The following is a 72089-nucleotide window of genomic DNA, read 5'->3' on the forward strand; positions in this document are numbered from 1 at the left end:
GTTAAATTTAGTTTGACCCCCTCCTCTCTGGTTTTACTTTCTGTGGTTTCAGTTACCTGTGGTCAACACCGGCTCAAAAAGTTAGCCAACGAGGCACTGTGTATGCTCACTTTGGTGTGTTCTGTAAGCTAGATCTGCTATTGTAATGGACAGACATTATCGGGGCAAGGGAAAAACTCACTCAATTCAGTAATAAAACATCACATAGAGATTCAGTGCTGTCACTAAAATACCACTACAGCAGCTAGTTGTTTATTTAAAAAATATTTTTTATGGTATCTTTCTTAGAGTATGTGAAATATCCTTGAACAGGAAAAGGGAACAATAAATTGAAGGTAGACAGCTAGACTGAAAGATATCAATACAAACCTAATAAAAATACAAAGGGAGTAAATCAGATTTACTTTTATGTTTTACAGATTCAGAGGTAAAATGGAAATATTTATATTTTAGTGGGGGGCTAATTATTAGTCTAATCCGAACAGCATTCACATCATCAGCCTCAAAGTCACCAAGGCATTATCTGAACAGTGATGTTCAGTAGAGTTCTACTCTGCTATACCCAACGGGTTTCCTCTTCAAAAGAAAACTAAAAAGCAATTGGAAAAGCAGCTGAGCTACTGTTCAGGGTCGGCATAGCCATCCAGACAAGCCAGTGACTCATTCTCAGACATGCCCTCTGGATAAACTCACAATTCCTGGAAAATTTTATAATTTCTGCCTCTTCACATTGTGAATAATAAGGAAATTCAAATGTGTATTTAATGAACAACTAACACATTTGTTTTGCTGGTTTGAGTGACCTAATCTAATGCTTCCATCTTTGGATCAATAAGACTAAAATACCTTCTACTAACTGTTAAAGTAAGCAAGAAAAGGAAATGGTAACAAGAAGGTATGTGTTGACAACAACCTGTGAATAAAGGCCAAACTAAAGTATATTGTCCCTACTTTTATTTCTTCTTTCCTTCCTCACTTCCCTTATCCATTCACTCAACAAATATCTTTTGAGCACCTCCTGGGAGCAGGCTAAGCATGTGGCGACATGGGTGCTTATATCCTGTGCCACAAGCACACTTCAGGGGGCCAGGACACTCTATTGAAATATGGATGGATATAGTAGATCATAGGAAAAAGAATGAGAAGCCGTTCAAACTGCTGTAGTAAGTGAGGCCAGGGGAGAATTTCCAGCTGGTAAGGCACCAGAGACCCTCCTCAACTTTCATCAGAATTACCAATCCATTTACAAACACCTTTTAAAAAAATACACCCGCCTTCTGTTTTTCTTCACTTTCCATTTAATTGGAATGGATGTGTAAGGCCTGTCTGAAAAAAGTCCAGTCATAGTTACCGGCAATATAATGAGTACAGTTTCTGTGACTTCAATGTAACCTGGCAGTCAAGGAGAGTGGACTGGAATGTGCATGCATGAACAATGACAACTTCATTGTATCTGTCAATGGGGATGGTAGACACTGTTGAGTAAGCATGTGTACTGTATGGCTGTCACATTCAAAATGAGCAAGTAGAACAACAAATCTGCATCAAATTTTGCCTTAAGCTTGCACATTCCTCCAGGAAACTATTCAGAGGATTCAGAAGGCCTCAGCTATGAGCTACTGGTGATTGGCAGCTTCATTATGACAACATACTTGCTCATGCCTCATGTCTCATGCAGAGGTTTTTGGTGAAACATCAAATCACCCAGGTGATTCAGCCCCTCTACAGCCCAGATTCGGTACCCTGTGACTTCTGGCTTTTTCCAAAACTAAAATCACCTTTGAAAGGGAAGAGATTTTAGGCTATAAATGAGATTCAAGAAAATATGATGGGGCAGCTGATGGCGATTGGGAGAACTGTGTGAGGACCCAGGGTGTTACTTTGAAAGTGACTGAGGTATAATTGTCCTATTTACAATGTTTCTGGTATCTTGTATTTTATTCAATAAATGTCTCTATTTATCATATAACGTGGTTGCATACCTTCTGGACAGACCTCATACTCCATTATTCAATGCTTCAATAACACCCTTGGTCAGGCTCTAAATGCATTTATGTCCTGATACTTTGATTCATTGATCTTACAAAATACTGGTTCTGCATAAACCATCTACTGATTCTTTCCTTGCTTCTATTCTACATTGGCATTCCAACAATATTTTTTTCATATTACCCCACAATCACATTACTCAACCGTGATTATTTCAAACCTTGTCCATTCTCCTGAAACTTGCATCCCTCAACTTTTCATTTCTTCCTTGGGATCAGCAGTTGACATTACCTATATATCAAAAAAAAAGATGCCATCAGTTGGACATTTTCTTGATCTCTAGATTAGCAACCACATTCCTCCTCTCTCTATCCATCATCACCCTCTCTCTTTTTGCACTCTCTCCCATCTTCTCAGGCACTTCACACAATCAAGCATTGTTTTCTCTATGCAGTAGTTTCTAGCGGTCTATTTAAACCTAAATATTTTCCATTGGTTTTAAGCTCTCCCAAAGAAAAAACTAAAACCCTTACTGATCCCTCATTCCCCTCCCACTACAACAGACCTGTCAAAGACACTGTGCCTTTTGCTGTCTCCAATTCCTCATCTATGCTTTCTTCTTTTGATGAGTTGTGTCACATTCTCCTAACTTTTTTCCTATATTCAGCTATGACTTACTGGTGTTCTTTGCATGCTCTTTCTCTCCTACCCAGGAGCTCATTGTTGGCCCAGGCTTTCTTCTGCTTTTACCTGTGTTTCCCCAAGCAATTCCATGGTTTTAGTTAGCACCCACGTGTCTCTATTGGACATCAACGTTATGAACCTCCTAACATTTCTGACAACTGCCTCCTTCTTATTCTTTCTTTAGCAGTTCACCTACACCTGCTCACACCTCTACCTCAAGGAGAATACTGAGGTTATTTGATTTGGGTTTTAACAGTTGAGTAGAATCAACAGGGTAGAGTATAGAAGCAGAGGAAACCATTCTTGTATTAAAAACAGTAAAACAACGGCACAAATTTATAAGAAAAATGATTGAGACAAATTTCAGAATCAGAAAATAATAGGCTTGACATGAGCATAGGCTTTAAAAATAGGTTGAGCCTGCGTGTTGGATGCATTTGGCTGTCAGATGAGACAACCAGTCTCAACTCAACTGATAGTGGTGATTCCATCATGGTTTCCTACAAGAAACTGTGGTATCAAAACAGCAGATTAAAATGACAAACCTCAGGGCCTTATGCAAGATGGTTATAAGGAGGAAAAAACACTATAGCAGCTGGAACATAAAGTTGGAATATAACCTTTTAGGCTTTCTGTTTTGGTATGATACAGGCCTTAATCAAGATGACAATGAGAACTGGAAAGAAAAAATGGGCCCTGAAAACATACTGAAAGACAGCAATTAAATTTGATTTACAGAATATACAACAGATGGAAATTCAGGGTACAAAGTCTCCTGAAAGTTGAAAGTAGTTGGAAAAAGAGAATCACTGTTTAATGTTCAGAAGGGGATTTGAAAGTGTGAAACTAGCATCTAGTGAAGAAACCTAGGTGCTCATATTAATTTAAAAGTCATCCTCAAAGAGATGATAGCTGAAATTTTCAAAGCTGAGTTTTACAAAGAGAAAGATAGAGAAAGAGAAAAGAAAGAAGTCAAAGGTAGCAAACAAAAAAGAGAACAAAACAGACTTTCAAAAAAATTTACCCAAAGATATGTTTATTGATTTTTAGAGAGAAAAGAAGGGGCTGAGGAGAGAGCGAGAGAGAGAGAGAGAGAGAGAAACACTGATGTGTGAGAGAAACATCAGTCAGATATTTCCCATATGCCCCCTGACCAAGGATTGAACCCACAACCTCTTGGTGCATGGGAAGATGCTCCAATGAACTGAGCCATTTGGCCAGGGCTTCATTTTTCATTTTAATTTAGCCAGAGAAGCCAAAAAATAAAAGTCAAAAAGGAAGTATGTTAAGAATGCTTCTGAGGGGCAGGAGAGAGGGGAATGCATTTGGCACATTCTGAGGGTTTTTAAATCCTTGTAAGGGATTAAGAAGAGATTGATGAAAACAAGCTCAGTCTTTGAAGCAACGTTGTGGTGAGAGGGGACAAAAACAAGATGCTAGTTTAAGGAGCAAATAGAATTGGCGAAAAGTTTATCTTTTTGTTTGTTTATTTTGGGCTAAGAAAATCCTGACAATATATTTATATAGTGTGGAGGGGTTACTATTTCAGAGAAGATATGTAATACGCTGAAGAAATAATTAAGTGATAAACATTTTTGGAAGATGGAAGAAGCTAAAGGAATTTAAGAAATGGGAACAGATAAGTTACAGGGAAAAAAAAAAAAAAGGAAGGACTCCTCGTCCTTCCAACCATTGCCAAAAATAGGTCATTTGTGAGGACCTGGGAGCAATGTGCCCAGAAGTCTCTTCCAAATGAATGAACTAAGCTTTTAGGGCACTGTTGGAAAAGAAAGATAAGGGAGAAATAAGATCCCTTGCAGTTATTATTTATCTCCCCAAGTGTCCATGTATGAAATAGAAAAGCAGGGCCGGCAGGACAGTTTTTCAGCAGTCCTTTTGAAAGTGATTAATGATAAGTTGCGCCCAGTGATTGTTGCAACTGCCATAGTTAGAAAGGTCTAAACCTGGGAAGGCAAATAGGCACAGTCCACTGTGTCAACTGCAATTGACTAGTAAACCTGCAGCACTATCATAAGGGCTTACGAGGCCTGTTCTAGGGCACCCTGGGATGGATTAGCAATGTCTACTCTGGGCCAGGCATTGGGGGTTGACAGATTTGCTAAGTCAGGAAACATAACCATAAATTATTTGGTCTGATTTTCTGATGTACAAATCAGAAGTAAGACATCGTTTGGATATTCATCACAGGTTTGTATGAAAGTAGAAATGTGAGAGAAAGCCAACCTACTTTAAGATTCCTTAACTGAAAGATTTGGACTTTGAAACCAGGTTCTGAAACCCAGAGTGTTTAAGCCAAAAAAATGTTCATGCTTGCCTTCCAAGTTTTTCTGGGATTGGCTTGTAAATACATTCGAACTTTACATTCGAAAAGTATAAGCAGTTTTGGTGAGTGTGGCTCAGTTCATTGGAATCTCGTCTAGCACCTGAAAGGCGGTGGTTTGATTGCCAATCAGGGCAAGTAACCAGCTTGTGGCTTTGATGCCCCACGTCCATGCCTGTATAATCCCTATCCTGGTCTGCCTGGGAGGCAGACATCAGTGTTTCTCTCCCACATCCATGTCTCTCTCTCTCTCTATCTATCTATCTATCTCTAAAAAGCAATGGAAAAAAATGTCCCTGGGTGAGGACTAAAAAAAAAAGTATCAGCAGTCTCAGCCAAGTGTCGGAGCATTGTCCCATCAAAACATTGTGAGTTTGATCTCCAAACAATGTTTCCCTCTCATACTGATGTTTCTCTCTTTCTCTCATCTCTCAGCAATGAAAAAATATCCTTGGGTGAGGGTTAAAGAAAAAAAGGATAAACAAAGTTTGCACCACTATCCAAGATTTGTTGTCTGATATGTTTTTCAGTAGAAACACAGTTCTGGATCAAAAAGCTTTCAAAATGTACTCTTTGAAATGGATAAAGTGAGAGGGGATGGTAGGGAGAGAGGAGAGTGATGGTATCTCCATGCACAGAGAAGTCTGCCGATGTGGCAGGTGAGGTGGGACCACTGTGGCAAAACACCTTCTGCAGGGTCAGCCCCTATCAACAATGCCAACGTTGGCCAGTGGGCCCGAGAAGAGGGCAGGGTGTGGTTGGGGCAGTGGTCATTTGCTTCAATGCTTCATTGTAAACTGGAGATAGAAAGGAGCTATAGGAAAGAAGAGCAAAAGCTGCATCATTTCATTAAAGATAGTTGACATACAATAGAAATATGAATCTACTTGAGTAGAATTAACTTTTGATTGACATTGTTGAAACTAATGTCTGTGTTCAACGGTTGCATTCTTGTTTTCTCTACTTGTGTTGTAAAATTCCTCTGCTGTTATGTAGTGCATTGTTCATGGGAAGCTGTTTTGAAAGGAAACACAGCTCTGTCTTGATAACTATCAGGAAACTGCCAGATGCTTCCTACCGTCTAAGCCAAGCTAGTCAACACTCTGATCATGCCGTTGCAGGCGCGGTCAGGGAGGGTAGGCCACCCACAGCCTGCCTGTAACCCAGAATCCAATGAGCTGTCTCGGTAATTAGAAAAAGCAAAATAACCCCAAATTTGAGGAACATCATCCTAATATTTTAGCTTTCTTTTTTTTTTCAACATTTTACCTTTCTTACTAAAAAGAATATAGTAGTCATATTCAAACTCTTAATCGAAAAAAGGAACAGACTTCTTCTTAATTTTATGTGACACTTCCATAAATAGAACAGTATATGCATTATTCTCTTCTGCAAGTGGGGGATTATTTAAGACATAAGAAGAAAATAAATTAATTTCTTGTTTAATATATTGCTGTTCATGATATTTATTGAACACAAATAGCTATTCTCTTCATCTAGTCAATTTATTAATTTTTCTTAATAATCTTTGTCTTTGGTGTTCACCCATAGAAATATCTTTCCTATCCCAAGAAGAAAAAAGTTAAAATGTATATATATATATATATATATATATATATATATATATATATATATACACATTGCATGTATATACACACACACAAGGGGGGAAGCCCCCAAAATAAAATTTATTTATTAAAAATTGTGTGTCTACTCTTACATGTTTATTCTTACTTGTTTAAACTTCAGTCACGTTCAAAGTACTCTCCATTTGGTGCAATATACACATTGAGACTTTTTTTTCACTGTTCAAAACAGTTTTTGAACTTTTCAATTTTGATGCCTTTTAGCATTTCTGTCGCTTTTTGTTTTACTTCTTCTACATTGGCAAAATGTTTCCCTCTGAGGACTTTTTTCATCCAGGGAAATTTTTAAAAAGTTGCTTGGGGCAAGATCAGGTGAGTAGAAAGGGTGGAAAATGGGGGTCATGCTGTTTTTTGGTCAAAAATTTCTGAACACTCAGTGCAGTGAGGGCAGGTACACTGGTAAATCACTTATCATGAAATGGGCAAATGAGTTGAAAGAATTTTCCAAAAAAATTCACTGAAGCCAAATGCATCCTCTCACAACGACACCAGCAGGTGCACTGATACAGATGGATTCCTAGAATACTCCCCTAGCAGGGGCAGCCTGTACTACAAGGGGCCCACCCTCCAGAAGATAGTTCTTCTGGGGAAGGCCCCCATATATGTATGTATGTGTATGTGTGTGTATATATACACATATATATAGCCTTAGAAAGGCTAGTTGCTAAACAAGTTTCATATTTGAGTATCTCAGAAGTGCTGAAGTACCCTTGCTCAGGGTGCACTGTGGCCTTGGGGCTACATGGAAGGGGGCGAGTGAGGTGGGGAAGGAAGACATATGCAATAAATGACTAGGAGGCTGAAAATCTTAGATTAATTTACTATCAACTAGCCGTCCCCTGGGTACGTACATACAGAAGAACAATGGGAGACAAATCTAACATGACAAATTCAACATATGTCCTGTAGAACCCTGAAGCCACTCTGAGTAGTTTATACTCATAGCTCTAAGCAGGCAAAATAAAGCCATGTAGGTTTCCTTTTCTTTTTTAAAAAATATGTATTTATTTATCTTTAGAGGGGAAGGGAAGGAGAGAAGGAGAGAAATATCAATGTATGGTTGCCTATCATGAGTCCCCTGCTGGGAACTGGCCTATAACCCAGGCATGTGCCCTGACTGGGAATGGAACCACAATTGTGTGGTTCACAGGACCACGCTCAATCCACTGAACTACACCAGCCAGGGCCCATGTAGGTTTCTGAAAGGGGAAGTGTACTATTGGGTCGATAATGAGATTCTTCATGTGACGAGTAAAGAGAGAAGTGTGAAGGGCACGGCTCATGGCAAGTCTGCATGTAAGAGCCTGGAAAGAGTCGCTACCAAACAAGTTTGAAAAGCACCAAGAGTTCAAGGCAGGCAGAGAAGCATGGTGGGCGAGCTTCCAAAGTCAAAGGGAAAAAGGCTTTGAGTGGAAAGCAGCTTCCAATGACACAGAAGGTCACAAGGGGATGAGAATTTAAATGCACTGGATTTGACAGCTGGGAGTCATGCAGAGAAAGTTAGTGAGAAGGAGCGGAATGTGAGATTGCAAGACTTCAAAGAATGAGTGATGGGTACAAATGGAGTCAGGCAAGGAGTGCAGGGAGTGCTCTATGGAGAGGGAACAAACCTGAATACAGCCGTGAGGGTCCTGCTCTCACGGGAAATAGGAACAGGGGAAACTTTCTCTTTTTGTTCTATTATTACAATTGTTGTTATCAATTTGGGTAGAGAGCAAAAGACATATTTTTAGGCAGAAAAGAGGAAATCAATCAAGGGCAAGAATTAGGAAATCTAAGGAATATGGCATAACTTGTAGACTTACATCCCAGGGGATCCATGAGTACAAAAGCTCCAGGAGATGGGCTAGCAAGAGAAAGAAAAAGAAAAGGAAAGAAAGAGTTTGCTTCTCCAACAGAAAAGAGAGAGATCAAGGAAGAAAGATGAACCTCTGACACAATCTTATGTATGAAGGAGAAAAAGAAAGGGTACATCTGGACGTCTGATATTTCAAACTTTCGTGCTGAGTAAAAGACTAGGAAGTTTGCCAACAAGACAGCAGGCTGAAGCAAGTCTGAATGCTTGAACGGAAGAGAGAAAGCTGGTAACTGATGCAGTGGAGAATTTAAGAGAGAAGTGAAAGACAGGTAAAAGGGACGAGCAAAACAACCCCAATGCAGCAAAAGGCCTAGACGTTGGTCCTGTTTTCTCCACACCTAATCAGCATCCTGGAGGCAGATAAATTCCATGGAAGAAGATGGATTTTCATTAAAAATTAACTGGCACTTAGAGGTAAACTAGAACAGAAAGGAGAGGAGGAGAAATGCGGAAGGAGGACTGGATAGCAAGGCTTGGGCAGAAGGAAGCCAGGATGGCAGCACCGGAGACAACACACTCAACCCGAGTTTGTTTCCTCGTTTGCTTTGTAAACTCCTCTTCACCCAAGTAAATAAAATTTGCCACATACAGAAGGGCCTTGGGAGGAGAGCTTTTGGGAAATGAAAAGACTCCGAGAAGAGAATAGTAGCAGGAGGTGATGTATGAGTGGGCTGATTCAGACCCAGAGGTGACCTTGAGAAAGGAAGCCTTGGGAATTCACACACAGGACTTGGCTTCCCAGAGGACACAACGGCGAGGGAGCTGAGTGATTCTGTCAAACTCTTCAAGGATGTTCTGAAATTCTCTGACAAGAATGGTGTTAAGATGCCGGCTACCTAGTCCTGGCTGGAGAGAGGCAAAGAAAATCAGAATGTGGGGGAAAATTAGGGAAAGTGGAAGGTCTATGAAGGAGGTTGTATATAAACCAGGATTTATACAAGTGAGAAGGAGAGGTGAAGGCTTAGAAAATTCACAGGTTTATTATTGAAGAAGAAAGACTTTTAAGTTAAAACAGTGTTGACAAAAGTAGTAGGTAATGAACTACTACAGCAGCAACTGCAATGCTAAAGCAAATGGACGACACTAATATTTTGATATTTAAATTGGTAATTTATCACAAAGCAGGAAGTAGCTGTCATTGTGTTCCACATTCTGCCCCGGAGTGCTGCCCCTCCTGCAAAAGGGTCAGGGTCCAGGCCCAAAGTGCTTTTGACCTTCTGACTCAGACGATCCAGGAAAAAAAAGTCCTGGTTTAAATAAATCATCTAAGAGCAGCAGGGGTCAGGCCCCTGACAATTTGTCAGGCTCAGAATAAGAAGCGAAGGAGGGTGAAGTGCATCGGTAACCAGCCTGCTGAGATGGTCTGGTATTGGAAAAGATGATGACCTCCGACCTTTCATTACTGTCTTCTACTCCTGAAACCCCCTACCGCACACGCTGCTGTTCTCCACTGTCTCTGCCCCACATACACACATGATTTTTAAGATCTTATCACGGACCTCAGAAAGTGTGGGACAAACTGGCCTTTGGGGGAGCTACAAATGACTAAAACACAAGATGCCCAGCTCATAACCTGGGGAATTAGAATTGAGACAGAATACTATCATTAGATAGCTTCAAAGGGGATAAAAAAAGTCAGAATATCTTCTATATACAGCAAAAATATATAAATACCAAGAGTACACAGCACAAAGAATTGTCACAAAGCAAACACAACTATATGACGAGGGACCTCACCCAACACTAAAACATCACCAGCATCGTAGAAGCCTCTTCCTAACCCCTTTTGTCCCACCATACACCTAAGAGCAACCATAATATTGGCTTCTAACACCATAGATTTGTTTTGCATTAAAAAGTTTACTGTCATTTAGGTCACATTTTTAATAATCTCTGAGCATAGCTCAAGATAGAAACTATTAATATCCCCAATTGTTATTGTACTTCTAAAAATGCTAGCATTTTAACTTTTTAAATAGCACGGCATAAATTAAGACAGCATAGCAGAATAGCAGGGTAAGAAAAACTGCTATGCTAATCACCTGGGTCGAGGAGATTGAGAAATTCTAAGGTTGAATTTTTATGAGTCATCTTGTTACCATCAGTCAGTTGGAGTGCAGCGGAAGTGCTTACAGTGGCCACGTGAAGGGCTAGCTAGAAGGGCTAGAAAAACAGCCCTCCCTCCACCACTGGTGGGATCAGATTGAGGGTGGGACCGGGGGAAGGCAGGCAAGTGTACCCTAGAAGTCACACTGGATCAGAGGGAGGTGCTGAAACAAAGGCCTGTCAGTCTAACCTAGGGAAAGGAAGGATTGGTTGGGAAGTGGACCCACCCAAAGCGCAGGTGAGTTTGGGAAGTTGGTTGGTCATTTCGAGAAGGCACCTGGTCTGTCCCACACCCAAGCTCATGTAGTTGCAAGGGAGCAAGAAGCTCCCTGGCTCTAGACCTGATCTTGATCAGTGCACTGACCTGTTCTTTCCTCAGCAGCCATGTGGCCCTTGGTCTCCAGGAGGGAGCCTCTGTCTCCTCTCTGGCCCACCTGGTGATGCACTCGTTGGTGCATTCGTGCATTCTCTTGCTGGGGAGAGTGTGACCATGCAGCCCTGACAGCTGCACGGCCCGTGGCTGTGTGGGCTCAACATGCGGGCTCCAGGAAGAAACCTGAAATGCACAAGCGCTACCCTACCCAGATGGGGATTAAGACTGTTCAGCAGCCACCTACAGGCTCCAAAGGATGTACTTTAAACTGGAGCAGGAACTCTGGACACTGGCTTTTGTCTTGGCCTTGCTGAGGACATGGTTAGACTTTTTCTATGGCAGAAAGAGGAGATAGGATTCTGTCCTCCTCCCAGGTTCCACAGCACTAGAATCAAACTTCTTTCCTTTTGTACCAGCATATGACTCACGAGTTTGCCTTTTGTGGTGACAGGCAGCTGAACCTCTCAGTTTTTTTTGTTGTTGTTGTTGCTGGGTTACAATGTCATTATTTTAGAAGTTGGCAGGAGATTAGGGGGAAGGGTGTATTCCAGGTCTCTGATGTCATCAAGGAAGAAGCAATGTTAGCAAGTGAACACATCCAAGGAGAGAGGAAGGCAGAAACAACCAGTGTGAACGTTTGGGTTTTTATGGAGGCCTCATTATGGAAGCATGATTGATTAAATCATTGGCTATTGGCAACCGCTTCATTCAACCTTCAGCCCCCTTTTCCTCCCCAGAAGTCCGTGGATGGAACTGAAAGTTTCAACATCGAAGGAAGTAAAGTGCTGAGGCACAGAAAACAAAGGGCCATACAAATAGAAGTCGCTATCGGTGTTAGACTTATCACTTACTTATTGGTTTATTCATCTCCCCAAACCTGGCTTTTTCTAGAATATTGAACACATGAGGAGCAGATAAACGTCATACTTGTTCCCAACTCATAAATGAAAGAGTAAATCTCCTCATCTATATCTGTAATTAGGGTTGGAAAAAGAAAAGAAATACATTTCAAAAGGAGAAAACAAGATTCAAAAGCAAGATTTCTCTTTAGAAAGTTTTAGTGGCCCTAATTATAAACTGGATAGAACAGTCTTTTGAATCAGTTTTAGGTACATTACAAATAATGCAGGTATTATATGGTGCCTAGTTTTCCACTGCATTTTAATCCCAGATTTCATTTTCTGGGTATCCTGACCCTAAGTGTCTGAAAAAAGAGATAAATATGGATTCCACTGTGCAGTAAGTAGCAATAAAAAACACTCTGTTACAGAAGTATTATAGCAAACATCTATCTAAGCGAAGTCCGACCAAAACTCCATTCAACTGCAATCTTAGCTTAACTCAGTTTTTTAAGAAATATAAGAGGTTAAAATTAGTCTATTCAGGTTGTGAGAAAAAGAAGGAGAAAATAGAAGAAGGAGAAGAAGGAGGAGGAAGAGAAGAAGAAGAAGAAGAAGAAGAAGAAGAAGAAGAAGAAGAAGAAGAAGAAGAAGAAGAAGAAGAAGAAGAAGAAGGCGGCGAAAGAGGAGAAGAAAAGAAAGAAGGAGGAGAAGGAAGAGGAGGAGGAGAAAAAGAAGGAGAAGAAGAGAAGGGGGGAGGAGGAGAAGAAGAAAAAGAAAGAGGTAAGAGAGGGAGAGGAGAAAGAGGAAGAGAAGATGCAGCAGAAAACCAGTATGTCAGCAACGTGGAAAATCGAGAAGGTATATGGGATTCTAACCCAGTACCTTATATATTTTATCCTCATTCATTATCAACCTCTATTAAGGGTTAACTACACCATTTGCTGAGGGGAATGCAAAAGATGTATATGAGTAATTCTTTGTTGTGTACATATATATCAGATGGATTTGCATAAAAGAAATTAAAATAATCTTTTCTCAAGAATAGAATGTACAACATCCAAGAAAACAATATTTAGTGGAATCAGACTCTGCCTTCAAATCCTGGTTTTATCATTTAAAACCAGTATAAACCTGGGAAATTAACCTAACTATCCAAACCTAAATTTTATCACAGCAAAATGACAATAATCCTAGTCTACATTTTGTAGGGTCCTTGTAAAGATAAAATAACATTTACAAAGACCCATGGCACCAAAATAAACTCAACAAACATTAGCAAGAAGCAGGAGTAGGTACAGGAGTAGGAAAACCTTGTAAATAAGACTATATACCCAATTCTCTCATTGTGGCTTTGCCACTTTTTTTTTGCGCAACCTTTATAAATTCACCTGGCCCATAATTTCCTCATCTTAGAAGTTAAAAGGACACAGTCCCCCAAATCTCCCTCACTTTGGCTGCCAATTGTGGGTTTAGAGGTCCTCAAGACCACTCTCAGAGTCAATAATTGACTGGGAGGACTCACAGAACTCACCGAAATCTGTTTTGCTCCCCACGATGGTTTGTTACAGTTATAAAATTAGCCAAGGGAAATGATGCATGGAGCAGAGTCCAGGAAATTTCCAGGCCAGTTTTCAATTGCCCTCCTCCAGTGGTGTCATGGATAACACTACTCTGCTGAAAACAGTGTTACAGTACGCATGGAGCATTGCCAAGCAGGGAAACTCACTGAAGCCTTGATATCCAAACTCTTGACTGAGACTCCATGGTCAGCTGCCCACAAGGCTGGCCTCAGTCTCCAGCATCTGCAGAGGTCAAGCCATTACCGCAGGACTTAAAGACTCACCTTGAGCCACAATGCGATACTTTCTGACATGGTCCAAAGTCCTCAAGTAGATAAAGACATTCTTATCAGGCAGGACATTCAAAGGGTAGGGAAAGGCCAGACCACTCTTTGGATGAGGTTAAATTCTTTACTGTCAGAAGTCAGACTTTCAGCTCTTATACCCTAGACCAGCAGCCTTCAAATTTTACTGATTGGAGCTGACAAAACAATGAATTTTGCATGTTGACATGAACACATACATGTTTTATAAGACAAATACCATGTTACTATCTGGAAGGTATGCCGATATTTTAGTTTATTTGATTTTTATAAAAAACATTGGTAACGTTCCACTAAATTGACCACTGATGGGTTCTAACATTCAGTTTGAAAGCAATGATCCAGAACAGGCCCTGTGAGCCTAATCCAACCTGCTGCTTCTTTTTATAACCACAGTTTACTGGAACACAGCTACACCCATCTGTGTATGTATTTCACTGTCTGTGGCTGCGCTCATATTGGAGCAGGTACCAGAGATGGCACCGCCTGTAGAGACTGCCCAGCTAAACAGTCACTATTTAGCTCTTTAGAGATTTTGACAGCCCCTGATCTAGGGACTCATTATGACTTATGATCCCAAGAAAATCCATTTATAAAGTTGCCTGTATCTCTTCCAATTTATGACAACTGCATAACTTTTTAACCAACCTTTTTTTAAGTTTGTACTAATGCTAATGGAACAAATTTTAGATGCCAAACTCCCAAGTAGATGTTGTGAAGGAGACTCCCCGGTTCCGTTTCGGGAAATGTCCTGCTAAAAAGGATGAAAGAGTTGTGTATTTCCAGGGTCAGCCACTGACTCAATGGATGCACGGAGCCTGTGTAAGACTTTAAGCTAATGAGATGCGTGCGCCCAGACTTGTGATTGCGTTACTCATCCATCGCAACGCATTTGCAAACCCCTTCCCTTCCAGGCAGCCTGCACCCTTTCAACTGTACCGAAGTAAGAGGAATTACATGAGAAACTTGTGGCATAGTGAAAGAAATCAGAAGCCTGACAAATACTGATTAGGACTAAGGAAAAAGAAAAATGTACTGCACCACAAAAAAAAAAATTCCACACAGACATACACTCAAAGAAAGATCAATAGGAATCCCTCTAAAGTCCAAATTCAGACAGAATGTTCAAAGGAATTAAAACAAGAACAAATCTGGGCGGTGAGGAATCAGTTAAACAGCAAACCCAAATTTCCTGGACATTTCTCTCACCTCAGCCACCTAAGGTAAAATGCTAGGAAAAGACTAGAAAAAAAAACGCAAGCTGTCCCAGAGGGTGAGTTAGGAGCGGACAATGTTATTGGTTTCTGAAATATTGACAGGACTGGCCTATTATAGCTTTTGCCCTCACCAGACTGACTGACCAGTATTGGGAACAGAAATATAAGCTCATGACTTCAGGGAGTCGGGCTGTATTGAAAACGAGCCCTGCATGGAGAGGCGATCCAGCTGCAGGAATTCATTCTGCTCTGTAAGATGTGAAAGGGGCATATGAGAACCTGTGGTCTTCTGCTTTCCAGACATCAAGGTGTCTGGACACTGAGTTAGTCAAATCAATTTTCAAGAGGCTGTTCCTTTTCTCTCAGGTGCAGTTCTGCTTTGCTATACTAATCGTGAGGGTTTGTCAAGTCACAGGAACCCTTCCACATTCATCTTGATGCTTCTCTTCTTACACCAGGTTCTAAAGTCCACCACCCTGCCCACCTTTGTGAATTACTATCTGTGTCCTGACCATCCCCAGCATTTGCCTTTAGCATCAGAATCTTCCTGTTTATCCTGATGGATCTCCTGTACTCACACATCTCTAGCTTATTTCTATTGGCTTCCACTGCCTGAGGTTGAAACCAAAATCCTCACCCAATAATGTGGATAGAATGTGCCCAACTTGCCACCCTTCTTTGTATCTATGCCCTTTGTCACGTGACTTTGCAGCTCCATCACTCAAGAGGGGGCATCTATTTCCCTTCTTTTTGGATCTGGGTTGGTCTTGTGTCTTGCTTTGTACAACTGAATGGAGGGGAAGGGATGGTGTCCTGGCTATTTCCCTCGGCCATTAGGTATGTTTTCTGCTTCCACTTGTTCTGAGAACCCCACCACACTGTGAGAACAACTCCAGGCAAGACTGTTCAAAGATGAAAGGCATATAACCCAGTCACCAACTTTGCCCCAGTCAACTCCTAGCCAACACCCAGCTAACCAATTAACCTCTAGCTGACCCATCAGGGGACTGCAGAGGAATCGGGAAACAAGCCAAGATCAGCAGAGCCAGTCCCAGACACACTGACTGGCAGGCTCACAAGCAATAACCAATAAATTGCTCTAAGTCATTGAACTTGGGGTAATCTGTTTCCCACAACAGCTAAAAAACCATTTCAAAGATTTTTACCAAAGATGGCAGACCCATTACCTACAGGTTCCCTCTGATCTTGTTGCATAAATTTGATAAATGCTTTCTTGATCTGCCAAACTGCTCTCAGTAAGTGAAATTTCTCCTTTTTAGTATAGTATTTCACAAATTCTTTTCTTTCACTGAAGCTACTATATTTCTTTCCATGTAATATTTCCATTAAAAAAAGGTAGAAAATGTCCTAGTCTTACTTGAATTGTTTGTTCACTTATTACCCTTGCATTTCTCAAACACTTAATCCACTTACACTTTGTACACAAAATTGGTTTAATTAATCAGACTTGATTAATGTCACTACAGCTTGTTCCAACTGCCAGTTCCTGGAACGAGGGAAAATATTGGCTGGACTTGTCCACAGACCATCATGTTCACAGGCTGTTGTTGAGTCAAAATAAAGCAAATGGTTTGTAAATGTCTAAATTTTTCCCTGCCCCAAAGTGAAGAACCCAAACATGAATAAATATTCATCCATTCTACTCTACATCTGCTTTTATAGTAAAACAATATATATATATATAAATAAGAATCAGCTGAAAATCCAATTGCAAACAATTTTTCAAAGATTAATTTTTTAAAAAGAGAAAGGGCAAGCCTGGGCATTGGCAATTGAAGAGCAGGCACATCTGTGTGGTGATGTTCCGCATCAACATTTAACTTTAGTTCTGAAGAGGAAACATTTAGCCGCAATGGCCTTTGAATGTTTTAAAAAATCACTGAACTATATGAGCATTAGTTTTTAGATTATGTTTTCAATTTGTTTAACGTGAGTTTAAATGTTTCTCTTCTCTTCATTTTTCCTCTCTTACCTTGAGATGCATAGACTTTCTTCACACTATTTCAAAACACTCAGTAATGCAACATAACTCCCTTCCTTTAGTTCCCTCACAGCACCAAACAGAGCTGTGCAAGTCTGAGTGAATACACTGATTCTGTAGAAGAGATATGTTTTTCATATATTTCTATTTAATCTGATTACTTCCAAAGGAGATTTGGAGGTGTTCGTGGATTAAATAGTGATCAATGCCGATACATGAGGACATCTTATGAATTTAAGGCATTCTACTCATAGCCTAGATAACCAGGCCCATTAATTCCCAAACCGGCTCTGTGGTGCACGCCACTAACTTCACATGCCTCAGTTGACTATAAGAAAAGGCTGAGATGACACAGCTAAAGTCTATGGCTACACTTACTGGATAAAACATTTAGGTTTCTACAGAGACTGAGTTTAATCACTTATTAGAAAAGATTGTTTAGTACCTTTAGGCAATTCTCTAGGGCCGGTCGTCACTTTTAGTTTTGATATTCACAAGAAAGTCCTTACAGAGTCTGCCTTATTTCTTCTACGCATTCTACCATCATTCCTGCAGCTTCTGACAGATGAAATTCTGGTAAGGAACTCAGAGGTTCTATTATTTAGCAAATAAGCAAGACTCTTTGATGTATAATTAAACTTCATTGGTATTATAGTAATTCAGAGTTGTGATATGATTTTTATTAAGAAAGCAAACTTCACCCACCTGGTATAGGTGAAAATTGTGATAGCAGGCTGTGATTATAGAAAATCAACCAAGCAACAAATAAAAATAACTAAGATAAGCTATTATAAAGCTCTTTCTCATGCACCAGGGCTCAAAATTTCTGAGGCTATAGTAGCTTACCTATGTTACTGGTGCCAAAAGCCCCTTCAGGAATTTGGTGAGCTAATACTTCTTTTAACTCTGCCTGTGTGTTGGCTTCTGCAAGAAAGGTAGCATTGCGTAGTGTGTAAGGCACAGTCTCCATTTTGCCAGTTACACTAGCTGTATGACTTTATGTAAGTTATTTCGCCAATATATAAAGTGTTGTGAGAGTTGAAAGACATAATCTAAGTAAAAAGCTTACTCCAGGGCCAAATACTAAGCACTTCATATGTAGAATCTATCACCATCATCGTCAAAAAAATACAAAAAGTACTTTCTTATTTAAACTAATTTATATATCATAATACACTCAATAACTTCTGATGAATAAATACTATCTGATTAATTATAATTTCTACAAATTCCATGGTGTTAAGGACTTTGTCTAATCCACCTCTATATACTTTAAGAGTGAGTGCCTAGCACATACAGGGAGCTCCACCTATTTTTGTTGTTGAATGGTCTTCCCAGGAGGACAGCCCCGTGCACGGAGGAGGGTATCAGGCCTCACCCTAACAGGAGAGCGCCCGGAGCCTCTCCTTCTGCCACCACCCCAGTCCTCTCTATTCCATCAGACAGCTTCTCGGTAGCTGCTGCTTTCCAGACTGATGTATTTGAAACAGGGGTTTATTTCTCCAGGATTCTCATCCTTCTGAGGTCAGTGAGAGGAGATAATATTGAAATATAACTTCTACTGACTCAACATCTTTGTCTTACTTCATAGGATAAACCTAACAGCTCAAAACACACTACTAGTCAAATGGTGGTGACTATGTAACCTGATTTCTGATTCATAGGACATTAATACTGATATAACCTTGCTCTCGAATGCCTAAAAATAGCAACAGAAATTTAGCTTGTATCTTTTATTTTAAAATTTAGTTTTTAAACCAGATATTTCCAGGGTCCAAAAATTAAAACTTTACAGAAAAACATACAGTGAGAGACCTCAATCTCATTCTTTCCTGCCTGGTTATACCCAACATTGGCCCTAACAGGTGGCAATTTTTATCGGTTTCCTTTATCACCTTCCAATGTTTCCTTAAACAAATATAAGTAGATGTAAATGTAAATGCGTATATTAAAAAGGTGCTTAATCTCACCAATCATCAGGGAAATGCAAATCAAAACCACAATGAGATATCGCCTCACATCTGCTATAGCTATTATATTAATAGCTATATTAATACTATATATTATATTAACATCACATATAATATTATATATTACATACTATAATATATAATGTAATATATATGATGCTATTATGGTTCTTAAGGCTATAATTAGGTTTCTCTGTGTCCAAAGCTCATGCTCCTCTTAAGGCTATAACTAAAAGGACAAGAAACAAGTATCAATGAGGATTTGGAGAAAATAGAATCTGTGCACACTGTTGGGAGGAGCATAAATTGCTGTAGTAATACGGAAAACAGCACAAAGATTCCTCAAAAAAATTAAAAATAGAACTGCCAGGTGCTGCAGCAGGTCTACTTCTGAGAATTCACAAGAAGAAAATAAAAACACTAACTTGAAAAGATAAATGCCCCTCCAGGACCACTGCAGCATTATTTGCAACAATGAAGATATGGAAACAACCTGAACGTCCCTTGATAGATGGGATAAAGAAAATGTGATGTGACGTGTGTGTTGTGTGTGTGTATATATAAAATTCAGCCATGACTAAAGGAAGAAATTGTGCCATTGCAACAGCATGAATGGCTTTGAAGGCATTATGCTAAGCCAATTAAGTCAGACAGAAAAAGACAAATGCTGCCCTGGCTGGTGCAGCTCAGTGGACTGAGCGCAGGCCTGCAAACCACATGATAGCGGTTCGATTCCCAGTCAGGGCTCATGCCTGGGTTGCAGGCCAGGTCCCAGCAGGGGACTCACAAGAGGCAACCATACATTTATATTTCTCTCCTTCTCTCCTTCCCTTCTCCTCTAAAGATAAATAAGTAAAAAATCTTTTAAAAAATCTCGTAAAAAGAAAAAGACATATGCTGAAAAGACAAATGCTGTGTGGTGTATGTGTGGAACCAAAACAAAAAGAAAAATGAAAACCAAACTTGTAGATACAGGGTGGTGGTTCCTACAGGCAGGGAGTCGGAGGTGGGTGAAATGGGTGCAGGTGGTCAAAATGTGCATGGAAAATCTGACTGCAAATATCACAGGAAATCAAGAAAATGCAAATTTAGACAGTAACGAGATATCAGTTTGCATGGAACACACAAAATAAACTTCCCTAAAATACCAGTACTGTAGATTCTGGCTAGAAAGAGCAAAGCAAATTTTGCTAATTTAATGTGAGTGCAGGATGACAGCTATGGAGGAGTAGATTGGGGGGTGGAGGAATCCAGCAAAAAGGAAGAAGGACTCATGGTCATGGACAACAGTGTGGCGAATGAAGGGTGGACAGGGTATAAGGGGCATAAATGGTAACGGGAAAAAATACAATTAAAAATACATTTGCTAAATGTTGCAAACCATAAAAAAATTTAAAATAATAAAAAAGAAAAAGTTTAATAAGTTCATAGAATCTAAGTCTCAATACACAAAACGCAGTAATTTTTTTATCAGTTACCATTGCACAGTAGTTGTGCAATGGTAACTGACACAAGGAAGAAAAAGTAAACACGTGGTTTAAATTGTACTTAAATTCTCACTTACCAAAGGTTACTTTTATGATATGTCCAAATGTATAATTACCATATTTTTCTTTTTTTTTCTAATGCAATCTAATACAGTTTTAGCCCATAGGTTTGCCTAGTTACTATGATGAAACAGTAAGAAAAAGAATAAAATTAGATTTAGTAGAAACATCTACAAGATTGGCTGTTTAGTAAGGAAAAACCATAAGTGGGCTAATTCATCAAGTGATTGAAAGTCCTTGAAAAGCAAAGAGCAGGACTTGGAGGTACCCATGAATGGAGAACTGAATGTGGGTGATTCAGGGTACAGCCTCGTAAACCACAATTCTCAAAAAGTTAGGGGATAAATGTATTGACCTGGCCCTCCATGAAGGAAGCACATGATTTGATCTGCTTTCCCAAGACCCAGAATGGATGTGTGTTCTCTCATGCAACAGAGGAAAACTTTGTGACCTGAAGGAAACGGAGCAGCTCATTCAAGTAAAACTCGGCAAGCACTAAGGTACAGCAATCCCATGCCACCTAAATCTTAAACGGCTGAGAGTGGCAACACATCCCAGTACTAATTGTTCTGTAGCTTTGGAGGAAACAGGCGCACCTCTACTGTCCTTAAGACTTACCTTGGAGCAGATCATACTTTGGGCTAAAATTATCGTGGGGCTCCCAGTAATTTCAAGTGATGTCGGCATTTGGTAAAAAGCAGGAAACTGAAGGAAATAGTCCTTGCTCTTGGTTGGCTATAACCTGCTCTTTCAAATGCCAGGGTATCCCGCTCTTTTGTAGAGAGGGAAAGAGGAAAGTGGTTTTGGAGTGAGGGTGCTGATATATTTTAGGAAGCTGCCAGAGGTCACAGGCACCTCTCTGGCTGAATGAGGTACACCTATGCATCTAAGCAGGCAAACGTCCTAATCACGGAGAAACCTGGGCTTCTGGTTCGCCATTTAAAACTACAGGGCGAGTTAGTAACTAAGCTCATTTGAACTGAAGCTAATTTGCAAGGGTTTTGCTTATCGTTTGGTTCAAACTTGGAGCCATTTGGACCCGACAATCAGAAAAAGGGGGGGGGATTCTCAAACAAAGAAAGAGAAGTTCCTTTCTTTGAGGTCCAACCTGCAGGTGCCTCCATAAAGGATTAGAGCAGACCACAAACTCTGGCTAAAACCACTGCAGCTGCGACGCGCTGCAACAGTTAAGCCTCAGATTGGGCAAAGGTATTTGCAATTCCCATTAACGACAAAGGATGAATAATCAGAATATATGAATAATTCTTACAAGTCAACGAGGATAAGAGCAAGTTAATTTTAGAAATGGGTAAAAGATTAACTGGTCCCCTTGGAAGAGAAGGAAAAGACACACGCTTGGCCTATGCGCGCTGGAAAAGGCCGGCAGGAGTGGGAGCAGAGCCAAGTGCCAAAGCCACACCACTGGAGGGTCTCTGTGCCCGGGGCCTGGAAATCACGTGGGACATGCAGCTCCCCTGGGGTTCACAGACAGAGCTGGCCCCGAGGGCTACTCCTCCTGATCGCTGTCGACCCCCTCACTTTCCCAGGGCCACGGAGGCAGCAAGACTTTGAACAGGATCTGTGTGGTGATGAACTGAGGAAGTGCTAATGCACTGTGGTCTGGCCTGGTTCCTTCCTGACTTGGATCAGCTGACTCCTATCAACCCTGGGGCTCCCACCGTCTCAGTTCCGCAACAGTTAATGTTAGATGGAAAACATCCCAGAAGTCAGAACTCAGCGATGTCAAACTCCTGAAGTAGAGAGCACTGGATTGCAGACCTGATCCATCAAACACCTCATCTTTTGATCCATGTCCCAACCACCCAACACTTACGGGGAGAAATATAAAAGTGAATGCAAAAAAAAAAAAGCCTTCTTAAATGGCCAACACTTATTTTCCAGAGATAAAACTTTATTTGAGGCATCAAGCAATATACTGAAAGAGGTGAGTCATGCACAAGTAAGGTCCTTATTTCCATAATTGTACATTTGCTACTCTCTGCCCTCTTAAAAAAGAGTGGATAGTGAGCAAAGATGAGAAGCACATAGCTTTTATACAATAGGAAACCATATCTATATAAGTGCTTGAGAAAGTCCGCTTTAAATTTAGCTTTTCCTTCTTTAAAAAGCATGTCGGTTTTATTTCGGAAAACTAAAACAAGCTAGTTCTTCCACTGAGGATAAGCTTTCTCCCCAGAGTTATTTATGAAATAATGCAGCTGCCTTTTTCCTTAAAGGGGTTCTTGTCTTCTGGAATTCCTTTCACCAGAGGATCCTCTCCAGAACGTTCTTCGATGTAGTTTTTTATTTCTTCAGAACATTTAGACACCTCAAGGGGCAAACAAAATGGATTAGGTCAGCATTGTTCAAACTCCATCACCAGCTTCCAGTGAAATTAAGGATATGACCGGATATGACCAGAACTTACAACGAGGCTGAAAATATGAAGAGTGCAGCGTGGAGCATATATGTAATTTAATAAATAATACAATCTATATAAAATGTATTTCTAACAATGGTCAGGGTCCCAAAGTTTGAAAGTCACTGTATGAAATACATCACCCTCAGCAATTTCTATCCATTGTGCCTCCCATGATTTCCTTCCTCTGCAAAAGCATGGTTATGACGTGTCCGGGATATTTTAGGAACTAAACCAGACCCTGCTTTCAATTTCTCATGCCAATGACCAGTTACAGTAGTAATTTCCCTAATGTCCTGGGGTGTATCCTGCCAAAATTCTCACCTACTCGGGGGTGTGCCACGTTCTGCAATTTCACAAAGTGATAGAAGCAGTGGGGAAGTCTGACTCTGGGAAGGCTGAAGTTGCCCAGGGGTCCGACTCTGTCTCTCTGCTCTGAATTCTTTCCCCAAAAATCATCAGCAAAGATGTAGTTGAGGCTTATTATGCTAATCTGAGGCTCCTGTGTATATGTCATCATTTTAAATGTTACCCGAAATGGAGAAAGGATTAAACAGTTTCTATAAAAAGTCTATCCTTAAGGAAGAGGTTGTAAGAGTGAGTAAAAAAAAAAGGGGGGTGGGGGACTTGTGTCTTAATGAAGACCTCCATTACTAGTAAGAAATTAGAAGTAAAAACTCAAGCAAATTCCACTGGAAACCACTTAAAACTAGGCAAAAATGTCTGCACTAAACTGGTAATCTAGATGAGTAATCTTCAGCTGTTTAAATGGTGACCTACTAAAACATGTTTGCATGTGCGTCCCAAAACATGTAAAATCGTTTACTTATAAATGCAGATACTACTGTGACAATACATCATGCACAGTCATAAAACATAACCTAGAAATTATCTAAAAGTAGAGATTTTAAACTAGCCCCAAATAGAAATTTTAATACTTTACTCCCACACCCCAAAACACTCCTTGCACACCAGCTCAGAAGCCACTGATTAATAATTTAAAACTAGGGAATATAATGATCTGTCTTAACGTGTGGCAAAATAAAATCTCAACTGCCATTCTCTCAGGTAACACTTTCCCTCACTGCTGACACACAGAGTGTATGCGCTTTAAGTGAATTCTCAGAAGCGGTGATGCAAGTATCCACAATGAGGGGTCTGTGGCCCTGAGAAATTGAGGGCTAAGATTCAAGTACCCCTAAATTGTGTCTGTTCTTAACAAGGCTTCTTCCTTAGGTTTCCAAAGAGAGAGACTGGTAACCCTCAAAGTCCTCCTCTGCTGTATTTCCTTCCAGGACCAAGAGGATATGTTTGAACAGCAATTAGCTGGAGCCAGAATCCAGCCTGTGGACTTTCCGTCCTTGGCCTGAGCAGAGCACAGGGCTCAGACAGGAACAACTGAGCAACAGAATAAGGAACGGCCTTGAGGCCGTGTTTTATTAACTGCCCTGTTGTTAGCTCTAGGGCCTCAAATGAGGAGACAGTTAGCCTCATGGAGATTCAGGGTTTGCTTTTTGTTTGTTTTTATTCTTTAAAGTGAGAGGGTCCAATGATCTCTAAGAGCCTTAGTGTTTGTCTAGCACCAATACTCTATAATTTGAAGTGCATCGTAAAATGTTTGAATATCATAAGTAGGACTTTAATGCCTCTCCCTCTTTCCCCTAAGGCTATCCGTGAAATTTTCTCTCCCTCTGGCAGACAGTTGCAATTCCTGAAGCTGGAAAGCCTATCCAGCAGGGCGTGTCCCAGACCTGGATGTCGGGGAACTGGCAGGGAGGACCTGCTAATGAAGAGTATTTTCAGTCAGCTGCATTCAGGCCCTCCCCAGTTTCTAATCTGAAGCTTTCAATAATTAGAATATGTTTGTCTTCTTTTTCCCCTGTGAGTTTTGCATAGCCGTACAAATATTAAGATATTCCAACTCTGCAGATAATGCTTTATTTAGCAAATGCAACTCTGTTTAAGGGGAAACCTCTAAGGTTCATTGTGTGAAAACACTAAGTGGCCAACACATGCTCAGAGTGGACGGTTCCTTAAAGTTTCAAGAAACCCGCCTGTTCATTGGGTTCCATAACTTTGTTTTTTTCCCTTTAAACACAACAGTATTTTTAAAGCCACGGTAACTTTCAACATGGATAGAAAGGACCCCGCACTCCAAAATCTAGAAAGAGTAAGGATTTGGAAGTGACAGATTAAACATGAGAAAACACATGGATCAAGAATAAAACTCAAAAAAGCCTACATCTTCCAAACATCACTCAAAATGTGCATCTTGAGTAATAAGACTTTGTCCTAAACAGGCCATCACTATAGCAGGAAGTTAAGTGAGCATTTTAACTGTACCTGCTTCATTTCCATTGTTTTCTCTTAATTTTTCCAGTATTAAAACCACTGAATAATTAAATCAGTTTAAATTGTCTTGCTGTTGAGAAAGGACTGGATTGTTTCCATTAAAAGAAACAAACAACTATCCAAAAACCCGTTCCCAGACTATAGGTTGCCTGATAAGGAAAAAAGGAAGAAACTACTACTGGTAAGAGAGTAAAGGAAAAAATTACAAAACCTCCAACAAATTTCAGTGGAGACTTCTGAACCCTGGGGCAATTTGTAATCCACTTTGGTGGTCTCTACAATTTTTCATCACGATCACTAAAAAGAATTTTCATATGTACCTTGGTATATGTATAATTGTTTATGAATAAATAGATGCTACTCTATTTATTACTTACAAAACATAAACTGGAAATTATAAACGGATGAGGTTAACAAATAAACACAGAAATTGCAATATTTTGCTTCCAAGCCCCAGTGGACTGTCCATTACACCCCTCTGCAGAGCGGTGGTGAAATTTAAAACTAGGTATATTATAATTCAAGACTTTAAATGGTAGGGTTGAGGGTGGGAGGTTGGGGTGGGTGCGGGGGAGTGGTGGCGGGAGAATGGAGACAACTGTACTTGAACAAAAATGAAAATAAAGAAATTTTTAAAAGACTTTAAATTGTGATTTTAAAAAACGTTTCAGGTACCATTCTTTCCATAATGAAAAACATGGAGGAACCTAAGTAGCCATCTGCTACTTTTTCCTACAGCTTGAGTTTTTTAACACCAACTGTGTCAGAACAGGCAAAATTTCTCATCTGTTTCCCCTGGTCTGGGCTCTTCAGATGTTCACTTGGCTTGAAATTACTCATCAGACCTCTCTCTCCTTCACCTCCTATGATTTCCCATACCAACTGGCAGTTCCCAGGTACCACCAAAGTCCTCCTTTAAGAGAAGCGGCAAACACAAAACACAGCAACAACAATAATTTGTTTTACTGAAGCAAACCAGGGAAAGCCAACCCTGGTTTATTTCAGAGAAGGAAATATTCTGGGATAGCCAACTTACCTGTTGTCTCTGCAACTTCACTTCTTTGCGAAGTTGTTCAACTTCCATCTTCAGCTTTTCCTTTTCTGGCAAATCTTCGATGTGCAGGGCCGGCATCCTCGCCCCAGACCTGGGCCCAGGGACAGCTCTGGAAGTGGAGCGGCTGGAAATGCAGCAGACCAGGGCGCGTCCCAAAATAACTGCTGTGCCTGCGCACCCCGCCCGCGGGCGCAGGATGGGACCGCCTCCCCGAGCGGGGGGTCCCCAGCGTCCTGAGCTCTCAGCTGCCTCCGGACCTTCCCCTTACGCCAGCCCTGCCCAGTGTCCCGGGATCTTAAAACTCCTGCGAGAGTCCCCACAACTCCCAGAGGCCTGTCCCGGGCATCCCGGGGAGGGTTCAGTCCAAGGACCCTGAAAAGCGCTGCCCGATCTCCCGCGGGGATGTTGGCCCCGATCCCGGCTCCGGGCCCGGCCACGCCCGCAGGGGACCGGCTGGGCTGGGGCCCAAGAGTTTGAAATTGCCCTAGTCCACTTCCCTGGAGAAATATCAGAAGTTTTGCTTTTTGCGCACCCCCTTTTTTTCCTTTCCCAAGTTATATCCGGGTTTTGTTTATGAAGTAAGAAAATGAGGACACTACCCGGCAGGAAATAATGAACCGTCACTTCTCCAAGAGTTTCAAAAATACACAGCACGTAACTTTCCCCCATTTAGATACACATTTATTGTGGGAACTGTGGACACTTAAGAGAAATTCCAGATGGAGTATGAAACAGCTGTGATCTCAGAAACACCCTCCACGTCTGTAGATGTCTAGCCAACCAAAATGTTGAATGTCTGGGAACTTATGAATACTACTTAAAACTTAGAGATGCCTTTTACTGACATTAAATTATCGTCTGGTTCCTCAACAGCAGAGTTTCTATTCTTCCTTCAGGAAAATGTTTTGTAATGATTGGAGGATAAGCGCATGATGCCAGGGAAGAGAGAGCGAGAATCTTTACGTTCTCCCCCAAAAGATGTTCACTCCCCATCTGCCAACGTCTGGGTGACACCTGACACCAAGAACTTTAATTCCTGATTCATGCAGTGTTGGTTTCACCACTTTCTAGAAAGCAACATTCATCTAGCTGCTGCTTTGCAGGGTCAAGAAAGGTGTCTGATGTGAAAAATGTTTGCGTGCAGTATAAACTTTCCTTTGGACTATAAACTAAAACCTTGTTAATGATGCTGAAAAGATTAGAAGAAAAATAAAGCATGAATGTAAGATACCTTCCCAAGCAGTCAGATATTTCTTTTTCTCTCCAGGGATTGCCTGCTGTTTACAGGGTCAAATTCAAGGTAAGAGTGGAGGCAGTAATTGACTATTTCAGGGTAGTTAGTCTTAGACATTCATAACCACTGCCGATTTTTCAAGCAGAGGTTTTGTTTGTTCAAAAACCAATGCTCTACTTGCTGAGTACTCCCAGCTTCTAGTCCCAGCTCTGACACTGGCCATCATTGGAAAAGTTGCTTATTGTTTTCTGGATTTTGGTTTTCTAATTTGTAAAATATGTGATGGGACAGGGGAGGGGTGAATTAGCTAAGGTATATTTTGCTTCTAATTGTACTTATACACCTACATCTGATAACTTGCTTTCACAAGGAAAAATGGTAGGGGGTTCTCTTTCTGTGTTAAAAATACCACACCTTCCAGGATCCTCCAAGACTCAAAGGAGTGAGACCAGCTGCTGGAGTTTTCCCTGTTAGTAAGCAGTGAGCCAAGACAAAACTCACACGTTTCTAGAACAAATGTTTTTTTTTTTAATTTCCCATAGCTTCAATTTAAAAGGTTGGTTAAAAATAGCTTAATTGAATTAGCGAAAGTAGTTAATGTGGCCTAAACTAAAGGAGTTCAGCATCCAAATTAAATAAGTTGGTTAAGTAAATTAATGTGAGTATATCTGTTCCAAATCATAAAAACAGCATTATTTTGATCTGGAAATTTCTTTCCTGTGAAATCTCTAGTTGCAAGCAGTGAAAAATATTTATAAATCCATAATGGTTTTTTAACTGTTCCCCTGGTGTTACAAGACTTAAATTAGAGATAAAATACACACGCCTACGTTTTGTTGAGGTTTTGTTCTTATCAAATAATTCACATGCTGATATCACACTTAAGTAAATGGGCTGAACTCAGATAAATTGGGAAATGCTGAATCCCGTGATTACATAGAATTCTGAAAAAAAGCTTTGTTGTTTGGTTTTAAATGGTGAAATGATGAAAACACACACTCACACACACACACACACGCACACACACAAATGAGTCCCCTATTCCCAAGCACGGAATTTACCTCCCAGAGAGCAACCATGGTGAGCAATTTCATGTGTATTCTTGCAGAAATATTTTGTAAGCAAAATTCTTTGGATAAACAAATTTTAAAATCCATATCAATTGTGTTCAAATGTACTTTTAGCATTTCCCACATGTTATATATATTAGCACTAATAAAAGAGAAATAATATGTGCACAAGCCATTCAGCAGTGAAAATGACTTGTGTAATCAGAAATGAACTTTTCTTATCCTACCATCTTTCAACAAATGTTTTAAAGAAATTTTCACTTATAAAACAGTCATGGGGATGTAAAGAACAGCATAGGTAATATATTCAGTAAAATTGTAATATTTATGCATGGTGTCAGATGGGTTCTAGACTTAATGAGGTGATCTCTTCATAAGTTATATGTATCTACTCACTCTGCTGTACACCTGAAACATGTAATATGTATGTCGACTGTAACTGAAGAATTTTCAAAGTCATTGGTTACATAAAAAATTAAAAATGAAGAAATATGCTTAATAAAAATAATATTAACACTGTGGTTATTTTCATTTTTAAAGTGTAAAAGAGCAGAGATCATGAAATATTTACCTTGGAATGCAATAAAAGGAAAAATAATTTTTCCGATGTAGTAAGTATGTTGTTAAAAATCCATAAAAAGAAAACTGTAAGAAAAATTTGAGGCCAATTATGTTGAAGTTGATCTTATACTAACGTGAACCAAGAAAGACCACAGTTCTTATTTTTCCTGTGGTTCTTTCAGGACATACATTCCCTCTGTCTCTGTTTTTGGTAGTGTGAATAAATGCATTCGCATGGGAGTGTTCACAGACTGACTCGTTTCATGTGATCAGGTGCATAAGATTCCTTTTCTGATGGAGATAATGGGAAGTCACAGGATGGTCAGTTTCTGATGCACCAGTTACCTGAAAAACGAATAATTCATGATATCAAAATGATTTCTTTTAAATGATGTTCATACAAGACTTTAATCTTCAGTTGGGAATATAAGACAGAAACCTGTACTTGAACAAGAATTAAATAAAAAGATTATATTAAAATAAAAAAAAAGACTTTAATCTTCAGTGCATGTAATTGGTCAGTCTCATTACTCGGTTTATTGTTTCCCTCATGTTAACACATCCTTTTAGAAATTTAGGAAGTTTGACATTCGCCTTGTTTTGAAACGTTGCTCACATCAATCAATCCAAATAAAAACAACAGTGAGTTTTTCTTATTAAAACTTAAACTCACCTATGCATACGAAACACCCTGAAAGTACAAGCATCTCAAATGATATAGTAAGTATGTACACTTTACTTATTCTTACTATTGATATCAGGAGACTTTTGTTAACCAGCCAAATGCAAAGGCTATGCCTGGAGTAGTTTTTCTTTCCCTATAGTTTTACTTCATTCCATTTAACCTACTAATTCATGTCCCTGAAACAACAATTTCTGGGCAGGGAAAGAAAGAGGCATTCACTGCCACTTGTAGCTATGGGAGGCTGCGGGACAGTCATGATTTCATTTCCTTCTTCCTGGACCATCTTTCTCTGTGCTTCCTTCCTATGATGTTTATCTTATTCAAAATTCTACTGCTAATCTGTACTTTGAAGCAGCAGGAGTTTTACCCTACTATTGATTTAATTAATAAGCCAGCAAGAATTCTGAATTATTCAGTATAAAAAGTACTGTTTGCCTCCTTTTAATATGATCACACACATTAAGTCAATTCGATTGTAGAGACAATTTATTAGTTGGTACGGCACTTTCAAAGATGAACAGAACTTCTGTCCTGAGAATTTACAATATATTATTGAAATGAAGACAACCATACGTGTTATAATAAGAGAAAGTGAATTAATGTTAAATGACTCAAGAGATATCCAATACTCTTGGGATGAAGTTAAGGGACAAAGGAGATAGTTTTTATTAAGCCTCAGAAGAAAAATAGGATTTCAAAAGGCTGAATGAAATGAGGTGGAGTGGAGAAACATTTTAGGTGCCATGATTAGTATGACTGAGCCCTAGAAGATGGGAAGCTGAGATGTAATGGAAGGGATTATTTCATGTTTAAGTTTGTTGACTAAAGGAAGTCTACAGGGTTTATAGTAATAGAGGACATTTATTAAGTGTTCTTCTATATGCTCATCGTTGATCTGGTGATTTTAAATATTCATGTAACAATTCATCCTAACTGCCCCTCATTTCATACATAAAAAGATTACTGAAGTTCAGAGTTGCAGTTACTCGTCCAAAGCCCTCATCTAGAAAAACAGTGAGCCAGGGTTTTAATTTAGACTTGTCTGGCTCCAAACCAAAAGCTGGAGGTGTGGAATAGGACTGTATAGGTTACTAAATTCCATAGGTAAGACTTTGTATTTTTATAAATCAGGAAAATAAGATATGGAACACTTAATAAACACTAAATTGCACATGGAAACTCCCTGCAGAGAGACCACAATTAAACAAATAAAACATGTATTGTACTAGATGGCAATGGGTACAATGGAGGAAAACGAAGTGGGAATAGCAAGTGCTGGAGGCTGGCTGGAGAGGGTTTTTGTAATTTTAAACAAGGGGACAAAGAGCTTTTCTTAAAGAAAAAGAGATGAGACTCCAGTGGCATATCCTGGAAATCTTTAACATCCCAAGCCTTTTTTGGATATATAGTAGAGTGTGTTGCTAACCGTTCAGCCAGAGGTCTGGAGTCTAGACCTAAAAAATTCACTAGTTCACTCCTCTAAGCCCTGATTTTCGTCATCCCAAAATGAAGGTGATGGACAAGAGTCTATAATCTTTGCTGAGCATTTACCGTGGCCAGAGAGGGTGGACACAGTGCTTGGAGCCAAACTTGGGACAACAGACCTTTAGATTCCCTTCCGGACCAAATAATCAATAATTCTTATCTTTTTAAAAGGATGACAATCCATCAGAATGTTTGATGGCAGATATCCAAAAATAGCCCTGTACCTGTGAGAAAGCAACAAGGAAGCACCACCAACAAAAATAGTTCACCTGTTGGGGTCATTAACACTTGTCACTTGCTATGGAAGTAGAGGTGTTAGTCCTCAGCACAGAGGGAGTGAAATCTGGCTTAGGCGAACTCAGTAGGATGCCCGGAGGAAACCTATGGGCAGGATGATAGCTATTTTTCTACCATTTCACCTTTACGCTGCTACAGAAAAAGGACAGATGGAATAGCATTTACCTTATTAAAGGATTCTGGACATTTCGCCTCGTTCCTTTTCTAATAGTAATATTAATTATTGGGTGTTACTCTGTGCCAGGCGATATGCTGAGTGCTATAGTCACCCTATGGTAATAGTTAACCCCCACGAAAAAGGGCTAGTGCCATTATTATCCTATCCTACAGTAGAAGAAACTGAGATCCAGCAAAATTAAGTAATTTATCTAAAGGCAGTTAGGCACCCAAGTGCCAGAGCCAGACCCCTCCGACTTCTCCTAATCTTTTTGCTGGAGCTGGTTAAAGCCACTGTGCTCTGTGACCAGAGACTGAAGCCTCAATCCAGCTGGCATTCTGGGAAAAAGGGACATCACTGGTGACAGCTACAACAGTGAGGATGCAGGAAGAGGGTATGTTAAAACCAGCACTGCTGCCTGGCTGTTGAGAGAGAAAGGGACACTGAAAACAGACCCACAAAAATCTCCAGCACACACAGTCTGCAAAGATAGGTCTTCCATGAATCAGAAGACTAGCCTTCCTAATTCGGCAAGGAGAGAAGGTTTGGGAACATGTAAGTCTAACCATGAAATGTCCAGGTAGAATATTAGGAGTGTGGGAAGGGAAGGGAAGAAACATAAAACATTAAGTATCTGCTGACAACCAATATAATACAGACTCATTCATAAAACATAGTAATTATTGTTGAAGGGCTCAATCAATACTTCTTGTCAATTATGTGTTAAACCTTATACTAAGTAAATGTTTAAAAATAGACTTAATATTGTCACACCTCAATTTTTATTAAAAGTTTCTATTTGGAAATTTAAAATTTTATGTAAATGCTTAATAATATTATTATACATGCAAAAAATCAATATTGCCATTAAAATGTAAGGTATGCCAAAGATTCTTTAAATTTTATTTTTAGGAAATCACACAGCCTCCTTTCAGCTCCTTGAAGGGGTTTTTGTCCTCAGGAACACCCTTTACTAGAGGATCCTCCCCAGATCTCTCTTCCACATAGTCCCTTACTTCTTCGCAGCATTTGGATACCTGAAAGGAAAGGAGAGAGATGACTCACTGGGTCTAACACACAGTGCTGCAGAATCCAAGAACGTACTCATCGTAATAATTTGCTGTGTTCCATCTGTTTAATGTGGTTCTGCTCTCTGCCCGTGCATATGTCCTTTTCAGAAGACCAGAGGAAATAGCTGCTCCCTCCCCTGTCCTTTCGAACATCTCCAGGCAAAGGATAAAGAGTTGGCCACACTCCAGCTAAGGGTTCCCAGCTGACACTGCCTCCAGTTTCTTAAACGGAGACGGGATCCAGGGATCAGAACACAGTTGGCAACACAAGTCAAGGATGTCAGCAGAGGGAACATTAATTACATATTTCTTCTCATTCCAAACTTGTGGCCTGTAGAGGTGGGAGGGAATGAATCGTTGTTAAATTCCAGGCTTATCACCACTCCTGGAATCTCAGAAGTATTCACCTGTAATTTCATCTTAAACTCATCTACAGGGATTGATCATGACAATGCACTTGAAGATGAGTTCCCAAGGGTCAGGGGAATATGGCTGATTTGTTCACATGTACCCCAGGCATGTAGAAAAGAGCCTACCTTTAGTTGGTGCTCAACAAATAAATATTTGCTGAACTGAATAATTTGTTTTGTTTATGAGCTGGTTCCTCACTTATCTTCATCATTATAGCAATAACTCGTGAAGAGTCAGGCTTTAGGAATTTAATGGACTTAGCCAGAGCCTGCTAATGTACCATTTAACATACCTTTCAGAGAGAGACAGTGTTCTATACACATGTAAATACATGTGGGTGGGTGTACATTGATAGGTGCATATGGGAACAAAGTATTCATTTTTTTTAACTTTTACCTTGTTGGTTTTCACTTAATGCATCATTCATGACATTAACACACAAAAAACTTTCATTTTTGGCAGTCCATGAAGTGACCATTCCATTGTTACCTAGCCAATGTATTGTTTTGTTTTTTAATGACATCTTTATGACAATATTGTATACATATTCCAAGCAACATTAGACATAAAACTTGAGATTACAACTCTGCAAACATTACTCATGTTGGAACAAATCACTTCTAAGTGGAGCAAGGCACTGGTAAGGTTGCTCCTTCATAGGACAAAATGTGGTGTGTAAACACTTTTAAAACATGCAGTCATTTGGATTCATTCTTTCTCTTCCCCCAAATTCCAAATTGAGATTTAAATTCATCTTTCTCCCCCTCTTCCAAACACCAGCTCTTTCAGCCCCTACCAGATGTCAGGGACTGAGGTTTACATTGCTGTCCTAATTCAGGAGGCTGGCAGTGTCTGGCTAAGATCTCAGGACACAAAGAGCAATAAATCACCTGAAGTCCTATGTGAGTGTATGTGTTTAAAGTGACCTCGGTAAGGCTTCTTATAAGTATATATGATTTAATTCAGTACTACATAGGCTGACGGAAAGCATCGACACTGGATTCAGCCACTGCAGGTTTGAATTTCGGCCCTGCCCACTGACCAGCTCCATGAGTACATCTTAGTCCAGGTTTAGTTACTTCATCTATGAACTAGCAAGAGCGACACTGGCTGCATTAGGGCCTGGAGTACAAAGATGCGCATTCACATGGTATTATCCCATTTATTCCTCCCCATTGCCCTCTGCATTAGATGTTATTACTATGCCCATTTTACAGAAGAAACAGAGGTAGTGGTAAGCTAGACAACTCCAGTGAGTGTGGTTACACAGGGAGAAAGCTGTGGAGTCTATCTGAACCAGAGACAGGTTCCAGAGCCCACCCACTGAGCCACACTGTAATGCCACTAAGCCATCCTATGTCGGAGCTGTGGGTTCAGAACCTCAAAGTCGTGTGCTGTGTGTGTGTCTGGGTGCAGTTTGTCGGTCTGAGATTAAATTAGTTTGACTTCTAAGAGCAAGGAGACACTGAATAATAGGAAAAGAAACCCAAAACCTGACAGAGGGTGATGCACGTAAAGTTTACTCAAAGTGAAAATTTGCATGTGGACATGCAACAAGTGAGTAATAAACGTGAAGACAGCCAAATTGCTTACAAAATCACAATTCTGAGTATGTAAATGATAAATGGTCATTGGCTGCTTCAACTAAAGAAGAAAAAAATAACTCTTCTTTATCCCTAAATTATATTTTAAATTCCCCAAATTATAAAGATAAAGATTTGAACTTTTTTGGTATGTGCTCCAAGCTTTTCTTCTGTTTATAGATTTAATTTGATCTTGACAGCAAAATATGTTTTGCCTATGTGGAAAGAGCAACAGAAAAGTTTGAGACAATTTTAAACATCAAAGAAGCCAAAATTCATATTTTTAATAGGGAGTAAGAGTTTTAAACTAAGTATGAAGATAATACACTCCTTTTTCCATTTTGTCCTGATAAAATGAGTTTTAAAAAAATGTACAAAATATACTCTTATCATTTGTGAAAGAGTATATACTTTTATCATTTATCATTTCTACTAATTTTCCAAAAACAAACTAATCTAAAATATCTACATTTTCCAAGCTTTAGTCACTGCTTCTTTGGTGAAACTTTTATACCTTTGCCATTTATGTCCTTTAATGTCAGAGAACTCTTGGTGACCATTTCTAAGACCTGTCAGATGTTTTGGGAAGGAACCTAGGTTTGTGCACTTGAACTAATTTGTATTTCCAGAGAAGGAATAGAATGTACTCGTTTATTACTGGCCATGACAGTGCTAGAGGGGATGAGATCTTGAGTAAAAGTATTTAAACAACATCAAAGCATTGCATCAAATAAAGAGAAGCTGATCAGTTTAGAAAGATAAAAACAAAAGGCCAGTATGCATTGCTCTTTATTTTATTGCCTAGCTAAAATATGGTCTCTCTCTTATATTCTTTTCATTTTTGATTTTCTTTTTAACAACCCTAAAAATATAAAAACGTTTTTAGCCTAGTGACTGTACAAAAACAGGCAATGGCTGAATTTAGCCCATGGAAAATAATTTGCCAATTCTTTGACTTAAAATCTAAGTCAAAAGGTAATTGTGATTATTTTCTTAATCTCTGTTCAACTTTTACTTGCACACTTTATTTTCAACTATATTGAGCCTCTCCAGTGAAAGGTGTAGCGCAGGAAAAATAATTTTTCTTCTACCTTTGTAGGCTCTTGGCTTGCAATAAACCCCTTGCAATAAAAAAGCAGATCAACAGTGGGAAAAAACAAAACAAACAAAAGGTTAATCACATGTATACCTTCTGTATACATGGGAAACAACCAGGGAAACTGAGGAACTGCCCCAAATGGCTCAAGACACCTTGGATACCGTGTCCAGCTAAAGGCAAAGGAAAGATGGGTGGGAGGAGTGGGGCTGAGGGCAGCCTGTGAGAGGTTCCCAGGCAAAGCACAGTGAACAAGCAAAAGGCTGTGAAGCAGATCCAAGTCTCCACCTTCTCCCTTGATAATAGTTTCCCAGAGGTTTGGTCCTTCTCTTCCCAGTCCAAAGAGGAGGACACCCTCACAGATGGAGATCTCCCTTACACGTGTAAAAAAAGCCTCTTACAAAAGGGCAAATCGTTCAGGTTTTCAGAGACTTTCCTGGCTGTTTCTTAAAAATCATTAGACTAAAATAACCTTTATGCCAGAAAAGCATAATTGGGGAAGGCAAATTCTGCACCCGTTCCATGGTCTCTGATCTGGTAAATCCGACAGCGTCTCCAGTGACAAACAGAATGCAAAAGAAACAGGTTTACCAGCATTCTTTCCAGTGTCACTTCTTTCTTGAGCTGATCAACTTCCATCTTCAATTTGTCCTTCTCTGTCAGATCCTCAATATTGATCACCGGCATCTTCTGCCTGCTAAAAGGTAGAAAGTGAGTTCATACACCCGATTGCTGGGCTTGCTTCAAGTCGGTATCAGCCAACCCTTCCCTCAGCTCTTAACTTACTGAGTGAACTGTTTCTTTCTTTGTGTGTTTGTTTTAACCTCCTATGACAATTGGTTTCTCATGAATGCCCTTTGAACAATTCTAGCACTGAGCACCGGCCTTGGGATTTTAAAGCTTCTTTATAATCTTCACTAATGTGATTAAACCAAGCAGTAGACTAAACACCTGCTAGTAGGTTTTGCAAGGAGGTCAGTGTAGTCAGTGGGTAATCTTAAACACACAAAGCACCTTCTTTTTTCCCCTCATTTTTTCCCCCCACGGTGTAAAAATTTGGATTTCCAACCTTCCTCTCCAGCTCTAAAGCCCTCCACCATATGATGTACACCATTCAAGTTAGTTTAAGGTCATTTTGAGGACTTTCCATTAATCATCTAAATCGCTGGAGTATTTAATCTGGTATTAACAGAGAACCAAGGAAAAGTGTCATTATCCGTTCTTTATAAAGACTGGGTTGAAATATGCATCAATAAAATGGAAATAAAGCAAACAAGCCATTCAGCTCATAAAAATAATTTTCATATTACTTCAATGTGTTTCTCCAGACAATACCTGAAATTTGCATGTAACTGTCGCAATGAATTGGATGAGCTCACACAGCAGGATAAGGGGGACCTAGGGAGTCCGATCTACCAATATCATCATGAAAGAACAAACTCTTTCTTCCGAACTCTCAGCAATGGGAAAAATGGCACAGTAGCTTGGTGGTACCTACATGAAATTGCCTGGAAAATAGTTCATGATAGCCAGGTGGCATCGTGCTTATAATCTCTACTTTTTTTCTCCTTTGACTCTGTGGTCCAATTGTTATAAGGACATTTTTATGGAAGTAGTCATAGTCGGGGTGCACGTGATTTCAGAGAACAACTTGTACATCTACATAAAAACACTCTGTATCAGCAATTAACTTATTTCCTTGTATTTATATAGTGCTTTTATTTTCAAAACCTTTGAGGAAATATTTCCCTTCCCGATTTTACGATGTCCTGTTCTTCTCTGGGAAAGAGGTAGCTTAGCATACTTTTAGGGATAAATGCCTACAGAGTCCAGCACAGAAGTACAAAAGAACACCTTGTGGGTACTAAAAGCCAGTGTTTCCTGTACCTTTTATTCTTACTATTTTGTTCTTTTTATTTTTAAAGAAACAAGATGATGACAAGAAGGTTATTTCTTCCTGTGTAATTATGGTTTGGTATCTGGGAGCCTATTCTCAATTTTATTCAGACATTTTTTCTCACTCCCTTCAAACTACCTACAAAGTTCACAAGCACGTCTATTTCTGCTGATCACTTTTACCTGTTGATATTATCTTGTACGGAACTTTTCTCCGACTTGGAAAACGTATTTCACTTGACAATGGCTCTGAGACTTCAGTATAAGAATCACATTGGGAACTGGTTTAAATGTAAGCCCACATTAACCCTTTGATTTGAAGAAGAGCTTCGAATTTCATTTTCTCTGTTCCACAGAAGCCATACTATATTATTACCAATGAAATGATCATTCACTGGGGTTTGCTGACTCTGTGGCCCCATCCAAGTCACTTAACTGTGCCTCTGCTTACCAGGAAGTAGAAGCAATAATACTACCTACAGGGTAGATTTCTTGAGAGAAAAAAAGGTTGCCTAACAGTGTGTAGCATGGAGCAAGCATTAGTATACTTCGGCTGGGTTACTCACTGTACCTGCAGACATCCACACTGTGCTGTCTTACATGTCACAGATAGGTGGCTTTATAAGTGCTCTAAAGGGATATCATAAAGATACGATTTGGCTCCTTTAATACCGTACGTAGTAGAAAGTCTTGGTGCCCTACCCAGATTCTCCTTTCCAGGGTACTCTCCCTCAGCAGCTGTGGGTTCTGACTGCCAAGGGCAAACATTCTACATGGGTTTGTCCTTGGCTGATGGGAACTGCTTCAACCACAGACACCTGGGAGATTAGCTCCCCAGTTGGCCTCTGTAGGTGACCGGTAGCAAATGGCTGGCTGAAGTTGGGTTCTGATAGCTAATACCACTTGCCCCTGAACTGAAAAACCTTGGCATACTTTGGGACCTTCCAGAGGTCCCCATGGGTTCAGGATGAAGCTAGGCTTCTGAAACCACTCCTGTGCCTAACTTCCCCTGCTTCACCCTGCTTTCCTCCTCCCTTCCGATGTTTCTCCTGAGAGCTCACCCTCAATGAATCAGTTGGTCAAGGATCCGGCTTGGCTCTTCTGAAAAAACTTAAGACACTATGGATTATAAGGACCTTTACAGAAGCATGCACATCTGTCTTAACTTTTATGTCCTTGCCAGTACCTATTGTTCTGTATAGTGTTTGGTATACAGAAGGGAATTGCGAAGTGTTGGAAAGTCACTTGCAATGTCAGATATTCACCTAGGCATGAAAAAAGCACAAGGTATCTAACTTCATCTTATGAACAATTTTTACAAACAATTTCTTAACTCTAAAATGCAATGATTCACTACGTTAAATAATATTTTAAGTAAAATACACCTGAATCTTAGATTCAAAAATGCTTACTAAATTCAGTGCCACAGATCTTATATGAAAAAATCTAAAGAGTGAGGATCAAAATTCTCACCTTCTTCAAGGACATACAGAGAAAGGAGTGTATATTGTCTGTACGGAGAGTCCAAATGCTCAGAGTTGCATCAAATGCAAAAGCTTAAATGATTCAGATACAATAACCTCTAACCTACTGTCTACCCCATTTTCCCAATGAAACAAAGGTTGTCCAGAGAATTAAAATATCCAAAATCACGCAATGGGTGGAGAAAGAGCTGGTGCTACGACATAGGTATTTGTTTTCTGGCCTGGGGTGTTTTCTACTCCAGCACACTTCTCTCAGTTACCCTTCCTCAAATTAGTGGAAAAGAAATGTGTCTTTTTATACTCCACAATTACATAGAAAAAAGAAGAGCAGAGTTCACTAACCTCCCCAACCTCTATTCCCACCCCACTACCTACCGTTCATATTTTTTGCTTTCAGGTTGGGCCATCTCTCCATGGAAGTCCTAAATGGAGCTAGATCAGATTTCTGGCCCTATTTCCAAACACCCCAACCCCTTCTTCACCAGAATATAAGAGGAAGACTGAAGACTTATAAACCAACAAATTAAAGTAGCAGTTACTGCTAACCCTGGAGAAAAACACACCCCCATTAAGTAGAAGATATTTGCATTTGACCTCTTCCTCATGCTATCATTAGGGTAGCTCAGGTCCAAAACAGAAGAGGATGGGGAGGACCTGTATCACGGTCCTACTATGTCCATCGAGTAGTGGTTCTCAATGAGGACAATACTGCCCCCTAGAGGGACTTTGGAAAATGTTAGGTAGTTTATAGTTTTCACTGGTTTTTGTAGATGTGGGTGAGAGGATATTGGGAGAATAGAATTATGTACAGTAGCTTATGTGTCTCACCAACATCTTTCAGAGTCTCCATTACGTTTTTTTGCTAATTTTTAAAAAGGCTTTATTTATTTATTTTTAGAGAGGGGAAAGGAGGGAGAAAGAGGAAAGAAACACCAATGTGTGGTTGCCTCTCACGCGCTCCCTACTGGCGAGGTGGTGGGCAACCCAGGCATGTGCACTAGACTGGGAATTGAACAGTCTACCCTTTGGTTCGCAGGCCGGCACTCAATCCACTAAGCCACACCAGCCAGGGCGATTTTTTGCTAATTTATTTTAGAATTAAAACAGCCTGGTGTAAGGCTATCTGTTTTTACACATCATACATTAGCACATTTTGAAATAAGAAAACTTGACAAACAAAATGTTTAACTTATAAGAGCTATATTAGGGGGAAATAAAATTGTAAAGTCTTTTGTTTTATACAGAGGATCAATCATGGATTCTTTGAAATAGAAATGTTGCTAGGTTACTTTAAATATTTTGAGTTATAAACATCCATTTTTTGAAACATTTTCAGAAACAAATACACTCTGTCGTGTACAATAAACTTGTAATCATGTAGGTATAAATTGTCTTATCTTACACTATTTGTTTTCATCTCAACATTGTACTTGTGGCTATTTTTTTAAAAAGTTAATATTTTATTTGTTTATCCTACAAATATTTACTAAGTGCTATTATGTGTCAGACACTATTCTAGATAGATGCTTGAGGGTAAAGCAGAGGAAAAATATTAGAAAACTTTACCCCTAAAGAACTTACATTCTAATGAGGAAGACAAAACAATAAATAAGATAAAGAATAAAATTGCAACCTATAAAATGGTGATAACAGCTAAGAATAAAAATAAAATAGGAAAGAAATGGGAATAGGAAACATCAAGAGAAAAGTCTCAATCAGTGAGCGAGAGTGGCTGGAGGAGGCTTCTCTGAGACAATGCTAATTGAGTGAAGACCCAAAGGAGGGGAAGGAATGGACCACGTCTAAGAGAAGACTGTGCTGTGAAACAATATGTCAAAGGGAGCGGGGAGCCAGGGTGAATATGAGGAGCCAAGTGAATATTGGGGGAAATAGTATATGATATCAGTGACTGTGGAGGGCTTGCAGGCCATTGTAAAGATGCTGGCTTTCCTCTAGGTGACTTAGGAAATGTTGGAGGGTTTTGAGTAACAGAGTGACATTATCTCTCTAAATAGACTCATATCTTTTAGTGGCATTATTCTGGCAGCTCTTTAGAGAGTAGACGGTAGGGCAAGGGTAGAAGCAGAGAAGAGGCAGTTTTGATAATTAAGATGAGACATGATGGAGGCCAATACCAGGGTAACAGGAATGGAAGGGGGTGGGACAGGTGCTGAGATTCTAAATATATTTTGAAGGTAGAGAGAATAGGAGGCTCTGAGAGAGAAGATGCAGAATGAAAATGGAAAGGAAAAAGTCAAGATAATCTTAATGATTTGATCCTGAGTAAGTGCAAGAAGGGATACACTATTTTTTGAGAATGGGTACTGGAAAGGGGGTTCTCTAGTGAGATGTCTGTTAAATATTCACTTAAATGTGTAGTCTGGACTTTAGGGAGAGGCCAGAGCATAGGAGAGAGCCACAAGAACAGGCAAGAACAACCACAGTAAATAGGAAGGAGAAAAAGCAAAGGAATAGACACTGGGGCACTGTAAAATTAGGAAGATGAGAAGAAATTAACAAAGGAGAGTGAGTTTGCTGGGATAAGAATTAAATGGGATTATATCACATAAGAACCTTTTAGCATGTACTGAGTGCAAAACACTGTGTTAAATGCATGTATGCAATGCCTCTATCAGTTCATAGTATGTATCTACCCTTTTCCTTCCCTCTTTCTACTTGGGCCAATAAAATAATGGCAGATAACAAGCCTTCACTCATTCAGCAGATATTTATTGAGTAACTACCATAGGCCAGGTGCTCTTTTGATAGCCAGGGGTTACAATAGCAAACAAGATCAGCTTTCTCATTTCTTACTGTGTTTATACTTCACCACTGCATAAATCTTTCTTTCCAGTTGAGTTGTTTCTCCAGTCACATAAAAAGTAGTTTTATTTTTGTTTTCCTTCTATCTAATCAAACTAATTACACATTTTATCGTATTTGGTTTTTGAACATCAGTTGCTTTTGTATCTGTTGCTATTTTATTACATGGATACCATTCTCTCTTAACCTGTTATTCTTAAGGTGTAGGTGACTTGTAGACAATCAAATATATTCTATAAGTCACCCTCTTTCCAAGAGCAACTCTGTTTCTACTGAGCAAACTGGGTTTTCAAGATGCTGGAAAAGAAGAGGGATAGTGGTAATAACAAGTAATCTGTTCATTCCACAGGCATATACGAGATCCTTCAGGTCCTGTTCTGAACATCGGGCTGCAAGGGTCAATGTAAAAGGTAAGTTCCCTGCTCCCATAGAATTTACATAATAGTGAGAGGATCAGACATGTAAAATAAAACTCATGAACATAGTGATTTCACATGGCAAATGCTCTAATGACAGTTTGTTGAAACCATAAAGTCATAAGGAGTGACTGGGATGTGGGGCAACATCATACAGACTGATCAGAGGTACTGCCAGTGAAACCAAGGAGGCAGTGCAGGTCAGGAGATGAGCATTCATGCAGGGAGAAGGGATAAGTGAAAGGAACAGCTCATGCAAAGGACCTGAGGTGGGAAGAAACACTGTGTTTTAGGATAATAGAAAATACAGTATAACTTGAGTATAGTGATGAAACCAGAAAAGCAGGTGTTCTGCTGCCTGTTATCTACCAGACCCAGTAAGCAGAGACAGGGATTAAATCCTCGTGGGCACTTTATTCAGATAGCCAGCAATCTGAGAAGACATCAGGTTATGTACCCCAACAGACCACCTTCAATTCCATTTTCAACCAACCCTTTTTATTTAAAACAAAGTGTAGGTAAAGAGATTGGAATTCAGGAAAAAAGTTAATCAGATAAAAGGTCGCAACATTCTTTCATCTGTGTCTTGGGCAGTGGTGTTTATCTGTATCTTGGGTGGTGGCCATCTCACACTGGAGTACAGTGGCTCAGATACCATCAGGGTTGCTTGCATGCCTTCTGAGGCACAAAGGTGGAATTGCTCATGGTCTCCTGGAGTCAGGGTGGGTCCTACCTTCAGTTCCTGAAACATTAGCTTTTTACACATTGATTACTAAGCTTATTAGCTGTTACCTGGAACTAAAATTTTCTATCATTTGAACCCTCATCAGTAAGACCAGGGAGAATGGTGGGATGGGGTAAGAGGGGGCAGTATTCAGATCACATAGAGTCAGAATGAGTGACTTGCATGGTGAGGAATTGAATGAGGAGCTAACAGGGGGTTTTAATTTTATTTTGAAGGAGTCAGGTGGTACGATATGGTCTGATGTGTAAAAAATACTTCGCTGCATGGGGTTACATGAAGAAAAAAAATGGAAACTGGGAGTTTTAGTAAGAATCTAATGTAACAGTCTACTTTAAGAGCAGATAGAGTTGAATGGTATTGCTGACCATGGATATAAAGAGATACAGTGTCAATGAAAGAAATGTCCAAACCTGTATGAATTTTTATACGTTTGCTTGGGCAAAACTTACGGCAATCACCAGGAAGGAAAATCTAAATGGATTAAAAAAAATGTTTGTGCAAATGCCAGTTTTTCACCTTATTTTATACATTATAATCAAAAGAGGAAGTGTAGGTAGGTAACATGTGATCCATTGGTGATAGATTAGGGAGGTGGGCGAGAGTAAATCAGGGAGATTTCTGGAATTGGATAATCCATACAATGGTAGACACAAACTTCTTTTACACAGATGTGTACAGGATAGTTAACAGTCAACCATGAACACAATAACAATAAGTTACCTTGCCACTTCAAAGGTATGTTATCACAGATGCAAAAAGACAATAGACAGGCTCAACTAAGGTAAAGATTGACTTGCCGGGGACAAGCCTAGGACAAGACTACCCACCATAAACTGCTTTTAGTTAAAAAGTTTTAATTTCAGACCATCCTATGTGGTCACTTTAGGTCTCCCAGTTCATAAAGCCACCACGCAGGCTTCTCCTGAGCTTGTCAGGTTTGGTATGTGGCCCCTTTTTGTCCACAACAGGAAGATTAAAAATGGAATTTGGATGTAGAATTGACTGGACTATTGATAGATTTGGCAATGAAGGAATGGGAGATATAATTTTTCCAAAGTTTTTGGCTTGAGAATCTAAGTAGGAGTGTCATTTATAGAAAGGAGAAAAATTGGGGGTATACGATCAAGACTCAAAATTAGGACACCCAACTAGAGATGTGAAGTAGAGTTAAGTGTTTGGAATTCAGAAGTGAGATGCAGATTCCATATACATACATACATATATATATGGATGTATGTGTGTGAAATATATATATTATTCTTAAACTTTATTAAACTTTTATATTACAAGTATAAGACTATACTTAATACTTTTAATACTTTTAACGTAAAAGAATAAGAATACACTTAGTCATATAAGAAGGGAGCACAGGTAGGGAAAAGTTCTCAAGGTTGAGCCTTGCGTTTCCCCAACCTTTAGGGGCAGGCAGAGGAGAAAGACAAATTGATTAGGAAGTAGTAGTCAGCTAAGCAGGGGGCAATCAGGGGAATGCGGTATAAAGATTAAAAGAAAAGCATTTCAAGAATGAGGAAATATTTGAAATTGTTGAGTAGGCTGAGAGGTTAGACAAAATGTAGATGGAACAACGTGGCCTTTGGTAAACGCGGGGAAAGCCGCTCCAGTGTTGTCTATATGGAGATTAGGCAACATGACCAGCTGCCCGTGATAAGGGCACTTGCTGTTCTTCCTCTTCCCAATATGGAAGCCTCATCGGCATGAAATGCGGAAAAAAGGGAGATGAAGAAGTGGAGACAGACAGTGAAGATCACATTTCTGATACATTTTACTGGAAAAGGCAGAGGTTACATGGGGCCCTAACAGGAAAGAATTGTAAACTTTCAATTCAATTGTAAACTTTAAGTCTGAGATGAAAAAGATTTAATAGATCACCCCAAAGAGAAATGATTAAAACCTGAGTGAAGAAGAATAAGAGAGGGGCAGAGCTGATGTTGCAAAGGAGTGAGGAGAGTGAAATCCTTGAAAAGGCGACAGGAGTCAGGACCGAGAGGAATAGCCAAAGGCTTCATCTCTGACTGGAAGAGGGAGTGACTTCCACTGTCAGAGAGAGAGAGAGAATTTGGGAGATTCAGCTGGTCAGTAGCAACAGGTCTCCCTTCTCTGGCTTCATTTGGTGTGCCCTGTCCAGAACAGTGTACTCCCTTGTCTTCTAGCACAGACCTTTCAGTTCAACTCCGTTTCCCCTCTGCTAATAGTCAATAAGAGAAAAAAACGATAGTGAGAGTCCTGGGGGATGTATACCTTTTTCAAACTACAGCTACTGCCTCTTCCTGCTACCAAATGGCAGGTTGTCCCTCTCCCTCTCATGGGATTTAAGATACAAAAACGTTTCCATATAAAGCTAGAATGAATGAACATTTGGAGGGCTTACGACACTCAAGCAAGCAATGTATAACTAATGAGGTTTAGGATAGGGTATAAAAAAGACAGTATTTTTTCAAGAAAAGGTGCCTTTATAAGGTCAAGGTCCATTCCTTTCTGCTAAATATAACCCTGAAAATAAGGACTTGAGTATTTAACTCTCTCAATCCCCTAATCTGATTATCGACTTTGGCAGATGTCTCTCTCACAGCGTTATAGCAATATATTTAAATTGTAGATACCTGTTGGTTCTCAACGATAAACTTTACATTTGAGTAAAAAAGAAATCTGAGATAGAACTGTCAGGACCTGGATGAAGGGCGCAGGAACATGTTATATATAATAAGCCTGACTTTGGTCCCCCAAATGTAGGAAAAAAAGGGTGTGTGCACAGTGAGTGAAATCAGAGAATCCAGTTTCAGACTGCCTGTGCTGGCCATTTAACTCTGGCCAAGTCGCCTATCAATCTAGTCCAGGGGTGTCCAACCTTTTGGCATCTCTGCGCCACACTGAAAAAAGAAGAGTTGCCTTGGACCACACCTTAAATATATTATGGCATGGAACCACAAAAAAATCTCATAATGTTTTAAGTAAACTTATGATTTTGTGTTGGGCCACATTCATAGCAACCCTGGGCTACCTGCCACCCGAGGGTTGCGGGCTGGACACCCCTGATAGAGCTTCAGCTCCCTGGTTGGCAGAGTGGGAGAGTAAAGTAGGTCCTTCAAATGGTTCATGTGAAGGATTTTTTGAGCCAATAAACGCAAAATAAAAGCAAACTCTCAATAAACAATTTACCCATTATTGCAGTTACTAATGTTGAAGTTTCCACGTGGTATAAAGAAATCAGGGGGAATTTTCTCTTCCTTTCCCATTCATGACATGCCGCTCTCCAGTGGACTGAATTCTGGGTAAGTGCTGACACTGTACTGTGCAGGAAAGGTCTGGGATTAGATAGTTTAATACTTATCTCAACCTTCTGGGAGCCCTACACAGTTAAATATGCAACAACCTGGGTGAGAGAAAAGATGGCCAACATCCTAAGTAAGCATGACATTTGAGGGAACATACATCTAAGAGGAGAGAAAAGGGGTTTCAGAGATTCTGCCCTTCTGCAGAAGGCAATGTTTTGCTAGAACCAGCTCCTAAAGAACCAATGAAAGCAACTAGCTGATGCCCAAGCACTGAAGATGTAATGTTAGCTATGTTTTGGGTAGATGGGTTTTTGAATTGAACTCTTGCTTAAATTTTATTTATTCCCTCCTCCATGGTCCCATAGAACTTGATACATATTTTTAACATTTCATGAACACCATATTGCAGCTGGGTTGAATCATGTTCATCTGTCTACCCATAGCATCTTCATCTCATGCTATGAGATTTCTGATGTACTTATTCACCCCAAATAACCTCGTACAGAGTTCGGCACATTTTATATATATAATCTGCTTCTTTCTTAAACAGGTAAAGGAAAGAATGACAATGGTAAGAGACACATTATATATTCCATTTCTCATTCTTCCTAGGAAGAGTGAGAATACTAAAATTAGGCATAGGGGAAGCCTCAGCTTCTTTGTGGAACCAACTTATTAGATAACAACACTCACAAATGCTCTCTGAGTCGGATAGAGGGCGCATTCAGTTAAACATTTCCTACATGATAGAAGAATGCCTAGTTAGTGAGTGAAACAGTTGCCTAAACTTTAACAAAACCTGCGTGACCCCGAATCTCTCAGAAGAGATTAGCCGGCTTTCTTAGCAGATACGTAAGCTCTTCTTTGGTGCCAGCTGGACTCATTTCAGACTTTATTTTGAAAGGGCATAAACGAATAGGAAGCAAGATCTGATAGGGAGGAAGACCATCTATCTCAATCCTTTCCTTAAATTCATGGTTACCTTTCAAGCCCGTAGGGCTCTCAGAGGATAGAACAACAGGCTAAAGACTTGGGAATTCTAGGAGTTGAATGTGCTGAAAATCAACTTTATATCTACATATTAGAGGATCTGGTGGAGGGGGGCATGTGTGGGAATGAAGAGGCAGGGATCTGATAGGTGTTCCCAAGCCCACCGTAGTGTTTGTATGTTTTATTCTCTTTGTGGATCTACTCTCAGGTCTTGGTAGAATAGAGCCCAGGTCTCAGTGTATTAGAAAGAAGATAGAGCCAAGTATTAAGAACTTGAGTTCTAGTCTCAGCTTGCCAGCAACTAAGGTAAATAAGCATGGACAGCCATTTGATATTGCCAGATCTCGATTTTGTTACTCTATAAAATAAAAACACTGAAACAGATGGTATTTACAGTTCCTTTTGTCATTCCAAGCACTCCATGACTTATTTTACAGAACTCCAAACTATTTTGAGCCTCTGTCTTTAGCTGCAGCCACTTGAGGCTGTCACTTGGTATTGCAATGACATCAATCTGAGTGACTGTTCTTCCCAGCTCCCTCCAGCCCTGCATTTCCTGTTGACTTTGGATAAAGGGATTGCTTTCCTCAGCTCTGTCATAACCTTTGGCCTCCACACTGGCTTAAGGGGATAGAAGTACAATGACATTCCTGTGGAGGCTGATTGTGATGGTCACATGGCTCCTTCCACATGGACCTGATGATAATTTCAGTAATTTAAAGTAGTCCTAGGAAATTTAGATTTATACTGGAAGGTATTTTTTCATGGATAAAAAAATACTCCAGTGATTAGCAATAGGTGGTCTCTGAGCTCAGCCGAAGAGAAGAGCTGATGGGAGCCACGTCATCAGTCCTGCAAGGACCGTTTGTGTGGCTCTGCTTCCTGACTGTGGTGGATGCCAAGGCACAAGGGGAACCGAGACGTGAGGTGATCAGGGTGGGTTCTGCACCTGTGTTTGAGGAGCAGAAGCCCATCTCTCTGAGAGCCTCATCCCTTCCCCCTTTAACCCTCATAACACACTTCTAAGGTACCGTTATTACATCCATTTTCCGAAGAAAGAAGCCGAGTCTCAGACAGTTTATATAACGGTCCAAATGAGCAAGGAATGAAACCCAGGTCTCCTCTGACTCCTAAGTCTACTTTCCCATTACATTATGACTTTTCCCAAAATAATCTGCCCTAATTCAAAAAAACCCTCACTTTCTAAGAAACCAAAGATGATCAGAAAAGGCCATCAGCCAAGAAAAAAACAACAGAAGTGACAATGGTCAATGCTAAATGACAAGTTTGTCTCAGACCAATTAATTTTAGTCCATTTGGAAGATATATTTAATCATCTTCAGAAGAATGGAACTAGATAAGTTGAATGAACTTTTCTCCTGACCTTGATCCCAGCTAAATGGTTGGTAAAAATTTTCCTCCCCAGTACTGGGAGGTCCTGGGAAGGTCTAATCTGATTCTCCTACGAGTGTGCCTTTCTAAAACCAGCTGGCTTCATCAAAAAAATTAAAAATAAATAAATAAAACCACCTGGCTCTCTTATTGGTAGGGGAGCTAGAGCCAGCTTCCACTGGCACTAACAAACTGGTGGTTGAAATTGGCCACAGCAGAAGAGCATTGACACCACAGAAATCAGTAAACTGTACAAACCGGCCCCTTTCTTCCTAGAGAGCTGATGCTTAAACATCTATTGTGATCTCTGTCTTTCTTAACTACGGACAGCTGGTAATCTGACAGCATAAATGACACAGAGTACTTCCAGCCCGAGCTAATTTCCCTAGAAATGTGATCTACGCCATGACATCAGAGGAACTCAAAACTGGCACAAAAGGCTGTGGAGTGCAAAATATCCCAGACTGTTAACCCACTGTGAACATCAGGATTCTCAGGAACCTGGAAGAGAAATCCTATAAATTTCCTCCTATGTTCTCTGAAGCCTAAAATAGTAATTCTCTTGAAAATATTGAATAGAACAGGAGGAAAAGGAAGAGATGTCACATTCATCAAGAGAACTCATTAAAATCTTCTCCAAAAATATTTTTAATATTTCATGTAAAATCCCAGAGTGGATGATTTGTTTTGTGTAAGTAAAAAGTTAGATTCAGGTCAATATGCCAAAGGAGTGATGAACTTTGATAGATGGACTGACATTGTGTGGGGAAGGGCTGATCTGATCAAAGATCCCCCAAGGATCCCCCAAGGATCCCCTTCAGGATCCCCCAAGGCCACCTGGCTTTGGACTTTTATGTTCCTGCTCAAAAAATGTAGCTGCAACTCTTACAAGTGCCTGATTGGGGTCTGAAATGGTATAATCATTTTCGAAAAATTGTTCGGCAGTTTGTAATTTTTCTAAATATTTTACCCAAGAGTAATACAAGTTGTATGTGCACACAAAGCAGCTTTATTCATAATAATCCCAAACTAGAAGCAACACAAATGTCCAGTAGCAGGACATTTGTGGTCTATTCATAAATTGGAAGGCTCCTCGTCATTTAAAAGGAACAAACTATACAACAAATGGGCATGTCTCAAAAACAGTAGTAGAACAAAAGTACAAAGCAGTACTTACCGTATGATTTTTTTTTTCACGAGATTCAAGAACAGGCAATACCAGTCAATCTGTGGTGATGGCAAGAGTGGCTGCCTCTGGCCTGAGGATGGAAAAGGTCTGACTGAATGTTCTGGGGTGAGCAAAATGGTCTAATTCTTGATTGGAGTGGTAATTACAAGGACATACAGAGTTGTGAAAAATTCTTGAAACTGTCCAGTTATATCATGAGCCTTTTATTAAATGTAAAGTGGACCTCAGTTGAAATATGCATATATATGTGTATAAACAGAAATAAACACACATATTAAATTTCTAACCTAAAGGATATATTACAATGAACCTCAGCCCAATGAATTTCACACTTTCCTCAGTCCTTCAAATGTGCTCTTGGACTTCATGCTTTAAAAATGCAGACTTGGGCCCTGGCTGGTGTAGCTCAGTGGATTGAGCGCGGGCCTGCGAACCAGCCGATCGCGGTTCGATTCCCAGTCAGGGCACATGCTTGGGTTGCAGGCCAGTTTCCGGCAGGGGCCAGTTCTCTGCAGGGGATGCACGAGAAGCAACCATACATTGATGTTCCCTTCCTCTCTCCTTCCCTTCCCCTCTAAAGATAAATAAATAAAATATTTTTTAAAAAATGCGCTTTGGATGTTGCTACATCCCTTGAGTTTCCCGATTTCCCATCACTGACGCTCCGTTTGGTCATTCCTGCTGGCTTCAAGAGAAAGTTGGGGAGGCAGGTTCAACTTGAAGGGGAATTCCTCTCCCCCACACACACTTTCCAGTTTCAGGACAGTAGCGGGTTCATAGCCTTCAGGCATGAATCAGCCTCCCTGTGGGCTCTGCACACGCACGCCCCGCCCCGTCCGGTCCGCGCTCACCCTACATAAAGCAGACACCCACCACTAGCACCTAGTCCGCCTGGAGACTGGACTCTGCACGCCCTCCTCCTGCCGAAGCATTCTGGGGGACTCGAATTCCGTTGGCCACTGGAACCTGGACACCATGGACGCTACTTGTATCCTCGGGCTGTTTTTTCTGCCGCTACTCTTAGTGGGAACAGCGCCTGGCGATGCTGCTCGGGAGCCTCTAGGTATCACCCCAGCCTGCACACCCCCTCCTGGCCCGGCTGCGAGGGTGCCCCCCACCCGCTATCTTTCCCCAGGCCCCTGCCGTGGGGCCGTGGAGCCATGGGGCCCCACAGTGTACTTTCTCTGTGGAGGCCCCTCTGCTCCCGGAAACTTCTCCCTCCTTGAGGAATGTGGCCGACCTCCTTCCCGCTCCCTGACTCTCCGGCCCCTCCCGTAGGAAACAACGCGGAGATCTGCCTCTTGCCGCCGGAGGTGGGGCCCTGCCGCGCCCGGGTCCCCAGTTTCTACTACAGCAGGTACACTCAGAGCTGCCGCCAGTTCGTGTATGGGGGCTGCGAGGGCAACGCCAACAACTTTGAAACTAGGGAGGCCTGCGAGGAAGCCTGCTGGAAGATAGAGAGTAAGTTGTTGCAACCCCGTGCCATTCAGAAGGGCTGGCAGTAACTCGGCTAACTTTCCAGGTTCCATTTTCTATGGTGTCGGGTGTTTGCTTGAATGTGCTCAAATATGAAGCAAGGCTCACTGGTTTTCAGTCTCCCAAAAGTCATCAGAAGTTTGCAGCACATATTCTGTCTCCCAACTGGCCTGTGTCACAATAGGTGGCCTGTGCAGGCAGGGAGAAGATGTCACCTTAGGGCAAAATAATGCTAGAGTTTAATGTATGGGTGCAGCATAAGGGCCTTTCTTTATTTATCATTAGTTCTAAACCTGCGGATTTCACTCCTTCTTGAGAACACCATTTCCTCATGTCAATTTCCCATGGATCTGAAATACTTGTAGTGGACTTTATTATTTAACTGTGATTTAGCTAACCATAGCCTTACTTTTGTTCCCTCATAACCAAACACGTCTTTGTGAGTACAGGGTTACAGTGGAGGTTCGAGATACTGTTTCTTATCTTATTTTAATCGTGTTTATTATGCCTTTCTAGGACTGTAATAGAATATGGGGCTTTGCCATTCAAGGAACTGAGCCAGGGCAAAATGCATATTCCTGTGGATAAGTTATTTAACTTCAAACATAGAACAATCAGAACACCCTGAGTAAACAGTGTCCTACTACTGAATTTGAAAGATCACAGTTCAGTTAGGTCTGGAGACATTGTAAAAAAAAAAAAAAAAAAAGCTAATTTACTGGATTAATTGATAGTCTTTTGGGAATTTACCATTCTAGCACTAAAAATGATGGCATTTCCCATCCCCCCCACTTAAAGTTTTTTTATTCTGAAAATACAGTAAGTTTTGAAAGTCATACTAAGAATACTAATTTTTTAAATTGCTTTTTTTTCTCTCTTTCCTAGAAGTTCCCAAAATTTGCCGCTTGGACATCAGTGATGGGCAGTGTGGGCAACCCAGAGGAGACTACTTCTTCAACCTGAGTTCCATGACATGTGAAAAATTCATATCTGGCGGGTGTCACCGCAGTGGGAACCAGTTCCCGGATGAAGCTACTTGCAGGGACTTCTGTACTCCAAGGAAACGTACATACAAGTTTTATGGGGTTTCTATGTCATTTCTTTATTAAGACTTTAGAGTGAAAAACTCAACTTGGTGTGAAATTCATATGGCTTGTGTTGTTGTGATTTTATATATAATGTGACAGCAATCTTCACACCATTATCCTGTGAAGGAGTATTTTTACTCCCACGTTTACCTATGAGAGTACAGGCTGGATGCTAATGACTTGCCAAGTTCTCAGGGTTGGCAAACCACAAAGCCATGATTCCAGCTTTTGCTCCCTCCTCTGCATTGTTTCTTTAGAAATAGTTCTCATCTATTCGATTTGGATGTAAAATTACAGCTTGTCTTCATTAATGAATGCCATGACATCAGGTTTGCATGGACGCAGAAGAATGTAGATACATTTAAGATGGTGAAACTTAAAAATTTCTTTCAAATGTTTTTGGTTAAAGTTCTGTATTCTTCAGTAATTGCAAATTGCAAAAGAGATCTCTATCCCTTTTTTCTCTCCTCTCCATTAATTTTTTTTATTGATTGATTTGAGAGAGAGAGAGAGAGAAACATTGATTTATTGTTCCACTTATTTATGCAGTGACTGGTTACTCGTTGTATATGACCTGACCAGGGATCGAACCTACAACCTTTGTGTATCAGGACAACTGAGCTACCCATGTGGCCAAGGCTCTCTTTCCATTTTTTAAATCTACATCTTTCCTTCCAGGCACCCCCCCAACAGCCCTAAAATGATGGGTTACTTGGGCAGAATTTCTCATTTGTAGAGAGAGGCAATACAGGTATTTTCCCTAGGCATAGCAGAGATATGTATATATAGATAACAAAATTCAACAAAGGAAAAATTGGCCTTAGCAGAGACTTTGACAAAGGTCTACAGCTACAGTGCTGTGTTGTAGCACTGAAAAGCTTTGGTATCTTCTTATTTATTTTCTTTTCCAGAGCTAAAGTCAACGAAATAAAAATAAACATTTACATCAGTCTGTAGAATCACCTTAAACCACCATTTCCAATAGGCTAACGAACTGACCTCATCTTGTTTTTAATGATTATTAAAGCCAGTTTTACTCACTATCCACTTAGTTAACAGCTTTCCACCTTTAAGCCACAAGGAGCGAGCTCCTGTCCAGGAGGTGGAGTCATGGCTTTGTGGTTTGCCAACCCTGAGAACTTGACAAGTCATGAGCATCCAGCCTGTACTCTCATAGGTAAAAGACGAAATCTTTAATTAATAAGGAGACGGTTGTTGCTGGCATTAAGTTGTTTGTGTAAATGTTATTGTTCCAGTGGCTACCTGGGAATCCGTACATGTATTCTTGATTAATAAGGGAAGAGAGCCGATAAAAACATTGAAAATAAAGCTATCAACACCACATTTACAAAGCATGTCATATATTATCATTTGACATGGAGCCCATTTTTACCTGACCACATCTGTTTTGGGGGGTTAATTTCTTTATATATTCAAATGATACAAGGACATAGCTTCAGAAGAAGTTCTGTTCAGTTTACCAAAAGTTAGTATTAAAAAATATACCATGTAAAACTTTCTTGAAATTTGAGGTCCACTTTGTAAATGGTTTACAGTGTATGTTTGGATTCCTCATGAAGCATCATTAGGATTATGTTTCCTTCAGTTACTTAAATAAATATCACCACTTATTAATCCTGGTATTACTGCAGTTCTAATTTTATTTTCTTTCTCCTAAAGGGCCATCATATTGCTACAGTCCAAAAGATGAGGGACTCTGCTCTGCAAATGTGACACGTTATTATTTTAATCCAAGACACAAAGCCTGTGAGGCCTTCCCATACACTGGCTGTGGAGGGAATAACAATAACTTTATCAACATGAAGGACTGCACACGTGTGTGCGTGAAAGGTACTGGATTTTTCTTACTCAGTTTTTAAAACTAACTTTATAAATAGTTCATAAGCAAAATTATAGTTTGTGTACCCATTTTGCTAATAGCATATTGCCGTTTCTAGACTACTTCTACATAAATAGCTCTTTCGCGCTGATCGGTGTTGTAAAAGTGCTTATGCTGGCTGGCTACAATGGACAGGAGCTCGCTCCTTGTGGCTTAAAGGTGGAAAGCTATTAACTAAGTGGATAGCAAGTAAAACTGGCTTTAATAAGCATTAAAAACAAGATAAGGTCAGTTCGTTAGCCTATTGGAAATGGTGGTTTAAGGTGATTCTACAGACTGATGTAAATGTTTATTTTTATTTCATTGACTTTAGCTCTGGGGAAGAAAATAAATAAGAAGATACCAAAGCTTTTCTTTGCTGACAGAAGATTGAAACTTCAGAAGAAGCAATTATAACCTTTTTTTTTATATGTCATCCTGTGAATGCTATTATTGCCTTACAGTTACCTCAAGAATAATATGGTAGCATGAGTAAATAAATCACTAGTGATTTATTCACAAGCTTTCATTGATCAAAGTTCCTTTTAAAAAATTTTACACAGAAATAGCTGCTACTCAAATGGGAATCTGTTATTTTTAGTTTACCATTTAACTATTTTTATGAGGTTGAATTCTTGTTCTGCATAAGATAAAGAAATCAAATATGACTCACCCAGTTCTTGGGGTTGTTCCTCTGATTGTAGACAGAGATAGTAACTGAAAAACATAATCATGTAATCATGATAAACAAAAGCATGTAATCGTGTTCTGTTGACACATATCATAAAAAGGACCAGCAAATACATTTTATTTTGCATTTAAAAGATGGATTATATTTTAGGCCCAAGGTTAACTGATGGCTCAAAATATATTGTAAGTACTGATACGTAGACATTGCTAACGTACTTCTATTTCTGTTGTGTCACTTAAAAGATAATAAAATAAATTTTTGACTGAATATAAAGGCTTGTAAATTTATTAAAATTAGAAATCTTCTCAGGGGGAAACCTTCCCTGCCTTTATCTATCCATCTGTCCATCCATCCATCCCCACTCCCATGTATATTTGTGTATACATGTAGGTAGTAGCTTTTAATCCTTTTCCTTTAATTTCTTAAGACTTAATGGGTTGGAGACCACTCAAGTTAAAGTTCTCGAACTGTTCAAGGTGTTGACTTCCATTACAAAGCCCCACAGGCTTTGATCAGCTAGAGTTCAGACCCCAGGTGGGGTGAAACCTTCTTTGTCTTGGGCTGATGATATATTTCAACAACTGTGTGGCCCCATGACACACTCTAGTTTTTGGAAAATCTTCACATTATTTCCTCAGTTGCATGTGTGTTTAAACTGAAAGTTATGTATTGCCTTTTTCTGAGTTGTGCCCTAGATGTAATATGAGGGGTTCTATTAGATCTCTCTACTGTTCCATATAGTCTTTGGAGGGTATGTGCAGAGATTACTACTTAAGTATCCAAGTTATCCTAGAAAATTTGAAATCCTTGTAATTCAAAAATTGTAATGCAAACACCACATTAAAACTAAAATAATATTTTATAACATATTACATTTTAAAAATTATAGATCAACTTTCTTTCTGATTTTAACCTACTTTAATTTTTACGTTCATATTCCTGAATGCATACAGAATACAAATTATATGTTGAAACTACCTACAGAGCTTAAGCCATTTAACCCAAGAATGCACTTTCAACCTGTGTCACCTAGTATTTGATGCAGATGAAACCTTTAGCAAAGACACAGATTGATATGGTCCTAAACTAGAGTTTTGTAGTTGAGACCAGCTGTTCCCCTCTGAGACCACAACAGAGGCGAATCTTACACGTTTTGCCCAGACAGTTCTTTTGAATTTGATACTGAAGAGGTCTGTCCTTAGCCATCCTCTCCTGAAAAATTTTCACCTGAATCATAGCACAATAGTTCTCATGATAAATTGATATTCTACATTGTGTTTCAAAGTTAATCTTTTTGGATAACTTTTGCTTGTGAAATGCATTTTTTAACAGAGGATCTGTTTAGCTATAACTTTTAAAAATATATTCTCAGCCTTTTTCTTTCCTCTTTCACTTTTTAAAGTAAAAACATCACTTTTATTGGCAAGTTTGGGACAAAATGGCTTCACAGAACAGCAGAAATAAGACCAGAGTGTCACACTGCAACAGACACCCTAATATTCCTTACCCTCATCCTCTCCCTTGGCACTACCCACTCCGATTTCCTCACGATCCTTTTCCAGGACAACTATATCACAGAGTTGTCAGAAAACTCTCCTTCCTCCATACCCTCACCCATGTACCAGCGGACAACGTCACACTTGGCATACATTGGGCCAAGCTTGTCCAGGCCAGGCTAGGCCTCAGCAATAGCTGTAGTGTTGCTCAGCATGCACACAGCTCACTGTACTTTGCCCAGGTCTCCACCAGGTACCACAGTGGGAGGCTGGTATTAAGGCCAACTTTGAAACCAGTGGGGCATTAGTCCACAAACTGAATGGTATGCTTGGTCTTAATGGAGGCAGTGGCTGCTTTGACATTTTTGGAAACCAAAGCTCTTCTAGTACCAGTGGGAACTTCATCAATGACTATGGGTTCAAGGTCTACAAACACTACCCTGGGCACATACTTGTCAGTGCCCGTCGCACTAAAGAAAGTGTTGAAGGAGTCATCTCCCTGCCCCATGGTCTTATCACTTGGCATCTGGCCATTGGGCTGAATGCCATGTGGCAGGCAGCAGAACTCCCAGCAGGCATTGCCTATCTGGACACCAACATGGATGGAGATGCACTCATGCTTAACTGAGACTTGCAGGACTCTGCGCGGCTGGAAGGTGACAAAGACCTCCCACCAACAGACCACCAAGGAGCCGGGGAAGGGTCTCTAAGTTTTTTCTATTTCTCAAATACATTGCCAGTAGTTGGAATGACAAAATATCATTGGCTTATTACCTGCTAGAAAGATATGACAAATATAATCTACAATTTAAGTTAACAGACAAAGCTATTTATAGCTGTTTAACAAATATCATTATCTGTAATAAAATAGGGTAAAAGTTACTTTCTAAATCAAACTTTTGTATGCAAATGCCATTCTCATAACTAATAATCTAGGTAAGTTTACCTCAAGATTAACTGTTATGCTTCAAGGAGATAATAATCTTTAAAATCAGGTTATCTCTAAATTAATAAATCAATAGTCCTAACATGTGTTAGAACAAACATTTAACTACTAAAGGCCAGGTATTTGATCTTCTTAAAAAAAGAGAGAGACAAATGGTTATCTCTGGCCTTTCTTTTCTAAGAAATTATATTGATTTTTGTAATTTCACAGTGTTTTATTTTTCCTGGAAAGTAATTTCTTTACTATTTGAATACATTTATTCTTCAACTTAATTTTAAAATCTGTTTTCCCAAGTTAAAGATAATCCCATCCCAATAATTAGGTATATGTAACATATTCTTTAATTTATAACAGAATTATCATTTATAAAGTAAGTGACTTATCAGTAACAAAGAATACAGTTAGGCTCATATTTCTATTCTTCTTTATTTTATCAAATCATATGATTTTTTTCTAGATTCTACCATCAGGACTTGGAGAAGTTCTGGTACCAGTCTATGAGTTTGTTGGCTTCACCGGGAAAGTTTAAGATTATTGGAAACTACGAGGCTTCTTCAGTCATAGATGATAGCTCTGGACACTCAATTTAGAGTCCCGGAGAAGTCTCCCCTGTGTCTATGCTCCCTACTAGTTCTTTTAGGGAACAAGATGCACCATCCTCAATCATCTCTGTGCTGCCATTAAGGTTGTTTCATTCAGTGACTGGTCCAAATCAACTTGTCCAAATCTTAATACTATAAGATTTAGTTAGTTAGTTTTCGGTGGGTTTTAACAGCTCACACATTAAACTGTCTGAGCCTAGAACTTTTTTAGGGGTTGTTCTCTGTTAAACACTTTTGTTTTCTTTATGACTTTTCATTTATTCATCCTTTTGATATCTTCTTAGGTTGGTTTTAATCATCTTTTCCTTTAAAGTAATTTGATACTTTCAAAAATTTTAGCATTGAATTTTACTTCATATCTTTTTGAAAAGAATTTTTTCCATGTCTCTGGTTCTGTTACAAACTGACAGTAACCAGAGGGAATGGGGGAGGGAGATAACAGGGAAATATGCGGAAAGGGTCATCAGGGAACATGTATAAAGGACCCATGGACAAAGACAACGGGAGAAGGGAGAGGACTGAATGTGGGAGGTGGGGGTGGGTAGGGCAGGGGGCAGTAAAGGGGGGGAAATGGGGACAGCTGTAATTGAACAACAATAAATAAAAATAATTATTTATTTCATCCTTGATTACAGTTTTGTTTACTTTATTATACTTTTAAATGAATAAATATTCAGTTAAACACAGTTCTACTTTTTATGTGTCATCATTTTTGCTTCTCTATTAATTCCGACATCATGTTTTTGTAATTTTTTTTCAATTTTTTTTCTTAGTTGATATGGCTTCATATGGAAGATTTGAAATGTAATAAGAAATACACTTAAAGAGTAGAAATCTGTGGTTAAATTCAAGTAATTCCATATAGAAACCCAATAATGGTAATTTTATTTTTTATATTTTTTTCCATATTCTTTCAGTGATCTCACTCTTTTTTTAAACCTACTTTTAGAGGGGAGTTAAAACATGATAGAATTAAATTAAAAAATTAAGTTTAAATGTTCAGAAAGTAATAGCATTTAGTAATATTTTATCTTATTGGGTTAAATATGATCACTAAATAATAAAGATAGACAATGTGGTTTCCAATTTATTAAATAAAAAACTTAAATTAGAAACAATAAATTCAAATGAGGGTGAGAATAGAGCAAAAAAGACTCAAAAGATACAAAAGCCAGGACAAACAGATAGCAAAATATTAGTCAATAAAAATAAACTTAACAGCAATTACATTAAATGCACCTGGTAGAAATTCTAAAGACAAAAATTATCTTCATGGAATAAATAATAAATTCTAGCTTTTTGCTGTTCAACATAGACAAACATAAAACCTAAACAAACAGAAAGATTGACCTTAAGAGGATTAAAATGCATATCAGGCAAATACCAACAAAAAAAGTTATGTCTCTTTAAAATAATGCCAAAATTTCATCCAATATTCAAATTTAAAAAATTAATTAACCAGGAACATGTAACTATTCTAAACTTCTGTGCATATAAGAACAGATCATCTATTTATAGCAAAACTACAAAACTTAACAGAATTATAAGGAAAAATGACCAAATATATCATCATAGTGGGAAATCTTGGTATACTTCCCTCCTTAATTGAAAGATCAAGACAGAAAAAAAAGTCACTGAAGATATGTAGATTATTAAGCAATTCAAAGTTAATACAATATCATTGTTGTGTAAAAGCAGCCATAAATAATACATAAGTAAATGGGCACAGCTGTGTTCCATTAAAACTTTATTGACAGAAAGAAGTAGCTGGCTGGATTTAGCCTGTGGGCAATAGTTTGTTGATTCCTGCTCTGAAGCACACATTGAATATTAATAAAAATTACTATCTAACCATAAAGCAAGACTCAGCCAATTTCAAGGTAGTAGTATATAAGCCATATTATTTGAAAACAATACAGTTAATCATCAGTGATAAAGTATTAACTAAAAATCACTTTGGAAATTTAGTAAAAGCCTGATGGGTCAAAAACAAAGAGTTGAAAATTAGAAAATATTTTAAACTGAATAATAACCAAAATACTACCTATCAAAACTTGTAGGAGGTAGCTTAGAAGTTACTTAGAGAAAAAATGTTAGCATTTAATGCATATGTTAGGAAATACAAAAGACTTGTATTAATGAGTTGAACATCCAAGTTAAGAATTAAGATTTTAAAAAGAGGATTGGATTGTCAAATAAGACTCATGAGTAAGAAATCAAGCTTTATTAATCATATCAAGGATGAAATAATCAAAGAGCATAGTCAAGTCAGGGACAGGTCCAGCTGGGATTCCCAGGTGTTTTTTTTTTTAATTGTATTGGAAATTCTGGTCCAGAACATCCACACTGAGGGAGACATGGAAGTCATAAACCATCTCTGCTTTATATTCAGATGGGTACAGTTTACGTGATATTTTCCAAGCAAACATGCCTTATAAATCTTTAGATTCCAGGTTCTTTACTTTAAGCAATTCTAAAGAACCAGGCATTCTTGCTAACATTCTTTCATAGATAAGGCCTATCCTTCTGCAAAGCCATTTAGCTGGTTTGTTTTGAAGTCCGTGTTAGTATGTGTACAGGAGACTGGACCAGGGCATTTGCATCATTGCTTTTCTGGGAGCATCTCCTCTGGCCCGTAGAGTAAATACATCACAAATCCACTGCCTTAGTCTTTTATTGCCCAAGAAAGAGTCAGAACAATGGAATATAATTAAAAACAAACTAACAGAAAATACAAAACCTTAAAAGCAGAAAAAACATAGAAACATCAATGAAATAGAAACAAAGATAAATGGGCAGAATAAACACTGCCAAAGAAATAAACAAGCAAAAACTCTAGTTACTGGCAACATTAATAAATTGGATAAACCACAGGCAGAATTAACAAAACTAAAACAAAAACAAAGGAAGGAGACCAAAAATAATAAACATCAATAAATACAGCTGTGAATACAGATGACAAGGATAATAAGAGCATATTTGCCATAATTTTTATGACAACAAAGCAGAAATTTTAAATTGAACAGACACAGTCCCAAGAACAGACCCTGCAGCCAAGCCAGTCATGACAAAGAAACTCCAGGGAAAAGGACTGTTAGGAGCTAAGGATGAATCTTATCAACTGTAGAACTGGGGCCAAAGAATATAGATGGGGATAAGGATAACAGAATGGAACCATTTTGTTGCATGCTTAATGTGGAAATGAAACAACTAACAAAAAAAACCCAGGGGGCAAAAGAGAAGGAAAAAGAATCAGCTGTGACAGTCGGAGTCAAAGCCCTATCACTTCATGGCTGAGAAATCGAGTAGCTGGGACACTAACATTTCCACAGACATGAGCACTAAGATCATACCGTTGACTAAAACTACACAATAACAACCAGTGGGCAGTGGAGGATATGAGTTCATTTTGTTGAAGCTCATAGTAGGGAATGTAGAGGTTGGGACTAAAGCAACAGGGAACTGAGAACATTTTATTGAAGTAAATGTAGATAAAACTAGAAATTAGCCAGTAGAAAGGAACGGAAATATCACAGAACTGAAATAAAAAGGAAAGAAAAGAGAACAGTTTGTGAAAAACATGTATTTATGAAAACAGAAGAGACTTCCCATTTTCAATCTGGTTTAACAAGAGCTTGGGCTCTGTCCTTTTGTCCTCAGAAGAAAAAAAGCTGGACAAATCACAAACCAACAACTCTTCATAGATACATCAGAAAGTTGAGGCCACAAGATAAACTGCTACCTTCCAGATTGAAAAGAAAGGTGAATACAGAGAATCACAGTTTACCATGAGCTAAGACTTCCAAGCAGGACAGAGCTAAAGTCAGCAATTAGTAGGATTACTTAAACAGAAATTGACTAATTGCTGGAACCTGGGGCTGCTTGGAGATTAAAAGTTCCTGGGAGCCCAACCTCATCACTTTAAACAGGGTCTTCTTCTTTTTTTTTAATTTAATTCTTGTTCAAGTACAGTTTAGAACAGGGTCTTACCATACGATCCAGCATTCATATTTCTAGGTATTTGCCCAATGAATTGAAAATGTATGTCTATACAAGAACCTGCACACAAATCTTTATAGCAGCTTTATTTATAGACAGCAATTGGAAGCTACCAAGATATGCTCCAATAGGTAAATGGATAAACTATAGTTCCATTCCATGGAATGGAATATTATTAGCAATAAGAAGAAATGAGCTGTCAAGCCATTAAAAGACATAAAGGAACCTTAAATGCATATTGCTAAAGTGAAAAAGCTAGTCTAAAAAACCTACATTCTGTACAATTCTAACTATGTGACATTCTGGAAAACACCATATAGTCAATAAAAGGCTCAGTGGTTGCCAGGAATTTAGGCTGAGGGAGGGCGGGGGGAGGGAGGGATAAGTAGGTAGGGCACAGTGACTTTTTAGGACAATGACACTACTCTTCACGATACTGTAATATAACGCTGTAAATCTGTCAAAATCATAGAACTGTACAACACAAACTACGGAATTTAGTTAATGCATCAATATTAGTTTGTCAATTGTAACAAATCTACCACTTTAATGAAAGATGTTAATAATAGAGGAATTTGTGTGCAGGGAAAAGGGGATAAACGGGAACCAGCTATACTGTCTGTTCAAATTTGTCATAAATCTAAATCTGGCTCTAAATAGTCTATTAACAAAGGATAAACAATGTAACTATGTTTGGATCACAAAGAAAAAGCTGCCTCTGTACTATATACGAGAGACAAGTCTAAAAGTAATCTGATTTAAAGTTAAAAATGAAAGTAGTAAAGGCAAATGAAAAGAAAACAGATTGTTCTTAGTATAAGATGTGGTAGAATAAAAAGTCAAAATCTAGGTTTAAATAAGACAAAGAAGGGCATAAGAGAATGTTAAGGGTCCATAATGAAGATGAAGCAGTTGTGAACATCTACATGACTATAGGATAGATCGCTTTCACACAGCTGAAGTTATGCAACGGTGACGTGGGAAGTACTTAGTAAAGTAGTCCGCCGCACATGCGCAGCCAGCAAAACGCACAGAACAGCGCTGTGCTTCCGTTCCAGTTTTTTTCAGGGCTTCCTAAAGGGTGTTTTCCGTATGACAGCTCTGAAACTTACAGAGTTTTTGAGACCATCTTTGGATAAAGAAGAAAATTTACAAATTCAAAATTAGGTCCAGAAATACTTTTTTGATTGAAAACAGAAAAAAATCCCAGAAAATATTGGAGCCTGGGTGATTCAATTTCTTTTTTTTCCCCTGAGGTCTTTAGAAAACCTATAGAGATACCCTGCCGAATTGCACCGTTGCTTTCTCTCCCCAAAAAACACCATGTAACTCTCAAAAAAACCTGCTATTCACTGGGCCCAAGCAAGTAAAAACTCTCGATTTTTAGTTTTCATTAGCAGCACAATAAATACGCCTCTGTACCACAGCTATTACTCCCCAATACCTACAAACGTTCAGGAGTATCTGTGGCAGCCCAAGCTCCTCCACAACCACGGATGCCTTCATTTTTTACTTTCAGGACACAAATTTTGGCCTCCCCTCTACAGGTTTGCACTAAGAAATAATATTTTCTTTTGAGAACTCCTTCCCTCATAGACAAGTTGCTTTTTTGTAGTTTTTAATACTTCAGAAAAATTAAGCTTATGGGGGTGACACTGGGAACAAAATTTTATGGGCTTCAGGTGTACAATTGCACAACGCATCATCTGTACACTGTATTGTGTGTTCACCACCTCCAGTCAAGTCTCCAGCCATCACCATGCCCCCTCCACCCCACTACACCCTCCTCCACCTTCTCAGTCCATTTACTTTAAAATCTTTGATCCCCACATCAGTGTGTTGTCTTCTGGCCTGTAGCTTGGCCTTCAGTTTCAATCTGCAATCTTTGAATTGCAAAGAGCTGTGTTTCTGAAGGAATCCGGAAGTGGAGGGTGTCTTTGGGTCCTATAGGTTTAAGGAGATGATGGGAAAAATGGGTCGGAAGAATGAAGTAGCTGTAAGTGTTGGTCTCAGGCCTTTCCTTCCATTAAACTTGACTTTCTCTTAACCTAGCTCCTGAACAGGAGCATACTTAACATTTCTTTCTGACTAGCTGGAGTTGTAGAAAAAAAACCAAAATGCAAAATCTTACCCTAGTTTTATTACATGATAGGCTCTAGGAAGAGGAAAACGAAACAATTTTAACTTTCCTGGGTTCCTTATTCATCTCATATCTTCAGGAGGTAGAGTACATCTCAAATATATTTTTTTCCAAGACAGTTACATCAACGGTATAATCTGAAAAACTTTGAGAAACTTTGAAAAACTGTCTCTCTTTGTTTTCATATATGAAGAAGAACATGGCTGGGATATCATTTCCCTCCAATTCATACAGACATTATCTGAGTGCTTTTGTCACTGAGTATCTGATGGAAGACCTCTGCATAGGTCCAGCTCTGTTCCTGAATGTTGCAGCAGTTTCTGAGCCTTTCCCATGCACTCACTTAAGGTTTTTGGCCATGGGAGTGCCTCTAATTCTAAGGTGGTATTTTTCTATTTCACCACTCTCTTTCTCTGGCAACCAGGAAAAGCTTACATAACTCATTTTCCTTTTTATCATTTTATTTCATCAGTTTCATCTTCACACTTGCTTTCCTCTAGTTTTCACAAAAATTCTGGCATTTCATTTTTAGTTTCCTTAATAAACTCATCTCGCCACTTACCTNGCTCTGTTCCTGAATGTTGCAGCAGTCTCTGAGCCTTTCCCATGCACTCACTTAAGGTTTTTGGCCATGGGAGTGCCTCTAATTCTAAGGTGGTATTTTTCTATTTCACCACTCTCTTTCTCTGGCAGCCAGGAAAAGCTTACGTAACTCATTTTCCTTTTTATCATTTTATTTCATCAGTTTCATCTTCACACTTGCTTTCCTCTAGTTTTCACAAAAATTCTGGCATTTCATTTTTAGTTTCCTTAATAAACTCATCTCGCCACTTACCTCTCTCTTCTAATTGGATTCTTCTCATCACAGTTTGTTCAACCTTTTTAAAGAAATCTTTAAAAAGATTTCTTCTTTTCTAGAAAATATATATATATTCTAATTCTAAATGTTTTTCCTTTAGTAAATCATTTCTAGCTGTTTGCTTTTACTGTGAATTTTTAATAATATGTCCCTTTAACATGAATTTACAGTGTGGTTTCATAAATCCCACACTGCTTGTGCACTTTGTCTTCTGGTTAGAGAAGTAATCAGTTCAGCTCATTAAGATACCGTGTGCAGACTTCCTTTGGTCCTATTCACTGCCACTCTGTTTAGTGCCCAGATGGCCACCTCAGACATGCAGCTAGAGATGTATCTGTACAGAGTACTGATCAGAGTTTAGTAGAACTAGATCGATAGGAAGTATTCTTATGATCACAATTTAAACTGCTTTCTGACATGCTGACATGGAAAAGAAAAATAAAAGACAAAACACAAAACCTCATGCTGTGTGATTTTTCCACTCTCAGGCTTGCCTATAGCATTTACTTGGAAAACCATAATTCCCAAGAGGCCACGTTCTAAAAAGTCACCCGTCTTCACTCCCTTCTCTCTTTCCTTCCGCGTTGTTTGCCGGGAGCCACAGCGCTAATCAGTTACATGCAGAAAGAATGCTGCTGGTGAGGGATCGTGACATCCTGCTTCCGAGATAACTCCAGTATTCCCTGCCTCCTGGTGCTCGCCCCCTCATCCCTTCCCACAGTGTATCAGGATTGGTCTCAGGAACCAACTGCACAGGACAAATGACGGGTCCCCAAAGGTGCCATCTTGTGTGTCCTCTCACTCTTATTTCTCTTTTCTGGTTACTCATTCCAGGTGAGACCAGCTTCTACACCTTGCAGACACTCAGGTAAGCACACAGAGAGAACCATCTGGCGAGGAACAGAAGTCTGTCAACAACCACCTGAGTGAGCTTAAAAGTGTGTTCTCCAGGCTGGGTGGCTCAGTTGGTTGGAGTGTTGTCCTGTGCACCAACAGGGTATGATTCCATCCCCGATCAGCACGTATGTGAGGCAGCAGATTCTCTCTCTCTCTCTCTCTCTCTCTATCTATCTATCTATCTATCTATCTATATATATAGATCTATATATATATATATATATGTATGTATATATATGTATCTATATACATATATATATAGAGAAAGAGAGAACAGAACCTGCAGTTCTGTATATATACATATCTATATATGTATATGTGTACACACACACACACACACACACACATATATATATGCTCCCCTCTCTCAGGGTCAGTGGGCATATCCTTCAGTGAGATTTAAAAATAAAATAAGTGGGTTCTCTAGCACCAGCCAAGCTTTGGCTGCCCTGGCAGCCCCGGGACTGGAATGTTCTGAGAGATGCTGAGCCAAAAACACCCAGATGAACTGCTCTCAGATTCCTTGACACTCAGAAACTGGGTGAGATAAGAAATGATTGTTGTCTTAAGTTGCTCAGTTTTGAGAGAAGTTGTTGCGGAGCAATAAATAACACACAGAAATGAAGAAACATATTTGACTCATTTTGAAAATTAGCACTCACAAATTATATGGGTGGTTGACAAGTTTTGTAGAAGCTTAGCCAAAAAAATGTTTTTCTCTCTAGTAAGGAACAGAGAGTAATGAAAGAATAAATTATCTTTTATCCAAAAAAGGGAGTTTTCTCTTTTCTAGCATGTGGGTAGAAAGTTGGGTATTTGGGGGGTGGGAAGGAGATTTTATTTATTTATTTATCTTTAGAGAGAGGGGAAGGGAAGGAGAAAGAGGGAAAGGAATATTGATGTACAAGAGGAACATCATTGCTTGCCTCTTGGAGGCCCCCATCATGGGACCTGGACTGCAAGCTAGGTATGTCCCCTGACTGGGAATTGAACCTGCAACATTTTGGTTTGTAGGAGGATGCCTAACCCATTGAGCCACACCTGTCAGGGTTAGAAATTTGTTTTTTAATCTAGTTCCTTTAGCCGGAACAGTTTTCTGACCCTTATAAGAGGTTTTCTAGCAATTTTAGTTTATTTTTCTGTATCTTTATGGGTGTTTTGGTGACTATTTGGGAAAAAACTATAACAAGATTTATTAAGCCAATTCAATTTAAAATCAGAATTTCTATAATAAAATTAATACATATGATTTCAATCACAAAAATTTTTGATGGTCATTTCACGGGTCAGGATAGAGTACCTTGTGAATGTTCTTCAGCTGTGATCACTACTTTTGCTATTTCTTTCTCAGTTCCATCAGTTTTTGTTTTATTTATTTTGAGACATTTTTGTTTGGTGTGCACATAGTTGGCACCATTATGTGTTTCGAATCAACTAATCCTTTTGTCATTATGAAAGGCAATATTATTTTTCTTTCTAGCAATTTTCTTTTCTTAGAAGTCTATTTCGTCGGACAATCATATAACGATTTCTTTTTTAAAAATTAATGTTTAAGTAGTAAACATTCTTTTCTATCTTCTAACTTTCAACTTACCTACATTGTTGAATTTGAAGTATGAGTTTCTTGTAGACAGTGTATACTTGGGTCATTTTTAAAAAATCACCTGACTTTTGCTCATTTAGACCATTTACATTTAAGGTAAATATTGACATGTCATTACCAGTCTTCCATTTTATGTGTTTTCTATTTGTTTCCTCTTGCTCCTCTATTTCTCTCTTCTTGTCTTCCTATGGGGTATTTCAACATTTCTAAGGATTCCACCTTGATTCCTTTAAGGTGTTTTTGAGTGTATCTTTTTGTATAATTTTCATAGTGGTTGCTTTGAGTATTGTAATATACACATGCGACTTATAACAGTCTACTGGTATCAACATTTTACCACTTCAAACAAAGTATGGAAAGTGAATTTCCAATGTCTTTTTACTTTGCCAACTTTTAAATACAATTGTCTTGAGTATTAGATAGTATTAATTTTTTAGATATAACTTACAAAAGTGATAGCTAAAAGGATAGTCTATTATATATATCCCTATTTCTTTCTTTTCTGTTGTTCCTTTTTCTCTGATACCCAAGGGTATCAGAGAAATACCCTTTCTGTCTGAAGTACTTGCTTTAGCCAGTCTTTAAGGGTAGGTTCACTAGCAAAAAATTCTTTCAGTGTTTGTTCATCTGCAATGCCTTTATTTCTCTTTAATTCCTAAAGAATAGTTTTTTTGGATATGGAATTTGTAATAAAAATTATTTTCTTTCAGCACTTGAAAAATGCCCCTCTTCCTTTTGGCTTCTATGATTTTAGACAAGAAATCCTCTGTCACACAAATTGATATTTCTTATGGCAATATTTTCTCTGATTGTTTCGAAGCATTGTCTTTGTTTGGAGCCTACAGGTCTCCGAGGCGCTCCTCTCTTCCTCCTCCACCTCCTTCTTTTTTCTTCCTTGTTGATTTTCCGTTTCCTACTTCTGCTATTGGTGTGTCCTCACATTTACTGATTTAATGCTCTGTCACTACTGAGTCCATTCAGTGAATTGATTGTGTCTATTATTATACTTTCAGTATAATTTTCCTAGAAGTCACTCAGAGGTGGTTGATTAACATCCCCTGTTGGTAGTATCAGGGTAACTTAATGTTAAGGGGTTTCCATTAAGTCCTTCAGAGGAAAACCCTCATCGGGCTGCCTTGGTTGCTAGGTTGGAGGTCAGGAAATAATGGGTCTGGTTTGTCTTCTCTGTTGGCTGGGAAGGACATAAGACTCACTGTTGCTGTGTCAGCTCTGGCTTCCCAAATGGTTTACCTTCTCACCACCTTTCAGAGTTTTCCTTTGGTTTCCTCTTAGGTTGCTTCCAGGGACTGTGTCTGTGCTGCGTGGGCAGGAACAGGGAAAAATGAGTGTAGGCCATCTTACCTGGATGGTGAGTCCCGGTTATCTACTCCTGATCCTTGACTCGGCGCCTGATAAAATCACCCCCTAGTGTAAGTTTAGTTCTCCTGGGCAGACTTCCACAAGTATGAGACTGCAGGCTTCAACACTTGCCCCTACAGTGGCCTGGAAAGGATCACAGAAAGATAGAGCACCACCCGGCTAGGAAATTACACCATAGATTCTGTTCACATTCTATTGTCCAAAACTAATCACATGACCCAAACTAGGTGCAAGGAAATTCTAGTCCCCAGCTGGGCAGCAGCTTTCCAACAACTCTGCGCTGTGGAAAGGGGGCATAAGTCTGTGGTGACTCCATTAGTGGATTCTGCTACAACTAGGTTATAAAGTGCGCCCATGCTCATTGTTGCAAGATAATTACAATTTGCCTTCTAAGAGGAGATAACAGTCTGCAGCCCCCTAACAGTGTAGGATGGCCAGTTGCTCTGTATCTTTATCTGTACTTGATATCGTGCAAGTCACTTCATCAAAGGATTATACAGATTACCAATTTGTAAATTATTTTTTGAAAATATGAATTCCTAGAAGGCTTTCCTTAGATAAATCAGTTAACCACTTTACAATGAAAGAAATGAAACATAAATCTAGTAATCTATTAAGGTCAGGCCAACAGTGTCCAGACATTATTCTCTACAACCAGCCATCTTTTCTGAGGTCTCAGTGATTTTTGATGTATTCAGTGAAAGCTTTTTTTAAATGTTTCTTTTTCTCCCTGTGTATGTTAATGCTTACCATAGTGTTTGTAAATTATTGAAATTAATAACTCCCCTTAGAATGAGTGAATAAATGGATTTCTAGGAAGGAATCACATTTCCAAGCTTCATCATATGCTTGTATGATAGGCTCCTTTATTTCATGTTGGATTCATCTTTTGTAAAAAGGACTTGAAAAGCACTTTTTTGTTTGGGGGTTTGTTTTTTTTTTGGCAATTACCTGATGATATAAATGGCCATTTTTTTTCTGTCTTTGGAAATTAAAGCAGAAGTTAATTTGTGCCAGACTGTGTTGATCCTTGTTGAATCATCATAGTTATCCTTTGTGAGCGAGAAATAACTTGCGTAGCTCCCTTTACCTGCCATGTTTCAATTCTTACCTGGACATTAGTCACTACCGGGACTACAGGGACTTGTGCAAACAGCACTCGCTCACTGTGGAACTCACAAATCAAATGCTGCAAACATTCTCTTTTTCTTAGAGGAGTCAGGAGCAGGAAATCCTTAGTTAATGCATCCTTCAACCACAAAGAGGGATCGAGTAAAAGGTCTGTTTAAATTCTAGGGAATTTCAGGTCAATTACTTTTAGAATGAAGGCATATAGGAAGAAGGAAGTTCAGAAATACAAGTTGGCATGCAACAGTGATTACTTTTTGCTTTTTCTTATTAAAGCTTTTCCTAGACTATGCATAGTAGATGATTACAAATAGTTTGATTTTCTATAGAAATTGAAAAGCTTCATTTGTTACGGAAAAGAAATCAACTTTATTGCTTCACAACAATTTCAAATGTTTTTGTATGTTATATAAGGGGTGGGAAGAGGGAGTAACTTTTCCTTCCTTGTGATGCCAAGTGTAACAAGAGAGATCTGGATTGCTCAGTGCTGAGACATACCTAGCACATGACTCACATCTTGTAGAGAAGTGAGTTGCGTACTGTTTCACGGTGAGGTAGCTTTATCTCCTCAAACCAATTCGTTCCTCTGGCCAGGCCAAGGGTTCAAACATCATGAAGCAATTTCACTCTGTTGCAAAGCAGACCTGAAGTCTGAAATGGATAGGGCTGATGGAGAGTGGCTGATGATCCACTCTCTCCCCGTGAAAGGCCAAGAAAGGGCACAGCAAAGGGCATTTTAAGGCAGAGAGAGGGGCTGTTTTAAAAATTCTGGGAATAAGACTTAGCAGTGTTCTAGGGAGGTAGACTTGAGCTCTTTACAGGAATGAATACCGTAGATACTCTCGTGGTAAAGGCAGTACTTTAGAGATAAATGCGGGGGCTACGCTGAGGGGTGCTGACTTAGAGTCAGAGAGTGCTAAAGCTGAACACATGTGTCAATAAACCTGAATTAATTTTTCTCAGCCAATTCCTGGAGAAGAGATTGGCTTGTGTCCTCATATAAGGGGGCACGGGGAAGGCTGCAATGCTAGCAGTTGCTAGTGCTGACAGAGAGTTTTCAATAATTATGCGTGAAATAGACGAACACCAAAGAGAAAACTTTCCTAGGAAGGGTAATGTGTGTGAGAAAAGGTATGTCTATCAGGAGGGACCCCTTTTAAGCGTCCACCTGGAGCAGCAACACACGCTTTCCTCAGTTCAGACTGACCACTGGGGTGATAGGCACCTCTTTTTTAAAATTTTATTTTGATCTAAAGCTTTGCATGAGCAGTCGTAATCTACAGATACTTAAATGTACAACGTGCTGGAGTATCACTGCTGGCTAGCAAGAAGAGAAATCAGACCAGCAACCGGTAAGGGATGAGCCTGCAAAGAATAACTTAGACCACTTTTCCATTGTAGAGGAGGAGCCCCTCCTGAACTCTCTTCTGGAGGAAGGAGGGCCCTTGTAGTTCAGGCCTCCCCCACCAGGTGCGTGTTCTAGGAACCCATCTGTGGCTTAGTGCACTAGCTGGCGTTGCTGTGAGAGGCTGCATTTGGCTCCAGTGAATTTTGTAATATTTCAGTGACTATCATATTGCTGTTGATTTCCAATGTAATTTTGTTTTATCTGAGAATATACTCTGTGATAATTCAATGTTTTATATTTATTGAGACTCATTTTATGACACATCATATATTGAATGTTCCAAATGCACTTGAAAAATAAGTCTTCTTCTCTCACAGTCTCTAGGTGTAGCGTGCCAT

The 72089-nt window shown here is 39.3% G+C and overlaps 3 protein-coding genes and 1 long non-coding RNA gene across 5 annotated transcripts; 2 read left to right on the top strand and 2 right to left on the bottom strand.

Annotated features, from left to right (window-relative positions):
- Positions 1–22348: 22348 nt before the first annotated feature.
- Positions 22349–36587, bottom strand: GNG11 (G protein subunit gamma 11). The gene is made up of 3 exons (XM_037046473.1): positions 36523–36587; positions 26265–26406; positions 22349–22786 (listed from the first exon to the last, which is right to left on the bottom strand). Exons 2-3 carry the CDS (start codon positions 26358–26360, stop codon positions 22661–22663), a joined length of 222 nt encoding a protein of 73 aa, XP_036902368.1. The 5' UTR covers positions 26361–26406; positions 36523–36587; the 3' UTR covers positions 22349–22660.
- On the top strand, positions 28885–31568 carry LOC118987354 (uncharacterized). Its single transcript, XR_005066548.1, has 2 exons — positions 28885–29564; positions 29653–31568. It is a non-coding gene; the product is annotated as an uncharacterized LOC118987354 (long non-coding RNA).
- GNGT1 (G protein subunit gamma transducin 1) lies at positions 32647–36820 on the bottom strand. 2 transcript variants are annotated; one of them, XM_037046472.1, is made up of 3 exons: positions 36718–36820; positions 36523–36625; positions 32647–32808 (listed from the first exon to the last, which is right to left on the bottom strand). In XM_037046472.1, the coding sequence occupies exons 2-3, from the start codon at positions 36616–36618 to the stop codon at positions 32680–32682; spliced, it is 225 nt and encodes a 74-aa protein (XP_036902367.1). In that variant the 5' UTR covers positions 36619–36625; positions 36718–36820; the 3' UTR covers positions 32647–32679. The 2 variants fall into 2 exon arrangements, with proteins under 2 accessions (XP_036902367.1, XP_036902366.1); XM_037046471.1 differs by having other exon boundaries at positions 36523–36628.
- A 14176-nt stretch (positions 36821–50996) lies between these two features.
- On the top strand, positions 50997–55331 carry TFPI2 (tissue factor pathway inhibitor 2). The gene is made up of 5 exons (XM_037046474.1): positions 50997–51222; positions 51438–51620; positions 52521–52700; positions 54404–54574; positions 54937–55331. The coding sequence occupies exons 1-5, from the start codon at positions 51135–51137 to the stop codon at positions 55017–55019; spliced, it is 705 nt and encodes a 234-aa protein (XP_036902369.1). The 5' UTR covers positions 50997–51134; the 3' UTR covers positions 55020–55331.
- The last annotated feature ends 16758 nt before the right edge of the window (positions 55332–72089 follow it).

Source organism: Sturnira hondurensis, unplaced genomic scaffold (genome assembly GCF_014824575.4).
Source record: "Sturnira hondurensis isolate 20B ecotype Veracruz unplaced genomic scaffold, ASM1482457v3 Scaffold0005252, whole genome shotgun sequence".
NCBI lineage: Eukaryota > Metazoa > Chordata > Mammalia > Chiroptera > Phyllostomidae > Sturnira > Sturnira hondurensis.

Coding starts and splice junctions, on each gene's coding strand:
- GNG11 (XM_037046473.1), bottom strand. CDS start 26,360: ATGCCGGCCCTGCACATCGAAGATTTGCCAGAAAAGGAAAAGCTGAAG. Junction 22,787..26,264: donor TGAAGTTGCAGAGACAACAG/GTAAGTTGGCTA, acceptor TTGCCCCTTGAG/GTGTCTAAATGTTCTGAAGA.
- GNGT1 (XM_037046472.1), bottom strand. CDS start 36,618: ATGCCGGTGATCAATATTGAGGATCTGACAGAGAAGGACAAATTGAAG. Junction 32,809..36,522: donor TGACACTGGAAAGAATGCTG/GTAAACCTGTTT, acceptor CTTTCCTTTCAG/GTATCCAAATGCTGCGAAGA.
- TFPI2 (XM_037046474.1), top strand. CDS start 51,135: ATGGACGCTACTTGTATCCTCGGGCTGTTTTTTCTGCCGCTACTCTTA. Junction 52,701..54,403: donor CTTCTGTACTCCAAGGAAAC/GTACATACAAGT, acceptor TTTCTCCTAAAG/GGCCATCATATTGCTACAGT. Junction 54,575..54,936: donor CACACGTGTGTGCGTGAAAG/GTACTGGATTTT, acceptor CATTGACTTTAG/CTCTGGGGAAGAAAATAAAT.